General features: G+C 36.1%; 11 protein-coding genes across 22 annotated transcripts; 5 read left to right on the top strand and 6 right to left on the bottom strand.

The window, feature by feature from the left end:
* Positions 1-1,749: 1,749 nt before the first annotated feature.
* Positions 1,750-5,673, top strand: LOC122281140 (telomere repeat-binding factor 4-like). The gene is made up of 6 exons (XM_043092428.1): positions 1,750-2,075; positions 2,693-2,898; positions 3,623-3,707; positions 4,504-4,587; positions 5,119-5,398; positions 5,503-5,673. Exons 1-6 carry the CDS (start codon positions 1,926-1,928, stop codon positions 5,532-5,534), a joined length of 837 nt encoding a protein of 278 aa, XP_042948362.1. The 5' UTR covers positions 1,750-1,925; the 3' UTR covers positions 5,535-5,673.
* A 566-nt stretch (positions 5,674-6,239) lies between these two features.
* LOC122281127 (glycylpeptide N-tetradecanoyltransferase 1-like) lies at positions 6,240-8,961 on the bottom strand. 2 transcript variants are annotated; one of them, XM_043092409.1, is made up of 2 exons: positions 8,802-8,961; positions 6,240-7,685 (listed from the first exon to the last, which is right to left on the bottom strand). In XM_043092409.1, exon 2 carries the CDS (start codon positions 7,682-7,684, stop codon positions 6,383-6,385), a length of 1,302 nt encoding a protein of 433 aa, XP_042948343.1. In that variant the 5' UTR covers position 7,685; positions 8,802-8,961; the 3' UTR covers positions 6,240-6,382. The 2 variants fall into 2 exon arrangements, with proteins under 2 accessions (XP_042948343.1, XP_042948350.1); XM_043092416.1 differs by having other exon boundaries at positions 6,240-7,745; positions 8,802-8,957.
* A 2,214-nt stretch (positions 8,962-11,175) lies between these two features.
* LOC122281116 (eukaryotic initiation factor 4A-15-like) lies at positions 11,176-15,577 on the top strand. 2 transcript variants are annotated; one of them, XM_043092398.1, is made up of 5 exons: positions 11,176-11,341; positions 12,767-12,836; positions 12,993-13,099; positions 13,457-13,887; positions 14,717-15,577. In XM_043092398.1, the coding sequence occupies exons 2-5, from the start codon at positions 12,769-12,771 to the stop codon at positions 15,350-15,352; spliced, it is 1,242 nt and encodes a 413-aa protein (XP_042948332.1). In that variant the 5' UTR covers positions 11,176-11,341; positions 12,767-12,768; the 3' UTR covers positions 15,353-15,577. The 2 variants fall into 2 exon arrangements, with proteins under 2 accessions (XP_042948332.1, XP_042948324.1); XM_043092390.1 differs by having other exon boundaries at positions 11,177-11,337.
* A 3,259-nt stretch (positions 15,578-18,836) lies between these two features.
* Positions 18,837-19,611, top strand: LOC122281107. Its single transcript, XM_043092379.1, has one exon. The coding sequence runs from the start codon at positions 19,008-19,010 to the stop codon at positions 19,359-19,361; it is 354 nt and encodes a 117-aa protein (XP_042948313.1). The 5' UTR covers positions 18,837-19,007; the 3' UTR covers positions 19,362-19,611.
* A 1,446-nt stretch (positions 19,612-21,057) lies between these two features.
* On the bottom strand, positions 21,058-27,351 carry LOC122281100 (casein kinase 1-like protein 2). Its single transcript, XM_043092374.1, has 14 exons — positions 26,958-27,351; positions 26,831-26,871; positions 26,384-26,453; positions 26,138-26,286; positions 25,946-26,041; positions 25,784-25,854; positions 25,284-25,345; positions 25,053-25,116; positions 24,885-24,969; positions 24,664-24,790; positions 24,446-24,528; positions 24,297-24,360; positions 23,113-23,255; positions 21,058-21,732 (listed from the first exon to the last, which is right to left on the bottom strand). Exons 1-14 carry the CDS (start codon positions 27,031-27,033, stop codon positions 21,439-21,441), a joined length of 1,425 nt encoding a protein of 474 aa, XP_042948308.1. The 5' UTR covers positions 27,034-27,351; the 3' UTR covers positions 21,058-21,438.
* Positions 27,352-28,730: 1,379 nt separating this feature from the next.
* LOC122281093 (probable phospholipid-transporting ATPase 4) lies at positions 28,731-35,214 on the bottom strand. The gene is made up of 11 exons (XM_043092362.1): positions 34,967-35,214; positions 32,502-34,423; positions 32,307-32,417; positions 31,722-31,998; positions 31,549-31,637; positions 31,348-31,435; positions 31,053-31,259; positions 30,783-30,908; positions 30,065-30,163; positions 29,758-29,949; positions 28,731-29,663 (listed from the first exon to the last, which is right to left on the bottom strand). The coding sequence occupies exons 2-11, from the start codon at positions 34,307-34,309 to the stop codon at positions 29,013-29,015; spliced, it is 3,648 nt and encodes a 1,215-aa protein (XP_042948296.1). The 5' UTR covers positions 34,310-34,423; positions 34,967-35,214; the 3' UTR covers positions 28,731-29,012.
* Positions 35,215-37,104: 1,890 nt separating this feature from the next.
* Positions 37,105-41,037, bottom strand: LOC122281087 (coatomer subunit zeta-2-like). The gene is made up of 6 exons (XM_043092350.1): positions 40,910-41,037; positions 39,736-39,895; positions 38,502-38,649; positions 38,320-38,397; positions 37,879-37,963; positions 37,105-37,538 (listed from the first exon to the last, which is right to left on the bottom strand). The coding sequence occupies exons 1-6, from the start codon at positions 40,916-40,918 to the stop codon at positions 37,479-37,481; spliced, it is 540 nt and encodes a 179-aa protein (XP_042948284.1). The 5' UTR covers positions 40,919-41,037; the 3' UTR covers positions 37,105-37,478.
* A 1,401-nt stretch (positions 41,038-42,438) lies between these two features.
* LOC122281083 (DNA-directed RNA polymerase I subunit rpa49-like) lies at positions 42,439-45,837 on the bottom strand. Its single transcript, XM_043092339.1, has 4 exons — positions 45,192-45,837; positions 44,513-44,662; positions 43,965-44,279; positions 42,439-43,125 (listed from the first exon to the last, which is right to left on the bottom strand). Exons 1-4 carry the CDS (start codon positions 45,624-45,626, stop codon positions 42,721-42,723), a joined length of 1,305 nt encoding a protein of 434 aa, XP_042948273.1. The 5' UTR covers positions 45,627-45,837; the 3' UTR covers positions 42,439-42,720.
* Positions 45,838-54,086: 8,249 nt separating this feature from the next.
* On the bottom strand, positions 54,087-59,077 carry LOC122300826. Its single transcript, XM_043111737.1, has 5 exons — positions 59,034-59,077; positions 58,266-58,536; positions 58,015-58,103; positions 55,438-55,510; positions 54,087-54,591 (listed from the first exon to the last, which is right to left on the bottom strand). The coding sequence occupies exons 1-5, from the start codon at positions 59,075-59,077 to the stop codon at positions 54,370-54,372; spliced, it is 699 nt and encodes a 232-aa protein (XP_042967671.1). The 3' UTR covers positions 54,087-54,369.
* A 122-nt stretch (positions 59,078-59,199) lies between these two features.
* Positions 59,200-63,122, top strand: LOC122281046. 10 transcript variants are annotated; one of them, XR_006230132.1, is made up of 6 exons: positions 59,200-59,508; positions 60,254-60,370; positions 60,938-61,063; positions 62,030-62,156; positions 62,281-62,398; positions 62,745-63,122. XR_006230132.1 is itself a non-coding variant. In XM_043092322.1 (5 exons), the coding sequence occupies exons 2-5, from the start codon at positions 60,361-60,363 to the stop codon at positions 62,811-62,813; spliced, it is 324 nt and encodes a 107-aa protein (XP_042948256.1). In that variant the 5' UTR covers positions 59,216-59,481; positions 60,305-60,360; the 3' UTR covers positions 62,814-63,122. The 10 variants fall into 10 exon arrangements, 8 of the variants coding, with proteins under 8 accessions (XP_042948256.1, XP_042948237.1, XP_042948207.1 ...); XR_006230131.1 differs by having other exon boundaries at positions 59,202-59,508; positions 60,305-60,370; XM_043092322.1 differs by lacking the exon at positions 60,938-61,063 and having other exon boundaries at positions 59,216-59,481; positions 60,305-60,370.
* A 2,704-nt stretch (positions 63,123-65,826) lies between these two features.
* LOC122300820 (WAS/WASL-interacting protein family member 3-like) lies at positions 65,827-67,662 on the top strand. Its single transcript, XM_043111726.1, has one exon. It carries the CDS (start codon positions 65,827-65,829, stop codon positions 67,660-67,662), a length of 1,836 nt encoding a protein of 611 aa, XP_042967660.1.
* The last annotated feature ends 287 nt before the right edge of the window (positions 67,663-67,949 follow it).

The raw sequence follows: 67,949 nt of genomic DNA, 5'->3' as shown, positions 1-67,949 counted from the left end.
TAATGGTTAAATGAGCACCTACACACCTGATTATAATCTATATTTTTTATTCTTCTCTTCATGCATATTTTAATCATAAATAATAGTTACAATTATAAGTATGTAAATATCGTACAAATATAATCATTTTTTAAAAAATAAATAAATATAGAATCTATATGAATAATAATAATTTTTTAATTATAGATCATACTTTTTTTAAAATGACTATACAGCATTTGTACATTTTATAATTATATTAAGTATTACTATATTTTAACATATGACTTAGTTGATAAAAAAATATGAGAGAAACTTTTACTCCTCCTTATTTTTTGCAATTTCTAGAAAAGTATTGCTATTATGTCGATTTAATTATATCAATTATTTTGTTTCATTGATGTTGTACTATTATATAGGGTCACGTGATTTATTAAAAAATAAAAAAATATTTAAAATAAAATAGCATCCGGAACCATAAAAAGATAAATATTTAAACCCTAGTTTTATTCTATCCATTTTATATCTGTGTTTTTAAATTTTTTTTAATAAAATACATCAATGAGACAAAATGAATGGTATTGACATGGTAGCATTTTATTTTCTAAAATAACTCAAATCACGCAATACCACCCGCATTGGCTGATAATTGTGTAAGATCACATGCTTACATACATACAAATTGATATTTCAATGTTTTTCTTTTTTGATACTTCCAACAGCAAAATTTGTGAAACTTGCAATGTGGATAGTTTTATCATCGAGACTAATTAATGGACTAGAATGGAATTAAGGGAGGCGTATCAATTAAGGAAAATGATATAGCTATGGAGAGTTGGGTCCCGATAGAAGTCACTGACTGTTTTTTTTTTTTTTTATTATTATTATTTAGTGATTAAGAAAATACTTTTTTTAATGATGTTGTATTTAAAAAATAAAAAAAAAGTAATACTAAATATATTAGAGTATTATTATTATTTTAAAAATTAAAAAAATTGTATTATTTTTGTGCTTACATAATAATTAAGTAATAATTATATAAAAAATTAAAAAAAATAATACTAAATATAGTTTTAGGTTGTGCAAATTTCGTACACTTCTTTATAAAAAATGGGTCCACAATTAAAAAAAATAAATTTCTTTTTTTTTTATGTAACTCTCGAATTTATTTATTTATTTAAATGAAGTATATAAAACTTACATATTCTAAAATTATTTATCTATCTAAATATGTCCTAAAGTATGTTTAGATGGCAATAAAGTTTTACTTAAAATTTTGTTATAAGTGAAGTAACGCTATTTTTCATGCTAAATTCTTTATATCCAAATACAGTATATTTAAAAGACGATTGATATCTAAAATCACTTAAAATATTTTGCATTAACAAGTATGACACAAAGTGAGACGGACATTATTTTTCTATTTTATTATTTAAGAGAAAAAGTCATTATAATATAAATATATATAAATAATTATATTTAAAAATCGTTATTATATCACATATCATCTACTTAATATAATATAATTTAAATATATTTATATTTATATATAAAAGTTGTAAATCCTGTAAATGAATTTAAGGTAATTATAAATAATAAAAAATAATAGTTATAATTGTAAATGTGTAAATATCCATAGTTACTTAAAAACAAATAAATATAATATTTATAAAAAGAAATTAATTTTTTAATAATAAATTTTATTTTTTTTAAAACTGGTTGTTCGATATTTACGTACTTATCATTTGATTATAAATAACATTACTCATAAATTATGTACTTGGAAAAGAAAAAGAGAAGGAGAAGTGGATGTCGTAGGAGAGGAGCGGGAACGAAAGGAGGACACAGGGTGTTGTCTGTCCTCACCTTGGAAAATCCAAAATTTACGCCATAGCTCGCTGAACTGACTGTTTCTTTCAATCTCCTTTATCCAGTGGTAGAGAAGAATGGGAAATCAGAAGCAGAAATGGACTCCGGAGGAGGAAGAAGCCCTACTCGCCGGAGTGGCAAAGCACGGCCCTGGGAAATGGAAGAATATTCTCAAAGATCCCGATTTCGCCCCTTTCCTCACTCAACGCTCCAACATCGACCTCAAGGTTCCCGCCTCCTTCATTATTCACTCCCGCATTCCCTAATTTGGTTTTGCATGATATTTTATTCCCTCGATGCTTTTAGGGTTTTATTCGGGCCCTAAGGTACCCTCTTGTACAAGGGAAATTTGATTTTCCTTGAATATTGCTCTAACGTATGGTTCCACGTACTTGAATTGATGTTAACATCTCTGTTGTTAGATGGTCTGATTCTTGCCAAAAGCCTAGGTGTTATAGTCAGAAGTCAGAACCAAATTGTTCCCGGACCTCGCTTCTATTAGGCCGGAGTGACCCCGAGATTTTGCGCTTGAAACCTTGAATTTCCAGGATTGTGGTTTTCTGAACGGAATTCGTGAGAACGTGCATACGTACATGCGTACACATTTTTATTTTATCTAGCGCTCGGTGACTTTAACTTTTAGCTAACGAATAAGTGAACAAGTGGCTTTAATGGAGAAAATTGGATATACGAGCGCGGTCTTTTGGCGGGTTTAATGTTGCGTGTCAGGCTTTATGGGATCGAGTTATTAATCACTCTATTTATATATGTTAGGATCTTCGTTAACGCACGCTAATTCAAATCTGCGTGATGTTCATCTGTTTCACTCTCGGTTGCCTACCAGGACAAATGGCGAAACCTGAGTGTCAGTACTTCTGGACAAGGCTCAAAAGAGAAATCAAGGGGTGCAAAAGTAAAAACTACGATAGCTGCTCCACTTCCCAATGTTCAAAATTCTTCTCCTGCTGCTCCACTTCGTCATAATTTGTCCACTGACACTGTTATGGATGATCCCTCTAATGGCACACAGGAGGGAAAGAATGCTCCCAGGTGCGTGTTTGTCTTCCTCCTTCTCTTAAACTCCTTCAGCATTTATGGTGTGGATTTTTGGTCATGAATTAGTTATGTTTTATTTTATATCCATTTCCAATATAAGGGGAGGATGGTCAGCCACAGGTTCGATCCTGTACCGGTGGATGCGGTATGATTACATTTTAGATATGGTCCTCCCAAATTCTTATAACTACTGATTGATTACTGGCACGGTACAGAAAATATGAGTTGACAATGATTTATATGGCTCTAATGAATGCAATAATTCTCGCATATTGGGCATTTTTATTAAAAGAAATTCGTAGCTTTCATTCTTCAGCCGGAATTTAAGAACCCTAAGATACTCATACTTGATAGAGAGAAATTTTCCGGATCTCATCCATACCAACAGAAGTGCTTTTAAACCAATACAGGTTTTGGAGATGATAAACCAGTTTCATCATTTGTTTTTGAATATGCTTTCAAAGCATCTGATGAGACTAAAATTCAGACAACTTGAAGTAGAAAGCCTGTTGCTTGTATGGTTTTATATTATGTACAACATGGCAACTTCACTTTCAACTTTTTTTGACATTTTTTTTTTCATAAGTAGCCTTGTTACACAATTATTATATTCTCTTTATATGGTTTTTATATGTGAAAAATATCTCTTTTGTCAATCTTCATTTTTCAAGATCTCTTTGTAGGGTATTTGATGCTGCTTTTTCTTTTTTCTTACCAGGTATAATGCAATGATTTTTGAAGCTCTTTCAGCAATAGAAGATAAAATTGGATCTGATATAAGTGCCATTGTCCACTTTATCGAGGTCAGATGGAGTTTTCTTATCTGTCATCCTCTTGTCCATTGGACTATATATTGTCCTGAAGTAATCTGCATTAGGTTGTATAAATTTTCATGGTTGCAAAAACATTCTGTGTGCAATTAGGATGAGAAGAAATCAGTTTCTGCCAACTCTGGAACTGTACTAGAAAGACATGGAATGCACTTATACAAAGCCTTTCAACATGACATGAACTTCAAATCAAACCGATTTGCTTGCATCATTTGAATCTTACCATGCAACCACTACTGTGCTTCAAGGTTTAGGGTTGAACAACGCAAAGTGTTGCCCATGTCTTCTTATAGACCCAGTGAATGCTCCACAACTTCAGTATTTTCCACTGCTATCTTGTAAGAGAGTAGGTGGAGGAAATTACCTTTAGGATGGTGGCTAATTTGATGAGATACATGTGGTAACTTTTTTGCCTTTTGTGAGATTTCTTTGTCAAATCTGTAACAGGCAATACTTAAACTTTGGATGAGTGTCAGTTTCAAGAAATCAAGAATTGAACCCTTACTGTCATGTGAAGTGATTTCTTCATATTTGTTCATTTTAGTGATCTTGTGCCAAATGTAATAGTTCTCAGCTTCAAATGCAAAATAAAACAGAAATTGGATCTTTAAGCTTTCATGGATCATCAGACCTATCTTTTCCATTGGCTTAATCATACTTCGTTGAGCAGTAGCCATAGGCATGTTGTTTGCTTTGCAATCTCTAGTGTTAAATTTTTATATATCTGATTTGAGAAGAGATTTCAACTCTCTTTGTTCATGTATTGCAGCGAAGGCATGAGGTGCCACAAAATTTTAGGAGGCTATTGAGTTCAAGGTTGAGAAGGCTTGTTGCACAAGGCAAGCTTGAAAAGGTGAATTGATTTCCTTGATGTTTCACTGAAATGTACCTTTTGAGATTTGTTGTTTAGTGATATCGCTTCTCTCATGCACTTACACTCAACAAATTGAGTAAAGAGTTTCAAGCTGTCATCTGCAAATGTTGCCTTCCCCTTTTTGCTAATCAGTATGGTGAAGATTTCTATTTCTCAGGTTGAAGTAGTAATAGTGTTTTTTTACCTAGAAGTAGTAATATTTGAACCCTGGCTGCCCTTTGTTTGTCGAGTGAGTTCACGTATATTCCTGTCTACCTGGATAACATCCCTTTCCTTTTTTTAACAATTTTTTTAATTACAATATATTTGGACCCCAGCTGCTGCTCCATGATGGCAATGACGAGACCAATCTTATTTCTGCCCAAGTTATTAGTTATGATGTCATGTACCTGAAGCATGTTCTGTTGGCAATATAGTTTACAGTCAGCATTATCATTGCGAAATTTCTGGAATGGAAGTTTTATTTCTTATTTGTTATCTTATGTGTCCAAACAAAAAACAAAAATGCAGGTCCAAAATTGCTACAAGATCAGAAAAGAGACCGTGTTAGGAACAAAAACTCCTAGCCCAAAACAAAGGGATGTCAAGCCACGGCAATCACTGAGCTCTGGGTTAATGACCACCAGTGAGACTGTTGATGATGCAGCTAATGCTGCTGCCTACAGAGTAGCTGATGCCGAAAACAAAGCGTATATGGCTGCTGAAGCTGTTAAAGAGGCAGAAAGAATCTCAAAGATGGCAGAAGATACCGATTCAATGCTACAGCTAGTCAAAGAGATTTATGAAAGATGTAATGCTGAAAGCACATTTGCCTACTTAGTCATTAATTTTTATTGTTCTACCATCTTGCTGATACATTGACTTCTGTTTGTTTCTTTGGGTTTATCGTTGCAGGCTCGCGCGGTGAAATTGTCCCCTTGGCTTAGGTTGGTTGGTTATCCGTTAAATTTTTCATTCAGTAGGATAAAACGTCGGTTGTATAATTAATGAAAATCTTTGTAATTGTGGGGATGTCTATGTAAATCCATTGATTCATGCAGTAATCACGAAAGTTTTCCATCTCTACACATCAGCATTTTTGTGGACTCAATCAGGGTTGATCAACGGGGAAAAACTGACTTCAGAAGCTCAAAAATAGTTATTCTATTACCTCCCATTTCTTATTCTTTTTTTTTTTCAAAAGATTTATTTAAAAGAAAAAAAGAAAAAAAAGAGAGATGGAAAAATAGCTTACTAGGTATCGCACGGGATGACACTTGGTTTAGCATATGATTGATTTTTGAGATACAAGGAAGTGACACTAGAATTGAAAACTCAACTGTTGCAAGCCATGACTCCAATCGTATTGAACCTGAAGCACCAGGATGCTACCATCAAGCTATCAACCATCCGATATATTAATGTTAAATGCAGTTAATAGGTTGTGTAAATGCTGTTCACTCCCTTTAAAAAAAGAATGTAATCTATAATTAAATATCATACTTATTATTTTTTTAAATAAATACGCAATGTTTGTATACTCTGTGATTATAATTATCATTTCTTTATTATTATTCACTTTTCGCATTTTGTTCTTGGCATTCCAACGAATCTAATATGTGAAAAGCAGGACAATCTAATTGCACACAAACTTCCAGCAAGAAAAAAAAGGTTCATATATTTTTTTTTAACAATTAAATTAAGCGGATTCCCAAAAAGGATAAAACCTTACAATCAAACTTATCAAAGTCCAGCAAATAGTTTTAATCCTTAAATCAAAATTCCAGAGTTCCAATTATAAGAGCACCAGCCCAAGCTCGACTGGCCTCAATTCCTGTCTAATCCGATAGTTGTAAAGATAATAGTGCAGTTTCCCATCGCCTGGCCCAAATTTCAGTTCCTTCAAGAATGATCCATTCTGCATGACATCCAATGCATTGAAAACATCATAATCCTTGCGTTTAGCCACAATAAGAGCATCATTCATTAATTGTAGCAAAGGAGTTCTTGTGGCAACATTATAATAGGAATAAGCTGCTTTCAAAGTAGAATGATTCTGGTTGCCAAGGATAGACGAAGGAAGTGTGTAGAAACTGCAGAAGTCAGTTATCTCATGATTATCAGTACTTTCAACCAGATAACTATCCACGACATTCTCCTTTGGAAGAAGCCAATGCTCCACATCATTTTCATCAAAATCTGGCGCAACAACAAACTGGTTTAGATAAGTCCTAAGAAGCCGTGTAACTGCAGGAATATCATGCATCTCCATCTTTCTGAAACCTGGGGTGACTGTTGACTCTGGCAACTTGTAAAGCTTTATTGTTCGACTCATTGTCATCCTTGCACCAAGTCTAGAAAACCCAACATCAATCAGCTTCTTTGGGTTCAAGGATCTATGCCAATATTGGCAAGTTGAAATTGGTGTTGGAAGAACCACCCCTGCAGTATAGGCTGCTTGCCAGATATTCTCCAAGTGAACTCTCCTGGTAACCTCTTTGATCATGACAGGAGCAAGTCTCTTTGATCTGAGCCTTTTATGAACACAAAGGAAATTAATTTCTGCCATGGTTACTACATTGTCATGGGCCCGGATTCTAGCAGGAATGCCAGTAATGAAGGCAACCAACTTCTTCGAACTTTTGGCACGGACACCTATGTGCCAACTCCTATAATAACCTGGAGGGCGTAAGGCCCAGCGAAGAAACTCCTTTGAATAGTTGAATCGGAACATGTTCTCGTCATCCTCAACATAGTTATAAGTGAGGAGGTTATATACCTCATTGCACATCTCATCTGAATCGATATCACAAGTAATCCACTCATAGGGGTTGGGTAGGTTGTAAGGTTCTTGTTTGACTTCGGATAAGGGGGTTGGGGGTTCAATGGGGCCCTCGGGCAAACTGGTGTCCCCCAGATCCTTGAATTGCCCAACAGGTTGGGTTTCCCAAAACTTATGTCTCTTTCCAAGAGAGAGTGATTCTTGAACCTTTCGAGTTATAGCATCAAGAGGGAGGTCATGCTCAGGTTCATTCCCATCAGGAACAGGGTTTTGGGTTTCTTCAGGTGATCCAGGTGATGCATTGCTATCAACCATTCTGACATATTTTTCATGAGGCAGTCAGCAAGACAACACCAAAAATCCTTACCATTGCAAACTGGAAAAAAACATCGATACAGTATGTTTGATTGCAGCAGAAAAGTAAAATAAGAAATAATTATCATATGTCCTAGGTTATTCATGTAAGAAGGGCCTCCACTCAAATGTGCATGAAATGCCATTTGATCTGTGCTCATTGGAAGAAACAAAAGTTAACAAAAGACTTCAATCAACTGCTGATCAAGTTAATTCTCCAATCTCAAGTCAAGTTATTGTCCATCTTAGTTTTTCCTAAATGATCCAGTATCCGCCCGCTAGGGGAGAGGGGGCGGGAGGTCAAATAAGAACCACGTTTCAATCTTTTCTTTTTCCCACCATTTTTTTTAGCAAACAAATAGATGGAAAAGGATTTTCAAAACCAAGTGTAGCACTTGAAGATCAAACCTTTAAGGCCAATGAGATTAAATTATAAAGAGTAATAGAGTTTAAATAATTATAATGAACAAGCCCAATTAGGTATGGGTTGGTTATGTAAGCCAAACGAAAGTTAAAAACCCAACCTATTCTAACTATTTAGCTAACTAAAAGGATACTTTTTACAATATATATATATATATATATATTCTTTTCCTTTTGCATCCGAAACTAAACAACTCAAATATTAACATCCAATTTTTCTAGTTTCCTTCCCTTTTTCTCAATTATCACAGAAATAGGCAGAAAGTAGGGAAACCGACCAATTTCAACAAATGAAAATAAAACTTAGAAGTACATGCATATCATAGAAACGAACTTCAAATATTGAATCAAAATACACAATAAACCCGATCAACATCACGATGAAAAAATCAAAGCAGCAAGTGACAAGAGAAAGCAGTATGTTTTAATTCTGAGCTACCAGACACATTATGAAAAACGCAAGTCCATTAAACGCATATAAACAAAGTAATTCCAAGATCTATACAGAAGAACGTGTACTGGAACTCAGCGAACCACTAAAACGCTCCGCCACTGAAGAGAGCAACTAAATTTTCCAATCTCTGATTTTCCATGGTTTTATGACCAAGCAAACAAAGAGTAAAATCACTACGAAAACGAAAAGATCCATTATTACCTCAAGATTATGCATGAACCTGTGAAATTAAATATTCAAATCGATCTCTCTCCGAGCTCGTTTGTATCTTCTGCGCTCTGAGACCTAGGTCTCATATAGAGAGAACGAGAGCCTTGGAGAGATCGAAGAGGTTGGGGGATATTGTTGGAAGTAGCGAAAATGAAGCGTGGAATAAAGCAGCATTGCGGTAAATATTAATGAAGTGTGTGGGTATATATGTCATTTTAGGATTCAATTCCAAATTGGGACGGAGAGAATAAAGTCGTCTTGTCGGGTGAGATGCACAAGCATGGAATCACTTATTGCCTATTCGACGAGACGTCCATTTGTACAAAAGTACAGTGCTGAGTTAAATTTTAGGCGTTGAGTTGAGACGTGGTAATAAATTGAGATATTTGAATAAATTTTATAAGATTTATCTAAAATGAATTTAGATGTATTTATAAAAAATTAAAAAATGTTATAAGTCTTATATGTAAAGTGATGTTAAGTTAAAAAAAATTGTGTATCTTACATATAAATATATTTTTAATTGATATGAATTTAATGATTTGATAATTAAATTTTCGAGAATTGAGTCTTTGAGAATTGGACCCCAACATTTATATAATCTTCTAAGAGCATCTTCATCGATTTGCCCAAAGTTTAAGGATGGTTAAAATTTGGTTAATATGTTATCCAAAAAAAATCATTAATGTGTCAAAAAATTCTACATCGGATCGAGTAGTGTTAAAAGAATTTAAATATTAACTACAGTCATTCACTAAATTTGAAAGACTACAATAGCTTCAATAGATATTAAAATAATAATTTCTTATTCCAAAATGTGATAAAAATAATACTTCAACAAGTATTAAAATAATAATTTCTTACTTCAACAAATATAATTATTATTAACATTTAATTAGTAAACCGTAAAACTATAAAATATTATAAAAATAAATTCAATAAAAAATTATTAAATTAATAATATTTAATTATTATATAAAAAGTAAATAGATAATTTAATGTGAGAATTAAATTTAAATATAATAGATAAATACAAATTTATGTAATATTAATTAAAATTAAAATATGCATTTGAGAAATCCAACAACGTGGTCGTGTCTACTATGGGCTTTTTCAAGCTTCGTGATGCTATTTATGGGCCCGATGAATGACTTTCTGTACGACTAGACTTATTTTTTCGCATTTTTTATTGTTTCTGAAATTCGTGACGTTTTTTTTTTTTTTTCCTTCCAAAAAGAGTGATTATTTCAATTTTTTATAATGTGGGTAAAACTTTTTACACGTATCCATTTCTTTTCTAAAGTTCTACATATTAAAAAAGAAATGTAAGAAATACTAATGAATATTCTAAAAAAGAATAAGATAATTTTATTTAGGTATCTAGATGTTGTAAATTATTGGTTTTGTTATAAGATGGTTGGTTACGAGGATTTGATCCATAAGAAAAACAAAGGATTAAGAATAATGTAGATATAATTATGGGTGGTACAAGTGTCACGTATTCATTTTGAAAAAAATAAGACTTACTATTAACAAAAATAATTTTTCATGTAGATCTTATATTTATTCACTTTTTAAAATGAGAGCACGTATTATATGACTAACAAATATTATTTCTCAAAAAGTTATTTTACATATCGTTCTATAAATAAAGAATAATGCTACATACAGTTATAAAGTATGCAAACGCCGTTCAATCGTTTTGAAAAAATAGTATAATCTACTATTAAACATTAATTAATTTTTTTCATGTGGATTTTATATTTACTCATTTTTTTCAAAAAGATTATATAGCACTTACATACTCTACGATTACAAATATAATTTCTCATAAACAAGAGATAAATCTAAGTGAAATAAATTTGAATTATTAAAAATATATTTAATACATACAGTCACTTTTACATACCACTTATATACTTTATTGATGTGATTAGTCAAAGTAATTATTTTATGTTAAAAAATAATGAAGTTAATTATATTAATGAAGTGAGTAATGAATAAGTAAAATCCATTGCATGTAAAGTTTTTGATTTATATATCCACGTATTAGAATTAACTCATGTTCCCAAAAATTGTTATAAATTTCTTAGTACGTATCATATTATATATAATATTATACATATTAAATATCTGTTTCATTTTATTAATTTCGTTTTTCAATCAAATTTCGAGTTTTTTAAATTTTAAATTTTTTACAATTTCAATAGCGTCATGAGCCATGACGCGTGAGAGCACAATCTCCTCAGCAACCAAACGGATCAAAGGTAATAAAATGAAATCCCCAGGGATGAATCCGGAAACTGAAATATTATTTTAACGAGAGCAGCAAAACCTAATTCACACGCACGTAACCCATTTGGAACGTATAAAAACCTCACTGCTTTTACGTCCGCCTCCTTTTCATTCAATTCAAACTCCACGGCGCAGATCCGAGGAGTTTGGAAACCCTAGCTACCATCTTCCTCAAAGCCGCAACAAACCCTCACGCTCTCTTCTCTCTCCAACTTGAAATCATCAACAATCAGTAGGTCTTTATCTCCGCTCCTGTATTCTGAACATGATGCTACTCTGTGTCCATAGGACTCTATATGTGCATTTACGGGTTGATGGGTTGGTCGTTATTGCAGCGGGATTTTTATGTTTGTTTTTATTTTTGGTTTGAAGATTCGTTACTGTTGGTCAATGTGTTGTTTATTGGGTTGTGATTGAGTTGTGTTCGTGCGTGGGATCTGCAGCTTTTTTAAGTTCTTGTTTTTTTTTTTTTTTTTGGGATTTCGGTTCTGTTGAGATATTTGATTAAGCGATATGTTCAATGGGTGCTGTGCCTTTTTATGGGGAAACCAGGAGGGAGGAAATATGATAGGGTAGTCAAAAGTACGATCTTTAGTGTTTAGGAGTCGAGAAATAGATGAGTTTTGACATCTGAACGTTATCGGCATGCGCTTTTATATTCACGTATATTATTTTTGGAAACAACGACTGCTTTTTGCTGACTGAAAGGACCCAGGTTTTGTTTTTGCGAAGCTACTGGTACGGTAATTAAAAAAAGTTCGAGAACCTGGTTTTGTCTCCATGTCTACTTTTCCCGTCAGTTTCAAACAAGAAGGTGGAGGAATTTTTTGAGAACCATTGGCCTCGGTGTTCTATAAGCGCAGAGAGTATCATGTCTTTTTTATATTTTGATAGGTGAATTAAAAATTAGTTATAAAAGGTTGAAATTCAATTAGTGGATCGATCAACAGACGTTAACTTTTCTATTCATGTCATGCACTATAGTTAGCCATACCATGTGTATATCATGATTCATGAGGGCAAGTGTTTATCGACTCAGTAGTTTTCGTTCTAATTTATTCTGTTTTTGAATTTTCGAAGGTTACCCCGGTTGAATGTCAAGAGAAAAAATGATAGTACATAATGCATTGAGCTAAACTTTGGGGTAGTGGGAAAATCAGTGTCTGTTGCTTAAGGATTTATGTCCCAATATAATTGCTGTCAACCCATTAGAATATCTTCTCTATATATTAATTAAAGAAGAAATATAATACTTGCCCTTCTATTTGTTTGGTTTGCAAGTTTGGCTCTTCCGGTACAGTTTTGATGTTTTGATATCGATCGCTACCCTGTAAACACTAAAAAAAAAGGAGCAAATTTGTTACGACCCTTTTGCTGTAATATTTTTCCACATGAATTTTCTGGACTTTTTTCACTAAATACCTACAATAGTTTTTCTTTTACTCTTGCATGAAAATGTTACAGCAATTTTTGTCATTACTCTGTCTCTGTCACACGCATTTATAGAGTCTCTGACTTGATTCTGGAACTTACATATTTTATTGCTGTTTTGGCTCTCTCTCTCTCTCTCTCTCTCTCTCTCTCTCTCTCTCTCTCTCTCTTGCCCCCCCTTCTATCTCTGTGCTGAAGTTGCTGTATATGTTTTGCCTTTCTGTGTACAGCTATGGCAGGTGCAGCTCCAGAAGGTTCACAATTTGATGCTCGTCAGTTTGATACTAAGATGAACGAGTTGTAAGTATTCTGCTTACTTTCTTCAGCTGCATGCTGCGATTTTTGCTGTTTGAAACATATAATAAGGCTATTTACTCTTAACATTTCTTTGATTCTATCTTTTGTGCTTTGTATTTTTTGCATCATTTTGTCTTTTTGACAAATTGATTATTGCAGGCTCTCAGCTGATGGGCAAGACTTCTTCACCTCATATGACGAGGTTTATGAAAGTTTTGACGCAATGGGATTGCAAGAAAACCTTCTGAGGGGTATCTATGCTTATGGTAGGTATAAGCGGTTTCATTATATGATTATGATTGACAAAAGAAAAGAAAATTAAGTGAAATTGTAATTTTGACACCACCAGCCTGCTAAAATATTTGTACTAATAGAAGGAAACTCTTCAAAGTTGACTAGCAAACCATTCTAAAAACTCTTATTGGTTGGTTTTGCTTTTACACTATTTCTTACCACTTGATGATAAGTTGTTACAAAATCTTCAGCATCCCAAAATTATTATTGTTTCAGTAACATTTTTTTTTTTAAAATGTGCACGTTGTCATGGACTTTGTTATTATCCTTCTTATTTTTTACTTCTTGCCTATATATGTTAAGTGTATTAACAAACACATATTTTGAAGGTTTTGAGAAGCCTTCTGCAATTCAGCAAAGGGGAATTGTTCCTTTCTGTAAAGGCCTTGACGTGATCCAACAGGCTCAATCTGGAACAGGAAAAACAGCAACTTTCTGCTCTGGGATTTTGCAGCAACTTGATTATGGTCTTGTCCAATGCCAGGCTTTGGTGTTGGCACCGACTAGAGAACTAGCACAACAGATTGAGAAGGTTATGCGGGCACTTGGTGATTATCTTGGTGTGAAGGTTCATGCTTGTGTTGGTGGGACAAGTGTTCGTGAGGATCAACGCATTCTTCAAGCCGGTGTCCATGTTGTTGTTGGTACTCCTGGTCGTGTATTTGACATGTTGCGGAGGCAGTCACTTCGCCCTGATTCAATTAAGATGTTTGTATTGGATGAGGCTGATGAAATGCTTTCTCGTGGTTTCAAGGACCAGGTTTGTCAATTATTTGATCTCAGTTCTTTTTTTAGTTGTGTTGCATATAAATTTGATGCACAGTTTTATTTTAGACCGCACTTTATTGTCAGAGGAGTGTTTACATGTGTGGTGGATGTATATTTTGGAAGATTCTGCTCTTAATCAACAACACAGGCAGGTGATAAGATGTCACAGCAAGCAATTGGAGCATTGTTGTCCTGATTAAGTATAATTTGAGCTGCTGAAGAAATGAATGATGTAGAAATAGACGCAGTTTGGACTTGTCAGATTAACAATAAATGTCCCTTGAGTTTTGATCTGAGTTCATGAGGATTTCTAGATATGTTTTGTTCATTAGTAAGACTTCTAATTTAATGCAAAGAATTTGGAACCTTTATTTTATGAAGAGCTTATTTGAGTCATTTCATAATAATCTGAAGAAATTGAAATAATAATTTCATGAGAACTAATGGGATTAGGTGTGATTTATTGCTTCTCCTATACTTGCAGTAGATGATTGACAAAAGTACTAGTATGTATTTTAGTGTTTGTTTTTGAAGTTCTCCATGCATCTGGCAACTATCAATAGCCAACTTAAGTTGCATCTCATTTGTAACCAATCTAGATCCAACTTGACGTATCAAAGATATTTTATCAAAATAATTGCGCATCATTGTTTTTTCTTTATATAGAAAGTCGTTTGTGTTGCTTCTCTCTCTCTCTCTCTCTCTCTCTCTCTTCCCCCTTCCACCCGGTTTTAGTTTTTCTTTTAGTTTTATTATGAGCTTTGACAGTTTTGAAAAGGCATTTGCTATTTCTGGCCTGATATTGGTGTTATGTTTGTCAGATCTATGATATTTTTCAGCTGCTGCCAGCCAAAGTTCAGGTCGGGGTGTTCTCTGCCACAATGCCTCCTGAAGCCCTTGAGATCACCAGGAAGTTTATGAACAAGCCTGTGAGAATCTTGGTAAAGCGTGATGAGCTCACCCTTGAGGGTATCAAGCAGTTTTATGTCAATGTTGATAAGGAAGAATGGAAGCTTGAGACACTCTGTGATCTCTATGAGACACTGGCCATCACCCAAAGTGTCATTTTTGTGAACACACGACGCAAGGTTGACTGGCTCACTGACAAGATGCGAAGCCGTGACCACACTGTGTCAGCCACCCATGGTGACATGGACCAGAACACTCGGGATATAATTATGCGTGAGTTCCGCTCTGGCTCTTCACGTGTCCTCATCACCACTGATCTGTTGGCTCGTGGTATTGATGTGCAGCAAGTGTCCCTAGTCATAAATTTCGACCTTCCTACTCAACCAGAAAACTACCTTCATCGAATTGGTCGAAGTGGACGGTTTGGGAGAAAGGGTGTTGCCATAAATTTTGTTACAAAGGATGATGAAAGAATGCTGTATGACATTCAGAAGTTCTATAATGTGGTCATCGAGGAGCTGCCAAATAATATTGCTGACCTCCTGTGATGAGCCTTTTTGGTTTGGTTGAGGCATAGGGGTTTTTCCTCTTAACGAGTACTAATTAAGGTTTTTTAGTTTTATTCTCTCTTCCTCTAGTCTCCTAAGTTAATGCTCCCAAACATATCTGACCGTTTAATGAATTGGGTTTAGGGTTGTGCATTATTGCAAAATATAAAGACTCGAAGTTGCCAGTTTCGGAGTAAAAGGATTCTTGAAATTTTGTTTTGTTAAGTTGTATTTTAAGCCCGTTATTATTGTTATGTTTTAGTTCTATTTGGTTATAAATGTTTCATGTATTTCCTTTATAATAGAAAAACTGGTTTATATTATAGATTAGAGGGGGGATGGGACGGCCTAAAAAATCTGCCCTCTCCTGTGGTGATTTTCTGCATTTTTTTCCTCCGTTTTTGGCATTAAAGCTTTGCAGGCATTTTGTTTGCTTCGTCAGCAACTTTGTAGCTGTGGCTGCAAGATCCCAACCAGGATTGCTGGTTTATTGGCCTTAAGCCTTCTCTCTCTATTTATGACTTGTTCACCCGAAGTGCATGATGTTTGTAACCCTTTGTCGGAATGCTTGTTCTCTTTCGATAAAGTTAGGACTGTATGGAAGGAGATGAGCGTGCATCTAAGAAATAGCCATGTTTGCACATTAGTTACATTCCATTGGCTGTATTTAGTTTTACACTGTATTTTTATATAAATACCTCACATATATTTCATAACAGTTGTAAGAAAGATTCACAGTTTCAATACAAACAGGTGTTCAAGTTCTCTTTCTCGTCTTCCATATTTCTCCCCTTCTCAACATATCTATTAGAAACTTCCATGACAAAATCTGATTGGTTGTTCTTGAATTCTCCATCGATTTAACAATGACTTGTTCCTCTCATTATTCTCAAATTTATCACGAAGATTCATTGAGCCCTTATTTTCTCCATCACGAAGGATTAAATTGAGACATTTATCATTCTTGCGCAAGATCAATGACTAAAGCCTTCATATGCAAAGAACAAGATGGGTTTTATCAATAGAACCCTAAAGAAACTCTCGAATGAAGAAGACCCGATTCGTCAATCATGGCTATTTTTAAGAGTGCATTATTATTAAAATACAGTTTCTTTTCCATCAACTTTTCTTTTCGATTCTAAAGATTGTGTTACAAATTTTGGGAGGTCCATAAGAATTTGTTGGACGAGAAATCGAAGTGGATCATTGACTTGGTCAGGATAATTTAGCACACCAAGAAAAAACATGAATATCACATTTACGTACTGCACCATCATATCTGAAAATTCGGTGGCCTCCCCCATTCCCGATAAAGAAAGCAATAGCATGGTGCATAGAGCAAACACGTAGCAACACGTGGAAAATACATTTTTCAGTCCAAGATAACATATGGTTCCGTGTATTGTAGGGTCTGATCTGTCTTTGTCGGAGAGGCTGAGGGTCCTACAACTGAGATATAATCAAACCGCAAGGCCCCATCCATTCAAACAATTTCCCAAGTCTTTATGGCATTAAGAAGTTGTTACATTAATCATTATGCTTCAGATATCGTGTATATGGTCAAGCTGTCCAACCGACTTTTTCATTTCTTGTCCAACTTTGCTATCTTCCAGGCCTCCATGTTTTAACTGTATTCATGCCTAACTTCAGCAAAATGATGGAAAGGCAATTATAGTTTTTCTCTCTGTTTTTTTTTTTTTTTTTTTTTCTTTAACCCGAGAACCAATCACTTTATGGTTATTTCCATACAATAAATAGGTCCTGAACAATATGAAATCTTGAAAGGAAAATGTTTGGGCGACCGAGAAAGGTGACCCTTTACAGTGATGGATTTTATCTTTTTTTTTTTTTTTTTTTTTTTCAACTTAATAATTAAGTAAATATTTTGTAATGAATTTGTGAATTTTTTTCAAAATATTTAAAGGGATTTAAAAATTAGAAAAAAAAACTACATTTTACAATGTCGATATAGAACAAGGTGGCCTTTCTCGACGACCCTAACATTGTCCATCTTGAAATTTTACTTGAACTTTATTATAGCATTCTCCTAAACAAAACTAATAAACTATCTGGTTTAGATAGTAAAAGTGTTCAATTTCATCTCATTTTATTATTATAATTTTTTTAAATTTTAAAATAATAATAATATTAAAAAATAATATTTTAAATTCTAATAATATTTTATTTAATTTATATCTAAAATTATGGAACTTAAAACTTTGTCTTTTAACCAGGGCTGGGGGTGGGTGGGGTTACGGTATGGCTTCCTTTTGGCTTTTGAAACTTCTCTTCTGCTTTTAATAGTAGAGTATTTTTCATTTCAGATTTCACTTCAATGGTTCCCAGGGAATATTTTTTTTTTTTTTTTCTCCTAAAATTTGAACTGCCCACACTTTTTTTGTAAGCTGAACTGCCATTTACTAAATCATAATAATTGCTATTTGCTCCAATTACACTCTTGTATACCTCATTATGTCTAGCTATAAGTGCAATAAAGAGTACTCAAAACAGGTGTCCCATTAAATAGAAAAACAATTCTTTATTTAATTTCAAAAGTCTTATTTTACTTCATTTGGTTTCGATTCTCTGTCTCTCTTTTTTTCTCTTAGTTTAATCAAATGAGATCAGACGTTCGTTCTTCTGCTGCACAGGAGCATAATTTTTTATTTTTATCATCTTTAATTTTCTTAACTATTAATAAAGATTTAAGTTTACCGTTAAATATTAGAAGATATGTTGAGTCATGTTATATATATATATATAATATCAATTCTAGTATGTATATTTTTACGTATTTTTTATACACTCTATTGATATGATTAGTTAAATTAATTAGTTCATATTTAAAATATGTGAGACAGCCAATCATATTAGTAAAGTGCATAAAAAATATATAAAAATGATTGTATATAGAATTTTTGATAAACTTTCTATGATATTATTGATTTTTTATAAGTTTAGAGTGCATGGAATTTTAGTTTGTTAAAAAGAATAGTGCTACATCTATCGAGGATATAGCACGAGCTCGGTCCTGAGAAGACCAAAATTTCTTTTTTATTTTTTTTATTTTTTATTTTTATATTCTTAAATATATCTATTTTTTAAAAATTCACAACATCACTAAAAATATACTTCTTTAATCACTAAGTTAAAAAAAAAAAAAAAAAAGGAAGACCTATCGGGACCCATATTTCAGAAAGCCTAGCATTTTCGTTTGTTAAAAATGATATGATTTAATTAGAACCATGAGTTAGTTAGTTGAATGTCAATTGTTTCAAACACGAAAGGTATCTGAATTTTCGTACTCACTACATTTTTAATTCCCTTGAAGAAGTCAAAATTTATCTGTTCCACGTGTGCAATCAGGTCCGGTCAAACTCAGCAGCCTCATGCAACTCCACGGTATGAAGCAAAGTTGGAAACATAAAAAAACCCCCACAAAGTCCATTAGAAAAAGCTACATCAAATTAACGGCTGCAAACACACCATCTTGAGCTGTTCCAAATTATAAAATAGGAAAGAAATAAAATTCATTTGGTATTAAATAATAATTACAGCACTGCAAAGGAAACCAAATACAACCAGCTTCTCTTTTTCTTCCTCCATTGCCTCTCATTCATCCTCGAGACTTTCAACATCTGTTTGCTTGTTCCCCATGGAGGATTTCAGATCCAAGTCATGCAGGGATGGGGGGATGCAGCTTGAGAGCTACTATGGAGGAAGGACTGCCCCAACAAGCATGCAAGATATGAGGTCTTATAGTGTTAGTTATGGTGGTTCATCTGCAGAGCCAAACCAGTTTGTAAAGGAAGTGAAGATCAAGAAAGGGAAAAGCACTGTTGGGGCTATTTCAAAAAGCTGGAGCATCAGTGACCCAGAATTGCAGAGGAAGAAGAGGGTTGCTGGGTACAAGGTTTATGCTGTGGAAGGAAAGATGAAGGGGTCTCTGAGGAAGAGCTTTAGGTGGCTCAAGAAGTCATACACCCAAGTGGTCTATGGATGGAGGTGATCGATGGGTATATCTTACTTTTTTCCAATTTGAAGGTTTTACATTCATAAAGTCTGTTTACGGATTTGAAATTGTAGTATGTATCTGAAAATCTTGAATCTCATAGGACTGAAAGTCCTCTTATTTATACGGTTATACCAAATACCACAAGTACATGTGTGAGAGAACTGTCTTCTTTTTCTTTGGGTTCTAAGAAGCCTACTCTAAGCTAATGTTATAAAGATCAATCACAAGATATTGCTTTACTTTAGGCTTCACATTTTTTATACTCTGATCTGGCAAATAATCTGGTCATGGGCCATGATTTAGCAAATTAGTTTTATTTTAGCTCTGAACTTTGACAAAAGGAGGCAAAAAGAAAAGGAGAAATGAGCCATCGGATTCTGTTTGGAAATTGGGTTTTGGCATGTTTGACTTGAATCCAGTTCTGAGCATGCATGTTATGGTAACTTGTGCATTGACTGAGCAGCGAATCTGATTTGATATTGCCATCCGTTCGTTGTACTTGAATAGAGATAAAAACGAAGAAGATTTTCTTTTCTGGGTCCTTGTATCATTTTCTCTCTCCCTTTTATTGTTTTTTAGCATATGCTCCTCGGAGTGATTGTGTTTGGCAAGATTTTAGTGGTATTGAAGCCAAGTGAGTATAGCACTTTTGTGGAAGTGTCGATTCCCTTTCATTTAGCTCCATTGCCAATTGAAGTAAAATAACAAAGTAACTTTGTCTATGGATTTTCTCCCCCAAAAATTACTGGATCATGTGACATTAAACAGCAATAGCAACAATGCATGCCATTAAAGGCACTTTTTGCTGCTGTCCCATCGTTTTGTTATATCTCGCTTACCTAATCCATCGATTCAATGTAAAGGGAAATACTAAGTGCATCCATGGTGTGCAACGACTGTGCATTAATTTATGCCTTTTTTAAAAAAAAAAAAAAAAAAAAAAAAAAAACAAAATGAACAGCCGGTGCATGCCATCGGTCCCCGCAGATGGGAGGGACCCTAATGTAAAAGCTGGTTCGGGAATCAGATGCATTTATTTACTCCTTGTTTCCAACGTTTTGTACTTGGAACCTAAAATTTTCCTGGTTTGTATGGTGTTTCGAGTTCAATCCGGCCAGTAATGTTTGTTGTATAAATCAAAACCGAAAGGAATACCAAATATTAGCATAAATTGAAGAGCCATCGTTCACATCCGGACAATGTTTCTAATAGATGCATTTCTAGGCTCCAGGAAATGTTCTCATTTTTCTTTTCTAATTAACATATCTTGGAATCATTTATGTTTGAATTCTAAGAACTAGATTAGTTGACGGATATATCATGTGAAACTTACAACATTTATTGTTATATTTTGGTCGGTTTAAATTGAAATAGAGAATATCTTTTTAGAGTTGGATATTCGGTTTATTTTATTTATCAATCCAGTTTTCTTATAACACAAGGACTTTATTAAAAGCATTGAAAAGGAGTCGTCTCTGCTCTGCCTCTGACGCATTACGGATTACATTTTCCTCCATAAATGAAACTTCAAATACTCATATAGAATTAATTCATGTACATATAGAAATAGCACCAACCTAGGCTTAATTTGAAAAGTTCAAATGGGAGCATGTTCTGCAAAAGGAAACGTCGAAACCCTGCAGTGCTGGAAGCTATAATCGAAACTTGCGTTTCCAGTTAAGAATATCAATTTCCAAGTGAAATGGTAGAGCTTGATATGAGAGTTGTCACAAAAGAAATCAAATCGGGAAGTGGAATCACACCCAAGCATTGCCTGGGATTCATAAACCTAAACATTACTGTCTACAATTATTTACATATATGATGAACACTAGTTTTCGTGTATTTTGGGCTTTGCATTTGGTTTGAAAACTCCAACCAAATAAAAGAACAATAGCAAACCAAAAAACAGAATAAAATAGCGAACAGTCTAAAGACAGAATAATGCAGAAAGTTTTCTCACTCATTTTTTTCTTTTTTCTTTTGTTGGGGGGGGGGGGGGGGGGGGGGGGGTGAGAATTGGTTGAGAGATTGTGTCGTCCCCTCGATGTGGATCATTCTGCAGGTGTGGCTATAACTGTACCCTCTCATCATTGTTAAAATGCAGGCTCTCAATACCCCTAAGGGTTGAGTCGAGGTTCTTTATATTTGAGGCATTTCTTGCTGAAGGTGTCCGGTGCTCGGATGATATAACAGGTGAACCTCTTTGCCCACTAGAAATTTTAAGAAGAGCTCCTGCACTTGCATCTGCTGTGTTAGTGCGAGAAGGGTCAGCTTCACCGCTGATAATTACTGCATCGCGATTGCTAGAGGCGGCAACTCGCCTCGACGATCCACTTGATCGCAAGAAATTAGAACTTGATAACTGCATGTACCCACATAAAAATAACAAGTCCAAGTGAAAAGGTAGACCCAAACTGAACATTACAAACACAAAAGAAAACACCGTTTCTTATGATGATTCAAATAGGCATGCAGTTATCGGCACCAATCATATTCCCCAACATGCCAAAACATACTAAACATCTCTCAATGGTCTAAGAAATTCACTCCGTCAACCAGAGGATGCATGGTGTGAAATCTTAGTGAAAGACTCCAATAGACAGTGCTTGGTTTCAACTTCAAGTAAATCAAACATGCATGCTGGCGCATGACAATTCAAGACTTGCCACCAAATCTGAATATGATGCCTTCACCAGATCTTTAATAAAATATATTGAATTTCTCAAACAATTTAGAATACCTTCTCCACTATGTCCTTCCCAAAAAAATACTTGTAAAAAAATAAATATTAATGTAATTAAAAATAACTGGTTGCAAATTTCGTCTTCCAGTAGCTTGCTTGATGCGAAGGTCAAAATTTCAAGATTTGAGGTATGGTGGGTGACAATTTGTGTTGGTCCCAATGTACCTAGTTGGAACACAATAGCCAAACTAGAGGAAGTGGGTGTGGGTTTTTATTGCAGCTCAAAGGATTAGGCAAGCTTTATCCATCGAGCAATGCTACGTACAGTCCACATTTAGGGACTGCAATGCAGGCCTAGACAATTTTATCTTTAAAATTTTTTAAAATTACAAAAAGATCCTTCCTAAAATGATACTTTTTCTCATTTAATAAAGAGCCTGCACATGTAGTCCCCAAGTGAGGACTGCAAATAGAATTTCTCTCATCCAAATGATAGGTAGACTGCAGTGGAGACTACTTGTTCTTTCATACTTTTTCAGATTTTATCAACTCTTCGTCTTTGACTTTCGTTTACTGTTGGTTTCATTCTTTTGTATCCCTCAGGTGTACTTGGATGCCATTTTTCTATAATTTTATTTTGTACTCGTGAAAAAAAAAAATCCTACATAATATCTTAAAAGAGTAGTAGTGCATTGTGAAGTTTTAAGCAAAAGTCAACTCCACTGGTTAAAAGAATAGATCTATCACAGAAAAGCTTACCACCCCACTTAAAAGTGGCAAAAGTAGCCTTCATCTCATTTTTTTTTTTCTTTTAGAATAATCATCTCATTTTGCCAAAATAAGCTATCACAAAATCATGACACTCAAAACATTAGAAAAATCTGTCCATCTCAGAGGGCTCAGAGGCATCTGGGACAGGTTTAATAGCCCATAATGATCAAGGGTATACATTGTAACTTTCTGTGATAGAGAAGCTAAACCCTCGTACTGGCAAATTGGAAGCACATGCATGGGCACAGAAACTCTTTCAAATCTAGCTTTTAGTAAGAGAATACATACCATAGAATCTTTAGCTGCAATTGAGTCATTCACAACTGGGCTTTTCTGTTTAGAAAAGCCTCCAGCATTTATAAGTGGTCCAGAGTGTCTCCTACGAGAGGGATCTGCGGAAGTCCAACCAATAGTTCTACCTTCTTCTCCACCTGCAACAACATTAAATAATTTAACGTATTAAATAGCTCATCCTCAAGTAATATAAAGTGAAAGATATCCAAACTATTGGATTAAACTCCATATGGCAGAAGTATATACAGGCCACCAAAAAAATACCATGAAAAAGTTTAGCATATCTGCATTTGAACTCATTCATAAGATTTAATGACGTAGAACAAGTTGCACAAACTTATATGTATAAGTTTGAGAGAAACAAGACTTGTAAAGTGTAACACCCGAAAGGAAAGCCCAAACCACATGGCCTATGCTCCAAAAGGACTAGTCAATGATACAATTAGAGTCCCATTGGAACCTTATAAAGAGCAAGAACTTCTTATTCCCAAGCAATGTGGGATCCCATACACCATCTATCCTCAATCTTATCATATGGGGTTATCACAAAAAGAGTGCATCATGAGAAGACTATGGAAAAGGCTGTTCTAACAGTAGACATTGTATCATGGAGGTACTGTTTGGACACCACTTTGACCACAAACATAGATCTTACAGCAGTTAAGGTCTTTTCACTAATTTTTTCATGATTAGTTATATATTGTAGGTTATTTCATAAGTTTATTTTATTACGATAGGGATTCTGGTGGTAGAAGGCATGTTATGCACCTCATAAAAATCATTAGCCATCCTGAATAAAACTTCCATATAAAAAAATTTCCTTCATTATTCCAAAAGTCACTTAAACCTTCCCACTGAATACAGACATACATACATATATATATATACCAGAAGAAAGAAAAAATAGAACTTGTAAAATAGTTGTTCCTATGAAACTGATGAGAAAAGCAATAAAATCCAAAAAAATTGCCAGAATATTGCAACTAAAGGATGCATATGCTATACCGATAGATTGACCAAAGCATTGGATTACAACATGAGCATGATTAATACATTGAAAACCAGAGAGAGAGAGAGAGAGAGAGAGAGAGAGAGAGAGAGAGAGAGAGAGAGAGAGAGAGAAGAGGGAGGGGGGGGGGGGGGGGGGGGGGGGGGGGGGGGGGGAACACCAGACTTACCTGATTGTTTATCAGCATTTGCTGCAGTTGGTGGCACACCAGAGCTGGGTCCAGCACCAGGACCCTGTAAGATTGTAAATGAAGTAAGATAAAACATACTTCTTTACTGTATATGTGCTAAAAACCAAATGCAATTGAGGGTCACTCACAAGAGCCCGGTTAGGTGGAGTGGCAATCTGGGATTGTTGATATTTCAAAATGGTCCAATCAAACACGTAATCAAACTGAAAACCTGAAGTCATAGTAAAAGTTGACTATTAAATTTTGAAAATATTTTCTGAATTTAACAGAAAAAATGGAAGCATGGTTGTCATATAATTTATCAGGTGAATTTCTAAGAACGCTATGGCAGACAGAAAGTCCAAACCTTCACGAATAAAAAGGTCACGGAAGAGTCTTTTGAGATAAGCATAATCTGGTTTATCATCAAACCGTAGAGAACGGCAGTAATGGAAGTATGAAGCAAACTCTGTAGGATAACCACGAGATAAGGCCTAAGGAAGGGAACAACAACTTCTCCAGTCAGTTACATATAAACTGCATACATAATGACATAAATTCTAACGCAATCCTACAGCATGTTTCTACCTCAGTTGAAGTTGATACTTTCTTCTCACTAATCTTCTCATACTTTTGCTTCTTAGTTCCCGCTTTCAGTCCCTGCCAAGGAAGGCTATAAAGATAGACGGTCATAATGGAACAAACAAGCAAATGAAACAAGAATACAATATAATATTGGTGCTCAGGAACCTTCACCTTCCCCTTAAGAAATACATAAGAACATATCCAAGTGATTCTAAATCATCCCTGCGGCTTTGTTCTACGCAACACAAAAAGCAACATAGCAAAGAGTCAGAACCACACGGACCAGAAAAGAGAGAGAAAAAGAAGGGGGGGGGGTGGCTAAAGCTAGTTATAAAGGTCAGCACTCATGTATCACCAAAAAAGAAAAAAAAAATGAAAGTAAAATTAGTTTGATAAGCATACCGATGCCAAGGTGAGTATTCATGCTTGCATATCTTGCAGTTCCCGTCAAGTTCTTATTTTCTCTGCAGAGTAAATGAAAAAATCAGAATGATATAAAAACAGTGAAGATACTACTAAGCAATTTTGGATGCGAGCTAAGGAATCATAAAATCTATAATGATCATGACATTTTTGGCAGAACTGAATAAAAAAGGAGAACCGAGCACAGTACAATAAACCGCATTACATAACCATGTAGGTTTTTTAAAGCTACGTTTGGATATTGAGATAAGTTGAGTTGAGTTGTGAATAGTAGTATTTTGTGGGTCCCATTGAGATAGATTTTAGGTTGAAATATATAAAGTACGTTGAGATGAGTTTTAACTTTTTTATGAAAAATTGAAAAGTAGTGGATCCATCAATAACTGGTTTGAGATGAGTTGAGTTTGGTTCAACAACCATACACAACCTACAGAAATACGTAAACCAATATTATCTGTAACTAGTGTAAGACAACTAACCTATAAGGAATATGTTGATGCGTTGAAGTGTCTCTATACTTCTTAGCGAGACCAAAGTCAATGATGTAGACCTACAAGAGAGTATGCATCAGGAAATGCATCAATCATAACATGAGAACATAAATCAATAATTCAAGAAATAAAAGGGTTTAACACCAAAACCTGATTTGCGCGCCTCCCCAAACCCATAAGGAAGTTGTCAGGCTTAATATCCCGATGCAGAAATGATTTGGAATGAACAAACTCAACTCGATTGATCTGACAGGAATATTAAGATTAGATTGCCCTGATGGAACCAAAGCTGAAATGCAGATGAAGTTCTAGAATAACATGCATGCCGTAGAGAAACTATACCATCTGATCTGCAAGCATAAGAACAGTCTTAAGAGACAGCTTCCTACTGCAAAAGTTGAATAAGTCTTCAAGACTGGGTCCTAGCAAATCCATCACGAGAACATTATAGTCTCCTTCAACGCCAAACCATCTCACATTTGGGATTCCAGCTGCCAAAATGGGAAAGAGCGTTTGATATAGATTTCCGATAGATGAGTAGGTAATTTGATTTAAAAAAGTAACAAGGATAGAACTAAAGATCGTTACTTCCTCCTTGTAATATTTTATACAACTTTGATTCATAAAGCAACTGCGGATGCTTTGTCTTGACATTTTCCTGAGTAACCAAAAAAAACTAGAATTAGAAAACACGCTTATTGGAACTTGCGCATTACGATAAATTATTATTAATTTATATTTTCATTATAGAATGCTCGGCGTGCTAACACTGATTACAGCCACAGAAAATTGGCTAGCAGTAAACAAAAGTTTCATCAGCATGAAAACCTACAAAATCAGACTCAGCAACTAGTTTCTCGATCCTAACCATCGGAACTCTACAAGCTAACAAAGCAACAGCCAGGAAAATTCTATTCCTTTACATCAGAATCCAATTAACCAGTAAAAACCATAATTCAAAGATTCCGTAAAAAGTTAGACGATCTGCAAAGCAAAAAGATTAAAAAAAAAAATGAAAAGAAAAAAAGAACTCACAAGCTTAATCGCAACCTCCTCATTCGTCTGAATATTAGTACCTGAAAATAGTTTTACACAATTAGAAATTCCAAAACAAATACAACACCAATAGGACCCAAAACAAAAGAAGAATTGAATCACAGACCGAGGTAGATCTCTCCGAACGATCCGCTACCGATCTTCCGGCCTAGTCGAAACTTATTCCCAACGCGTGGTTCCATAACTCCAAAAACCACGATCAAAACGAACCCTAGGCTCCCAGTCTAAGCCCCTCCCACGAAAATTGGACAAAAAGAGATCTTCAAGCCTTGACCGAGTCCAAGTCTCGGCGAACAACAAAAATCAAAGGCGGAGAATAAGTCAGGATGGCATGGGACAAGGCAGTAAACGCAAAGGCAAGAAGTGCGGAAAAAGGTGAACGGAAATTAGGGTTAGAGTGAAGAAGAGGAAGATGGAGATAGAGGCGGCATTATGGCGATGATATCTCTCTCTATCACGTACAGTGCGTTGATCGAATCGAAAAGAGATTTCCTACTGCCCTTATAAATGGTCCCTTTTGCCTTTTCCTTCTTCTTTGCCTTGCATTGTTTAATTGTGCAAGGTGTCTGAAAACGACGTCGATTTACTTTCTTCACGCGATTAATTTTCTAAAACAATGGGTTTTCCTATATTCAAGCACAATCGCATATTAATCCATATATTAATACTGATTTATTCATACTTAAAATTTAAATTAATATTATTTTTAATAAAATTTAATTTTTAACCAATCACATTATATTAATGTACAGATTAATACATAATTATACTTATAATTATATTTTTCCTAAAACAATTTAGTTTGGTTTGGATTTGCGCAGGTGATAACAAACCTTTGAACTTATTGGAACCATAACATCACCGCTCACAGCAGCAAGAATAATAATAATAATAATATAATAATTTATAATACTTGATATTATTTTAAAATATATAAATTACGCATATTTTATTTAGAAAAGAATAGAGTCTATTATTAAAAAATTAATTTTTCATATAAATTTTATATTTATTCATTTTTTTTTTTTTTAAATGTGTGAGACTTACACACTCTAAAACTATAAATATCATTTTTCTAATTTATATAATTAAACCGTCGTGTACTCTTTTTAATATAAAAAAAATATGATTTTATATGAGTATTTAGAATTTAATATTGTATCTTCTCTTTAAATTGAAGTATCCAACTGAATCATACAATTTAAATATATTTTTTTAAATGCCTACAGGGCTTTTATCTATTTATTTTAAGAAACAATTAATGGTTGGGAAGTTACATTTTGGAGCAATAATTAAATGCCATAATTAAATAAAAAATAAATAAAGGATATGGTTTTTTACCCGCTTTCTACTACGAACTGGGTCATGTCACAATTATGGTGGGGGGGTTGACGTTGAACGTTTAACAAATTCAAATGAGTTGATACGTTTTTCTATTGTTGAATATAAAAATCAATTTATTATATACGTTGACGAGATAATATGAGTTTCATTTGGATATGAACAAGTCTCTCCAATTTACTTGAAGGAAAAGCTTGGCCATGCATGAGTACATATTTTTCTATTTTGAAAAATACTATTTATGAGACCGTGTGTATAATACATATAGTACTACTTAATTTGATTTATAAGAAAAATTTTAAAATTTGAATATCATAAATCAAATATTATTATTTAAGGCCTCGTTTGGATTTAAAAACTTTTTCAGCTCATCTCATTATTATAACTTTTATAATTTTTTATATGAAATATAATAAACAATTCAACTTTTTCAAATCTTAATCCAACTTAAACAGCTCAGTTCAGGCAATAGTAGAGTTCGATCCAAATAATTGTCATTAAAATGGTGTGTAAAGACTGATAATACTGACTGCCCTTATTAGTCAATGCCTTTTAATATAGGGGAGAAAGTAAATGTTAACACGTTTTCACAAACTATTAATTCTTCATCTCAATAAGCATGGTACATACAACAGCCTACAGGCTCTAATGCGTTTCTGTAATGAATGGGAACTTCAACCGACTCCAATTTTGCTGGATAAGAAAGAAAGCAAATAAATAAATTTGTGTAGAGGGACCAAGGCATATAACTACAAACAGCCACAAACTCTACGGAAAAAGGCTCGAGAAGATTAAAAAGGGAGAAAAATCGTGCATATGGTCATGATGCAACCGAGGAGTGTTTCTTATGTAGCCGCCCTCTCAACTGCCTGATCTTTGCCTCCACCCTTGCTGTGAACCCGATCTTGGTATCATGTCTGGCTTTGGAACGCTCCCTAGTCCACATGTGTTGATCTTCGACGTCTTTTTTGTAGTACTTGATTTCTTGGATGACGTGATGATCCATTGGATTGAAACATTTTTGGAAAGATATGTGTGCGAAGTAAGGAAGACTACAAGTAATTGTTACTAGTAGGGTGGCAGCCCAATATATAGGAGCAGGACCAAGAACTTCAACCAGAAGTTTGTAGGCATTCCCAGAAATAAGCGGCGATGTCATGCCATAGAGTACGAGAAACAGATACCAGGTGACAATGCTGCCCCAGACCAGGAGGTGTTGGATCCATGTGAAGTGGCTCATTGTGAGGGCAATCTGGCAATTGACAGCCCAGATGATGCAGGTAAACATTGTCGTCCCAACGGTTTCCATATCAGCTGTCTGGCCTCCAGCACGGAATGCCTGATCGTAAAAGATGATGATGTTGAGGAAGAATATAATGAGGGAGGAATAGACACCATTGCCCATCCACCCCAGAATCCTGTACCAGTTGAAGAACAGGTTTCTTGGCCCTTGCTGATATAGTGCAGGGAACTGAAAAGGCCATGGTGGATGTATGTGAGTATTACGGCAGGGCTGAGATGAATATGGATGACAAACTACTCTAGGCGTTATCAACACAACTAACCTGTAGGCAGACTTCAGAAGAGACATCTTGTTCAAAAACTCCAAGTGAAATGACGGGCAATGAGGTGAGTAAAACATTAAACAACAGCATGTACCAGTCATCATAAACTGACTGCCCAGAAAAGGCCGCAAAAGCCTCAAAGTAGAAGAGGGTGAGACCAAATGCTATGTTTTTGTAGAAGAAATAGCAAACCTGAATGTCAACAACTCAAGTTAAACATGGATGAATGAGATGAAATGATGGCATACAATCGCAGGTACAGTTGTCAATAAATCAAATTTCAAAATGATTACTATCTAACTGTTACCATCTGAGCAATCCTCTTGTAGCACCAGTGTCCATGGACCACCAGAAGTCTCTCCAGAAACCGAAACTGGGCGATGGAGAAGTCGCTAGCCATTACAGCCTGATAATAGTTATAAGTTAGGACCTTCGCTGAAATAAGCAGGAAAAATACATGCTTCTAGAGTCAAAACCCAGTGCACGTTTTCTTGACTTGATAAGACAACATTGATACTAACAGACTAACTAGAAAATACTCCAATAATCTAAGAAAACAAACTAATATCAATTATTAAAAAACAAAAAAACAAATATCAGCAACACAAGCAATTTGGATTTGGAGATTTAGTCATCAACATCTGGGAAGATGAATTGAGTAGAACATGCTTGCCAACATCTACATGGGGATTTCATGTATACCAGATTATGTGCAATTAAAGTGTTTTTTTGGTAAGTAATGTGTTGATAAGTAACGTACAACTAAAATATAATCTCAAACCCACCCCAACTTCCAACAGAGAAAAATTATAAAAATACCATTCTGCTCATCACATGGAAAATTAGGCAGTTCCCTCAAATTTCCTGTGGGAGTGAATTTTTTCCTCCAATCGGAAGTGAAAGATGTAGACAGAAACTAGTCTCATACTAGAGTCCAACATGAGACCAAATGAAGAACAAGAATGACAACCGAAACTCATTTTGAGAGATCTTGTGCAGAAGAACCAGTCAGAATTGTTACCAACCTGCATACCTTCAACCCCACTGATGCCAACACCAATGTCAGCTTCTTGAATCATTCCCACATCATTTGCACCATCACCAATTGCCAGGGTAGTTTTCCCAGTTCCTTCTTTCACTAACCTTGTTACCTGGTGCCAAAATTAAATAAATGCAAACAGAACTGATTAATACATAAGAACACATTCCTAGGAATATCGCTGATTTGACAATCGAAAAGCAATACAGATAATATGAAGACAGTTGCATATTGACAGACGAGAAGAAGATCCTACCATTGCCTTCTGCTTGGGAGAGACACGACAGCATATGACAGATGCACAAGCAACTGCTAAGCCTAAAAATTGATGCTTCATATCATCCTCCAAAGCATAGGTCAAAGTTTTTCCATCAATGATTAATGCAAAAGCAGCATGTGGATCTTTCTCCTCCTTTATCATTTGAGAGCCATTGGCGAATTGATTCGAAATGTCTTTCGCAGCCTGATTAGTGACAAAAACCAATGTCTAATATGTAATGATGGCAATATCCTGGAAGTGAATTTGTATAATCATTCTCCAAGAAATGTACCTCCACGACATCTTTGGATGAAGAGTCTGAATTCATAGTTGTCACACAGATATGCTTCATGCCCTGTCGGAGCAAACTACATGCAAATCTGCATCACACATAAGTGTTACTTCTGTTTCAGTAAGAAGCCCTGCTTCTGAAAACCCATTAAGAAAAGAAAAATGTAAGGATAATGTTTTAATCAATTCAAAAGAAAGAGACCCTATGTTGATTGCTGTTTCCATCTTATCCCCGGTCAAGACCCATATCTTGAGACCAGCTTGCGCAAGTTTATCAATGCACTGGGGCACCTACAAGGGATAATTGGAGTTAAGTTGGAGCATCCAAAAGAGCAATACATTACCATTGTGGATATAAAGGATGGGTATGCCTACCCCTTTCTGCAATTTGTCCTCCACAGCCGTAGCACCCACGAGTATCAACTCTCTTTCCATTGTATCTGATAGCCGCTCAAGCCTTTCCTCTCTATCAGCCCCAATACATGCTTTGGCTTTCTGATACTCATTGTTCCAAGCGGCATACTCAGATTCCTCGAGCATTTTATAAGCAAGTGCCAATGTACGCAACCCAGCTTCTCCATATTCATGCAAATGCTTGGTAGTAACTTCCTCGTACATTCTTCCGTTCTTTGAAAGTCGATCAAAAATTATGCTGCATTGTACAAGGAGTAACAATGGATGGGCATTAGCGTGTCAAAAAGCAAAATGTTTTGGTCTTCCACACGATCAAAAGAGCTGAAAGAAGTTTAGGTAAAAGAGTAGAAGAGGCCAACAACTATGTCTAAAGCTTAAAGCATCAAATGGTAAATATTGTGGTAGATAGTTTGGTTTAGCCTAAATAGAGAACTTCAAAAGAAAAAATTAACAATCTCTCTGTACCATATAGAACTGATATAGGATCGTACATGGTATATTCGGCTGTCATAAGTCAAGAATTAGGAGGATGTTCATGAGCCTTACCTGTCAGCACCTTTACACAAAAGCAGAATCTGTCCCTCCTCATCCCGCACAATTACAGACATGCGCTTTCTTTTGCTAGTGAAGTCGAGTACATTCATAATTTTGTACTCCCTGTAAATATTAAAGACCCTAAGACGACAAAAATGTGAAGAACATTAACGAAAAGCCCCTATTATCTAGCTCAATCCTTCTCACCTTTCAACAGGTTGCCCTGGATTAGGATATCTTTCACAGATAACCACGCTTGATTGAGTTCTTTTACAAAACTCAAAACCAAATTCTCTCGCTGCAACAAGAAAAGCCCCTTCATCTGGTGACTCTGCTTCATATGTACAACTCCCAGTCTCTTCATTCAGCTCAGGAATTGCAGTTTGACAAATTGCTAATATCCGGAAGAAAAGTAAATGGATATCAGTTTTGGGTTCCTTCATCCAATTTCCATTCATGAGGCGGCTGTCCTCAAAGTTAAACCCTTTTATAACAGGTTTCTGATCATTTCCAGCATTAGAAGTAATGACCGTCTCCAGCTCAATTTCTGAAGCTCTTCTCACATTCTTCCTGGAATCATGTCGACTATCTCTATGCATGGGAAAATTGGAAAGGTCTACTTCCTCTTCCTCAATAGCCATCTGTTTTTCAGCAGCAAGTTCAACTTCACTGGAACACACGCCATATGCAGTGCCGGCGATGGAGCACTTTAGAAAATCCATCTGATTGCAGGTCAAAGTACCAGTTTTATCAGATAGGATGGTGTCTACCTGGCCTAAATCCTCATTCAAATTTGATGTCCGTGCTTGAGCAGGATTTCCAGTCTCTTCATCATACATATGTATGTCTTGGTTCATGAAGGTTGCTTGCAAAACCTTTACAACCTCAATTGAAACATAAAGCGAGATGGGTATTAAGTATCCATAAAGGATGAGAGCAGTAATCAGATGGTAAAATCCAGATAATGCAGGCCTGCTGGGATTAAATAAATTATCAGTATTCTTGGGTTGTAAGTACCACCAATCCGGCACTTGGTATTTAGTCTTCACAGCAAAGCCAATTGAGCTGATCAATGAGATCACTACAAGGAAAGTGAAAAGGATGTATATGATGTAGTCCATTTTCTTTTCAATTGTGCTCCTTTTGGAAGGAGACTCTGTTGCATTCTGCATGACTTTGCTATCGTGACCAGTGAAGATCACCACAGCATATACATAAGCTGTATTCCTGAGCTTTGAATCTCTTAGGAGAATCTGACCAGGATCAAGAGAAAACACACGACCATCATACTCCAAATTACCCACGAAGGTGTAAAGACTGGGATTTGGGTCTTCACATCGGATCATCCCAGTGAAATTCTTGAAAGATTCATCATCATCCAAAGGCACAGTCTCCTCCAAACATCTCTTAACCTTCAAGTTTGTCTCACCATCTAAATTCATAGTCTCCACATAGCAAATACCTTCCTCATAACTTGACGACAATAGAAGTAAATCTGCAGGAAAAAATTGATCCTTTTCGACTTTCACCACATCCCCCACCCGAATCTTATGCCATGGCCTATAACCAAAAACACCATCCCTTTTATGAACGCTAGTTTTCCTGAGATTAACCTTCATATCCTGAACAAACCTACGTGAATCTTCCAGGGCTTCCTTTGCCATACTGAGCCCAACGACAAATGCTAAAGGAGCAATCATGCTTATAGCACTGAATGGCGAGATTGCTGTGAGTGAAAGAGCCGCAGCCAAAAGAAAGTACAAATTAGCAACCCTCCGGAATTGCTCAAAGATAGCCTTGGGCAAGAATGTGGCAACATTATACTTTGTGGTCGATATAAAATTTGAGCAATACTTCAGAGGTTTCTTCTGGTGGAGATGAGGTTGGTTGCAATGTACAATTCGCGAGCCTTGAACTGAATTTGGTCCCTCAGCCTCCGTGTTACTTGGCCGGAGGCATGAGAATGTGTGGAGATGGCTCCGCCGGAGCTTTGCTCTTATCCTTCCCCTTGTCATTTCTCCAAATTTCAGCTCAAACTAGTATAATCGACACATGTCCATAAAAGGAAACCCAGATCTCCTCCACGATGAAACTAATTTGTCCGCATGTTCAATTTCTTCTTCCAACACCTACTTATACATCAGAGGGAAATTAGTTGAAGAGCATGTAAATTTGACAATATGCAGCATACAGTATGCTTAACACAAAGAAACAAAATTCATGCATCGAAAGCACAGCATTCCCTAGAGGGGCTCCAATTCAAATTTGCAATTTTGCATACGAATGCTTCGCATAATTATCTGAAACGTCACATTTGAGGAATATAAAAGATGTACAGACGAATTCATCGACAAATCCACAACTCTAGCTACAAAGATTACGTAAATTCATGAAGGGAATACGTCACCTTAAAAATTCAAGAATTAGAAGAGCATGATTTAAATAAAGAAATGAAAAATCTTTTAAAAAAATTGAAAATATGACAATGCGCAGCTAAAAATCCTTAAATAAATCGTTAATACAAGAGCAGATTCCGCGTACAAAAAGCTATAAATTCACAAAAGAAGCCAAAAACATCCCAAGAATTCAAAGGGGAGAGAAAAAGAAGCCAGAAAATGTCGTGGACACACATATATTGAAGATATTTCCTACAAGAAAACCGGAAAGGGTACCTGGAAACATGAGTCTCGTTGGTGTTGAAGACAAATTAGCAAGAACCCACGAGGCGAACGAGAGAGAAAGAGCTTCTGAGTTGCAGATCAAAGAGGAAGACAAAGTCAAGAGAGAGAGAGAGGACAGAGAGAAAGGACAGGGTTTTAGGCCAAAGAGAGAGGCTCTCTCCTCGTCCAGGACACCAGGTCGGAACCAATGCCAGGAATTTCCGGGCCTTTATATGTGTCTTTACATTCTCTGCATTTTCTTCTCTGTTTTACTAAAACAAAAATTTCTTATTATTGTTAAAAAAAAAAAAAAAAAAAAAAATCTCTATGCAATAAATACTGTATTTTTATTTTTATTTTTTTTCGGGGCCATAATTTTGCCATTGGCTCTTGCACCCCTTGGATGACCTGTCAAGTTGAATTAAAAAGTCAAGTTAATTAGCTAGCCAACCCTATAAGGGCTCCTGTAGTTGCTAGGGTGTAGGTCCCATCTCTTTCCACGTGGCAGGTTCTCGACTGGAAGCTATTCATTCCCTCCCTCCCTCCTCAAAATGATTCGGAGATAAAATAGAAAGAGAAATGCCTATTTTAGTAAAATACCAAACCAAAAATGAATAAAATTTTTGTTAAGTTAAATTCGTTAGTTGAACTGTTGGTTTGTGAGAGCGGGTCCACCTAGACCTCCGACCACGACCATTAATGAGTCATGGCAAAAATTTAGGTAGGCCCGTCAGCACTGCTAGGCGCAGGGGCAAATGGATAATGAACAGTAATTATATTGTTTCTTAACATTTTCCTTTTCTTAAAAGACCCATATATCCTCTGCAGTCTCTACTCTTATTATTTGAGAACTAGATTTTTCCTTCCAAGAGTGCTGAAGTGGCCGATAAGATTTATAACTGTCTGGTATTTTTATATTTTATATTAATTATTTAATAATAATAATAATAATAATAATAATAAATTTAGGAGCATTACATCTTGGACGTCCGCATGGATGTATGTATAAAGTAGAAAGCGTGTTTGCGGTGGTCCGAAGAGGACTGAATCTTCCCTATAGGTATCCCTCCGATTTGCCTATGGGATTCTTCATACGGATCCCACGTTTCTGTTGTATTGATTCTTAAAATCTGTTAATATATATGGCTAAATGCCGTCCATGGGACCCACTCCATTCCACGTGGATCAGCCTACCCACGGCCAGTTGGCTTACTTGGATTAAAACAACCATGATAATAATATTAATAATAAAATATCTATATCAAACAAAAAGAACATAAATATATAAAATAAAATGAAAACAATTGCGATAAAATCACAGTGCCGGTCGGAGCGGGTTGTAGCCGGACGAACGCAACCGTCCTTTATTATTTTTATTATTATTATTTTAATAAGTAATTGAAAAAATAGTCTATTCGGGTCATTAAAGATTACGGACCAGTCAGTATCAGAGCGAGGAAGACGATGCCACTACTTGCAAGCATCCATCTACTGTCTAACCTAAGTTTCGTTCCGTGCCATATTAGTCAAACGAAATCATTATTACATTATCTATAGAGAAATGCTTGGGTCCCCATAATATTCCGAGCATTTCTTTTTATATTTTATTTTTATTTAATAATTAAATAAATATTTTTATTGATATTATGAATTTAATTTTTTTTTAAAAACATTTAAGATTATTTTTAAAATATATGAAAAATAAAAAAATTTATACTTGTTTGACCCAAATTGAAATCCCAAGTTTGTGGCTATAGAGCCACTCTCATGTATATCATCATCTATTTTCATTTTCATTTTAAATATTATTGAAAAACTCTATTTCTTATATTTCAATTTTTACCTTGAAATAATTAACCTCGATTCAAAAGAACAGTTCTCGTAATTTTTTTCCATTAATTTTTAAGTTTGTTTATCCATTTTCACAAATGTCAATAAAAAATGTATTTTTTAAAAATATTTTGTTAAAAATATCCTTTTTTTTTTCTACCCACTTTAGCAAAATAGAATACAAAACACTTATAAAAGTTTCTTCAAATAAATTTATATAAATCTCAATGCCAAACATGCCATGAAAAATTGCGAGAGAGATGAATAAACTCTTCCAAAAATAAAATAAAATAAAATAAAGAAAAAGGAAATCGCATACCCAACTATCATTTCGTTACATAACTTAAAGCATATCAATATCAGACTTTGCCACTTTCATAAGTTTTATTATATTATTGGAGGCATTGTCTGTCTTTTCAAGGTGCTTGTCGCTGTCGGAATTGTTCATCAACAAACTCAATTGTTTATTTTGATCATGCCACGCCCCGCGCAGCAAGGCAAAATCAAAATCAATAGAAACAGCTGAATAGAAAGAACAAAAGAAAAATAAAAAGAAAAGATTTGTGAGGTACCAAATAAGAAGCCCCAAAAATTCGGCTAAACAAAGGAAAAGAAGGAGATTTCTAGGCTGCAGACGAGACAATTTAAACAACCAAAAGAACCCAACTCCTTTTTCTCCCTGTGCAGGCATGAATCAATTGAGAAGGGTTCTTGTCAGATGTTCACGTGCTGTAGCCCATGCTTGAGTTATAGTCTGCAAAAATGTTAAGAAAAAGACAATATTAGAAACGACAGATAAAAGGTTAGATTTAAAATATATATTAAAAAAAAAAACAAAAGAAAAATCAACAAGTTTTTCGAGCAGTTGGAATGGCAATTGCTTGTACAAATATTAAACAAAAAAAAGGTGCAAAAAATGGAGTTGGTGTCAGGGTTTTAAGATTGATATAATAAAATTAAAAATCTGAGGCTACAGTACCATCACAGAGCAATCTGTTAAGATGTACTTCTCCTTTATATAATTGGATAGGTTAAGATAAACTAATTTGTTCGTGATGGGGAAGAGCCAACAGAAAGATTGATAGTTGCATTACTTGCTCGGACAATGGTGCGTCAGTATCCATGGTATGCGTCGCCACTTTTCCCGCAATAACACTGGCCTCTGTTTCGAGTATAATCCTGCCAAAATCACCTTAATAAAATAACACATTCCTTGTCCACAGACCAAAAAACAAACCGAGACAACAAATTAGCAGCTAAAATCATCAATAGAGAAGGAAGCATGGTGGTGGATGTTGTGAATTCCACTGACAGAATTTTGATTCAACAACAATAATTAATGTTTCAGTATGGCATAATAAATTATTCCTATCTCATACCCGTATCCATTTTGATCTACCAGACCGATCTCTGGTTCATTATTTTATTTTGGCGGTACTGATCTCAACTACATTATTGGATGGTTGGAACAACAAACGTGCAGAGATTGATCAGGTGACTATAAGCCAAGTATTGAAATAAAAAGAACTTGTTACCCTCCATCAACAATATCGTCTAGGCATAAAAGAATGAGATCCAGGTTCTCAAGTGCCTCCCTTTTGTCAACATTGTTCCTACAACGTAAACATGCAAGAAAACATGAGATGGAAGCATAAGTCAAAGAATCTCTACTTTACCAAAATCAAGAAACTAGTTCAAAATTTCAGGTAAACAATACCTCAAGAGAAGGGCAACTGCATCAAAAAACCCCTGAAGAACTGTAGCTAAGATGAGTTCATTTTCATCATCACCTCCAGCCACAAAGAAGTGCAGGTCCTGGGCGAACTTGTAAATTAGAATGTTGTTCTCGAACAGAGATATATCCGCTGCAGATGATAGTATAGCAGCATATTCAGCTCTCATGATGTAACATGCCATGCCACACATATACCGGGCTTCACAACAATATAAGTGGAGAGAGTCTAAGGAGAGAGGTGATATTTTGTTCCTATCTTGTGCCAGCTAAAGGAGACAATTTATGGTCAAGCAAAATTGATGAAGAGGTGATATATTATAGCCACTGCAACCGAAGGCACGTGTTTTTTGCTATTTTAACCTTTATTTTCAAAAAAATACGCATTAAAGTGGCTTCAATCTCAAATCACTAACCTATCATGCTGATGAAAAGTTGATTTATCACTAGTTCAGAGAATTGGTGCAATAAGAATTAAAATACCACAGTCTGTGTTATAATTTTTAAGTGGCAGTTGTATAGCGCCAACTGCTGTCAGTACACAAATATCATGAAGAAAATAATGAAAGCAATGGACCACAATGCCCATGCAAGTTAGGGACGTTTTTTAGTTCAATGAGAAAACTGCTAATCACTATTTAGCCAAGGCTATTTAATTAATGACCAAATGGCTGCACCCTATGTAGAGCATACAATCCCAACTAATTGCAAGATGCCATGGCTTTAAATTCAACAAATATGACTTCTGAGATTTAAGACAACTAAGCAAAATCTTGTGATAAGAGTGACAGATTTAGCACGAAGAAGTATGTATTGCCACAGTAGAGAACTGAACTTGTTATAGGGCTCAATATAACACAGTGAGCATGATTCTACAGGCAATACACTCTTATTCTAGTTTTACATTGATGTGAGGCACTTTTTTTTAATAAATTTGTAAGTAGAAGCGTTCAGATTTAGTTCAAAGATAAAATTTGCTTCCGAATTAATCACTAGAAAACAGATTTTACTATGACAGAGTAGCAAGCAATTGGAAGTCAAAAACAATACAAATGAGAGTGTGCATGCCTACACACAAGTTAATTGGCCTCGTTTTTTTCTTTGACAAGGAGAGTTCTGCACTACAGATCCTCAGCAAAATTTCCTAACCTTCGGGCCATGATAATTGTACAAACCATGTTCTAATCTTAAAGGTGTTAGTTATGTAATTGCAGCATACCTTCTACCCGAGCATTAGACTTCAAAGTCTTGGTAAATACAGTTTTTTCAAAAGCTAACTTTGAACTATTTGTTGGCCAATCATTTGAGTAATACTTGACTGCGACACGGTTTCCTTCAGAATCAAGAAGAAGAATGCACTTTACGGAAGGGCATGATTCCTATGAACCACAGAAACAGCTAGATTAATGAATAAAATATAACTCTTAATTGGGAGAGGCATGCACACAACTGGACAAACAACCCCCCCCCCCCCCCCCCCCCAACCAAAAAAAAAAAAGGCGGAAAAATTAAAAAGAACAAAAACAAAACTACAACCAGCAACCCTTAAGGCAATTCAACTCATTGAGGTAATCTCACGGATCAATTCACAATCCATCAGAGTAAGAGATTGTATCACCATCTCTATCTTGAACATTATCCTTCCTAATTTGTGTCAGTATGCTGTAAGGCCAAGTGGTAGCAATTGAGAACCCACGACCTTGGATGCATGCAATTGGCCAGGAAGGCAAACCAACCGTATGACTTGTGCAGTTAAGTTGCAGACAACAATTGGGTAACCGATCACCATTCCCAGCAACTCTGGTGTTACCGACATTGCGTCGAACGGGCCAGTATCACATATACTATCGCAGGTGCTTCATGTGGTCCACCTGGTACACCCGAAAGTGATTCCCATCATCCAATTACTCCTTCCCAATTTGCACAAATTATACAACCCGACCTAAATGAAAGAACATCATTTTCTACCAGTCCCAAAGCGTTCTAATAACGGTCATCAAACTCTATATTACTCAAAATCCGAATGGCTAACATTTCCAATGTCTACAAATTGAGCTCTTTGTTGAGTTAATATAGCAAGCGTTCAATAATGTCAAATAAATTCGTATATCACATGGATCTAACAAATGAAAAGTTAAAATGCCAAGAAACTAGTTGTGCCCAACAAAACAAACCAATGAAGCACATAAAATTCACAGTACTTTTAAGGATCTATCACGATGAATTTATTAGGGGCTCAAACTTTCAATTTGTTTCTGTATTTTCTCGGTAACCAAGTAAAGATTAAAAATCAAAATTTCGCATTAATCTGATATTTGAGTTTGAATATTCAAAAAGAGCTTAAGTTGAGGAATTACGTTGATTCGTTATCACGTGAGAAATAAGGGACTTACGCGAGCCATAGGTGAAGACGCGAGGTCTACTTCAATTTTCAGAACGTTTGGGTGAATGAAACGACTCGAGACTCGAGGACGTTAGCAGAACTGATACTGTTACACACACGCACACACACATATATATAGATTGATTACGTGTAGAATACTGTATAAAGGACACTCCAAATTTTTTGAAAAATAATTTTTTATTCAAATTTAAGTTTTTTTTTAGAATCTTAAATAAAAGAGATAAACTCTTCTTAATGTTATAATATTTATTGTTATAATTTATGTATATATTTTTGTTACATCAGAAGGCATCTATTATTTTTTTCTAGATATGATATTTTGTGTTGTGCTTGTAGAATACACAAGCGCTCTGTAATTTTTTTAAAAGTAAATAAATATAAGATTTATATAAAAAATTAATTTTTTAATAATAAATTTTACTCTTTTTTTAAATGATTACACGATACTTAAATACTCTACAATTATATATAATATTACTCTTTTTTTCTAATGATTTTGACGTCACTCTTTATCACTTAATAAAGGTTGGCCAACGAGTTCAATTTTGTCAAATAGTTTTTTCATTTAAATTATATACAAAATTATTTGCAGGTGAACCTGATTAAAAATAATAAATTTAAAATAAAACATAAACTTCTTCATATACTTGTTCATATTATCATGGACATTGTTTGGATTGTGAACTCAACTCATCTCAATTCATTTTATCTATCTAATCATAATAATTTTATAAATTTTTAAATAAAATATAATAAAAAATTTAATTTTTTTAAATTTTAAAATAAAAATAAAATTCTAACAATATTTTATCTAACTTTTAACTTTCATTTCAATTTTTCTCATTTCAATTCAGTATTCAAACCTCCCAGAATCTTAACACTTCATCTAGAAACCTTGGCAACCCATCCCCTTCTAAAAAGGGAAAAAAAAAATAATAATAAAGAAAGGCCTATTGATTAGATATTGATTATTTATAATTATTAGTTTTAAAAATATATTATTTTTCGTCTTAATTAAGTGATTAATATATGACATAAGTTTGAAATGTCACATTCACGAATATAACGACGGATAAATTTAACAGAAATGAATTTTGCAGTCAGCAAATACAGTCGACGTGCAGTCACTTTAAAAAAAGTGAATTAATATGAAATTTATATGAAAAAAAAAAATTATTTTTATAACTTTTTTTTATTCATTCCGTACAACCATGAAAAAAATAATATTTTTTTTTTATTTATTCCGTATAGCCATTTGCATCCCGACTGCATCTAGCAAAGCCCTAAATTTAATCATCCTTAAACAACAATCGACGGCATTGCCATTACGCACCCCCAGTCAATCGGAGTGAAGAATCCGGTGAATCATCACGTATCCCAATATAAACTCTTTTGGCTCCCATCATCACAGATGCAGACTTCCAATATTGATTTCGTCTTCTGCTTTTAATCATGTAACTTTGACTCACTTGTTTCTAACAATGTACCACTCATCATTTCCTTAAGAGGGAACAAAAATAGCTGCTAATTTAGGACTGCATTCACATATTGCCCTCAGCCCCGAATTTGTTCCATACCAATATGAAGACGACTCTGTTTTGGGCTGGTAGATGTAAGCATACCATGTTTCAATATGCAAGAATACAAGAAGAGAGGATTGAAAATCAAATCTAATTTCACAAGAAACAATGAACATTTTTCCCGTGCCCGTTTCTAATTTCAAAGTCCGCACTAAAATCAAACAGTCTTCCAATTGCTCTCTGACAATCACGAGAACAAAGAGTATGATGAATCATCCATCTATCGTCGCCGCTTTTGCCTAACCATTGGAAATTGGAGAGGCAAAGGAAGGGTAAACAAAATCAAGTTGTTCTGCCGCGAGAGCTTGCAACCCAAATGCTCATAATGCACCCTCAATTTTATTGAACTCGTTCTCAGATCCTTTGCAATATCAGATGGGTCGGTTCGAAATTCATCAGCATATAGAGTGAGTACCAAGACATAACTGATGAGAAGATCATTTTTCTCGGCTGACAACCTTTTTGACACTGGAGAGAACATGGTTGAGAACTTCTGGAACAGAATACTTGGAATTTTGTGGCCCTTTGCAGAGGAAACACCATCCATGGAATGCTGGTCTTTGAACTTAATTAGATGAGTGACGTATGAGAATATGCAAGAAAGTGTTCTCTTCTCCACCTCATCCTGTAAACAATTGGATGAAGACATCATGAGATTATTAAGATGTAGCTTTTGACCCCAAAAAGAATTTAAAAGAAAGAGGACAAAAATTATATAAGCAGGTGTACATCACAACTCAAATTAGAAAGAAATCACAACATATCTTGAACCCAAGGCCTCATCCTCCATTCCACTCAAGAGGATGTGCCATATCATAGTTTGGCTTAAAGAACAACCAGTTGTGCAGCATAAATAAACCATGGTTTGTAATTATCCACCCCTGTTCACCCCCCAGAAGTAGATGAGCCTGCAACATCTGACATAATGGCTAACTTTGACAAATGAATCTAAAGCTAGAAAACAACTTTGCAAAGTGAAAGCAAGGATTGCAAAAAAGAAAATTCCAAATGTCATGGAGTCCGAAGTATCAATAGAGAGAGAAAATATATTAACATATTCCCCCTTCTGGATTTTCACAAAAAATGTGATTGGTATTTAAATATTTTAAGCTGCAAAATAGAGTCCAAGAAACCAGATCGCCTAGATGTTGGACTCGTATTAATGGAAAGGTCTTCTCTTCGCTGTCCAATGATACATTTTTTTTTTTTGGGCTTAAATTCATTGTTTAAATCTTTCAACGTCAAAGTTGTGAATTTTGATAGAATATCAAATACTATATGGAAATGATTGGCATTATCTGAAACCAGATAAAAGATCAAATGCCCTTGGTTTGAAAATATAGCACTCAAAACAAAAATATTATAGCTCCACGCAATAACAATTTAAAGTCCAAAGAAGTGGATCTTCACCCATTGAGTTATTAGAGAAGAGGAAAAACACAAAGGCTTACTTATATCCCATACCTGAATCTCCTGCAATTTATGGATTCTATTGTAGACAAAGGTTGGGTAAGTATCAGAGGCTACTTCTGCTCCTATTTGCAAAAGCTCAAAAATATCTTCAAGGAAACCCCATTCTCCCTTAAGGATGATCTTGTCTAGAGGATAAGCCTCCTGGGGCGAAGTGGCAGAAGCATCATATGGGGGAACATTGCGGGCAATATGGGCATCAGTACTTTCAAGAGCCTCCTTGTTTATCTTTACTTCTTTGATTTTCCCATCCAGCTCCTTTTGGGAATTGGGATCATCTTCTTGGTTCAAAGCGTGCTTCTTTTTTGCCTGCCATACATGAAAAGTTAAAGTAAACTGCTAAGTGCAAATGCTAACCATAAAACTCAACCCTACTTAATTCTACAAAGTGTTATATCCAAGCCTCCATAAAGCCCCATCTAGGGCAAGGGCTTCTAATAATTTACTTGAACAATGAAAGAGCATGCCTTTTCTTTATTTGTAAAGATTAAAAGGAACCCATAATGCGTTAGAACACCAGAGGGGGTTGGGGATTCGCTTACCTCCTTTATTGACTTCTTTGTTCCATAAAGATTAGTAAGCTCTCTCATTTTGTATACCCTCTGTTGTGCAGAAAGCTCTTCCTTCACTGTGCTTTCAGGTTCCTCATCAGCAACGTCTAACCCTCTGACTTTAGGTTCTAATCTAAATATCTAATAAAATTTTAAGAGTCCATTTTCATTAGGAGCTTCATGGCATCAATAAATAACTAAGCAGTAAAGGAAGTATATAAGTCAATTCTCATCCCAATCATTAGGCAAATCAACAACCCATAATAAGCAAATTTCCCACCCTCTTACAGCAACTGAACAAAGATAAAATCTCAACCTTATAAAAAAAATAATAATAAAAAAAAAGAGCTTAATATTCAACATATTTTTTTTCTTTTTATAAGTAATAAAAAACTTTATTCCCAAGATTAGGCAAAGCCCAAGTACACGGGACGTATACAAAGGACTTAATGTTCAACATTTCATAAGCAGCAACTAAACAAAGAGCATCAACATTTCATAAAAAGCTTAATGACATCTCCACATCAGTAACTAAACAACAGGTACCAAAATCTCATACTTCCACATCAACAAAGAGCAAATAAATAAAACTTCCACAACTTCTCCGCGGCCAAACAGTAAAAAATTAAAATTTGCACACATTCTAGGCATTACCAAACAGAAAATTCACCTTGCCACAAGCAACAGGCGCAATCTTCAAGCTCTGGGTCTCTTTGTCAAACACCCCAAGTGCGTACCTACACTGCTGTCCAGCCATGGCCTCGCCGGAATAGTTGGTCCCAACGAAATCCACATTGGACCTAGTTGGGCTCACCACGAGCTGGAACCTCTTGGGCCACTTCTGGCTCCGATAAACCGTAACACTAGGCGACTCAGTTTCCAGAGAATTATTCCTATCGTAATTTTTGCTGGGGTCGTAACCGGAGGGGAAGTAGCCAACAAAAGGTGATGCCTTTTGTGGGTCTTCATGGATGACTTGAACTTGCGCTTGGACCGTTGGCGATGGTGGTGGCGATGCTGGTCGCTCGCGATGCTTCTTTTTCTTTTTCTTTTTTGGGATGTCATTGTTTGCGGCTAGGTGGGATTCTTCTGGGTCTGCGTTCATTGGGGGAGGACAAAGGATTTAGGCCTTCAGAGTTTTTGTGGGTCGGTTGATGGTTCTCAGGATATTTCTTTCCCTGGTGAGCTTAGTCCGCCGCAGTGAACAGAAATCCTTTAACCTAATGTTTTTGGGGGCTCTTGTGATCTCTTTTCAAAGCAGGAGCAAGACGCCGAACGAAAACCGCGCAGAGAGAGGAAAAAAAAAAAAAACAATTAGCAGTATATTAAATTTTCGAATCTTTGCATTCATCATTTTTATATATCATATATTATATATAATTTTTTATTTTTTTATTTTTTCTCTAATCAAATATATAATGTACAGATAATGAGTAAAATGATTTAATTAATTTAAGAATAATAAAACCGCAAAATGACAAAAACTTTTAAAAAAGTTTAAAAAAATATGATGAGTAGAATGATGAGCATTAAAACCCTAAATTTTCATATAAACTAATTAAAAAAATCATTCATAAACGCAAAAAAGCTTAAAATGTAACTTCTTTCAATCAGATTTCTAAATATATAAAAATAAAATTCAAAAAATAAAATTTTCTAGAAAAATATTTTTGTAGTAACTCTAATGCTTCATGCTTGCAAAACTGGGACAGGATAGCAATGGGGCACCAAATCAATCGTGTCTATTTAGAAACTTCTCAATCAGGACAGATAATGCTGCAAAGCCAACACAACTGAGTCACTGACGCACGCCGCTTTGGTAAGAATACAAGGGAAGTAAAAAGGCAGAACACACAGAGTATAACAATGACACAGTAAGAGGGCTAAGAACTACAATTTGTTGGATGAGTGTGAGGCAGTAAAACCACGGTATAGAAATATGATTGAGGATCTATTACAGAATCCAGCCTCACTCTACAACACCATACATCGACTGTAAAGTTCATAGAAAAGACACAATGGAGAGAGAGCATAGAATGAACAAAGAGGTCCATACTATACATGTCTACTCTGGAAATAGGAACTGGAAGTGTGTATGACTTTTAAAGCAGTTTGGCGTTGGAGTTAGCCCTAAGTTGCTAACATGATCGAGAGATTGAGAAACTTAATTAATTGCAAAAGTCTCTCTTAGCCAGAAAGGGGCATGATCACATGGGAATTAATCCAATAATGGAGGAAGCAAATGAGACATTAAGAATAATTTTTTTCAGAAGTAAGATAACCCACCTACGTATAAAATGATATTACAAATTACAAATAATAATAACAATAATAATAAAGAATGCCATAACAGTCTCCAAGTCCAAAACTCCATGTTTCCACAACTTTACTGCAAAAACATAGCAAACAAATAATAGATGTCTCAGTTTAAAATTTTGTTTTATGCTAACGAAAATAACTAATATAGTGGCATATTCTTCTCACCTCATTCATCTACATTTGATGTAAACCTTGTATTCGATGCCTCCATAGAATTTTCAACCTCCCCAACAAATTCTATTCATAAAAGATAAAAACAAAAAAAATTATATAAATTTACATTAACATATAAATCAATGAATCATTAAAAGATATAAAAGAAAATAAATTTGTTACATACCCATATCCAGCTGCTTCTCAAAATCCTCCACCTCATCCATTAAATTCCTAAGGCTAATTGGAGTAGAAGAAAAATGAAGCCAATTATGTGCACAAATGAGGCCTTCTACCATCATCGGAGATAAACTACTTCGAAAATGATCGAGTACACAACCCACCGTACTAAATGCAGATTCAGAGGCCACTGTAGATACCAGTATTGCAAGAACATCGCGTGCAACTTTTGAATGTACATGATATCTACCTGAATTAACCTTCCACCAATTTAGAATGTCAAAACTCGCATCTTGCTCCTCACAACGTTCAGCTAGGTATCTATCAATCTCTTATTTGCTTTCCAAAGCGTTTTTCAATTGTAACCATTGCTTAAATCGCAATATCTATGCATCCCTATCATCAAGTCTATCAATTGTAGGATTTACATCTTTATGTCGGGGACTTGTGTGCTGTTGTTGTTGACTAGAACCGTTCCCTTCTTCATTTTCAATATATGTATCATACATGCGGGTTAAAGCATTTTTCACCTTCAAACTTAAATTAATTGCTTTTGTTGGATCATGGACATACATTGGTTCTAATAAAAATTCAAGAAATCGCATCTTGTACCAAGGATCAAGAATCTACCCAACATCCAACAACATATTCATATTATCCATGTTGTCCCAATATTTGTCAAAATTTTTCCTCATATTTGTTGCCATTAATCCCACCACGAGGCTTCCTTCTTCACACTTCATGTCAATCACATCATGAATTATAACTAACTCCGTAAGAAAAGAGTTGCAAGTTACATATTCACCTCCCGAGAAAAGTAAAGTTGCATGATGAAATAGTTGAAGAAATCTCACAAATAACCTTACATTCTCCCAATCATTATTGTTGGGAAGCCCTAACTTCTTTGACATTCTGCTACTCACCACATCATTGTCATCATTATCGTCTCCAATACTAGTACGGAACCCCAAATCTTCTTCCTCTAACCGTTCAAAAGCTTTTCAAAATTTTTCAGCCCTCTTCAACATAACATAGGTGGAGTTACACCTAATTGGTACATCTAGGCAAACATGACTTTTGCACATAATCTCTTCTAGTTGTACATATTTCTTAAATGTACTCCACATTTGAGAGAAGATTTAACATATTTCACAGCACCTCTCACTTTGGCAATAGACTCATTGTTGCAGATGGAGACAAAATAGTAAATGGTGAGCCATGCACCATTTGTTTCTTTGGCTCATTAGGCACCGTTCGGTGCTTTTGTATTGTTAGGCACCTCCCCAAGCATCATGCAGCAAATTGCTGCAACGTAGTGATCTGCTCTCCTTTAAATAGGAGAGCTTAAGGGTGCAGATAGTGTGTGCAGCAGAGAGAAAATAGAGAGTGCTACGCGTGTGCAGGTAGAGTGCATCAGAGAAGTGCATCAAAGTGGGTGAGAAAGAGATTTCTGTAAAAATTATTTATAGTGAAATTACAGCAGCTGTGGACGTAGGCAATTGCCGAACCACGTTAAATTTCGTCCCTCCCTTATTTAGAATCGTCTCTGTGTCAGAAAAGCTCCCAACAACTGGTATCAGAGCATTGGTTCGAGCTGCCCGAAAATTCAAGTTGTTCAAAATCAATTTTTGACAACTCCACGGTGTTCCTCGCGTCGAGACGAATCCGTTGCCGCAAACAGAATCGAAAACGGAGGTCGGACAAGGCTACACGCGCCCCTAGAAGATCGGCGCGTGCATCTGCTGCAACCCACGCGCCCCACGCGCTCCGGAGGTTGAAGACGCGTACACCACACGATCCCACGCGCCCCCACGCGCGCCAGAGGTTGAAGACGCGTGAAGGACACGCTCCCACGCGCCCCCACGCGCCCTAGAGAGATTCGGCGCGTGTGTCACACGCGCCTCACTCTCCCCCACGCGCCACAGTACTGTACGCGCGTGTATTACACGCTCCCACGCGCACTGTGTAGCGCGTGTATCTCACGTGCCAGACAGATCAGAACCGTCCGTTTTTCATATCTGTTTTTGGCTAGATCTAAGCCATTCGGAGTCCGATTTAGACGATCAAATAGTGCTTTCCAACTATTTGGATCATTCCGGACTCATCCGTACGGTCAAAATTTTGAGATTCGGCATCAGTATATTGGATCTGAACCATCCACGTGTTGCAGATCATTTTGGACTAGATCACGCCAGTTGGAGTTCCATCGGGACGATCAAATAGTGCTGACAAACTATTTAGATCATTCCGGACTCGTTTCCAGCTAATTCGAGTGTTTCGGACACAACAGTGATATTTGTTTGTTTGAATTTGAACTCATTTGTAAAGTTATGGCTGGAGAAGAAGCTAAAGGTGTTGGTATCGAGAAATTTGACGGTACAGACTTTGCCTAGTGGAGAATGCAGATAGAGGATTATCTCTATGGGAAGAAACTACATCTTCCACTCCTAGGAAGAAAGCCAGATGACATGAGCAATGAAGATTGGAGTTTCCTTGATAGACAAGTGTTGGGAATCATTCGACTAACACTGTCAAGATCAGTTGCACACAATGTGGGAAAGGAGAAGACCACGGCGGATTTGATGAAAGCTCTATCGGACATGTACGAGCAGCCATCAGCCAATAATAAAGTGCATTTGATGTACAAGTTATTCTACTTGAGAATGACAGAAGGAACTCCAGTTATTCAGCATCTAAATGAGTTCAACACCATCATCAATCAATTAGCTTCAGTGGGGATTGAATTTGATGATGAAGTACGTGCACTGATTGCTCTAGCTCAATTGCCAAAAAGCTGGGAGGCCATGAGAGCAGCTATTAGCAATTCTTATGGCAAAACAAAGATGAAGTATCAAGATATCCGGGACCATATTCTTAGCGATGAAGTTCGCAGAAGAGATACAGGAGAAGCATCAACTTCCAGTTCTGCCTTAAACCTCGAAACGAGAGGTAGATGAGCTAGTAGAAGTTCAAATCGGGGCAGATCGAAGTCCTGAAGAGGCAGAAGTAAATCTAGGTCCGGAAAACAAGTACAGTGCTGGAATTGTGGCAAGATTGACCGCTTCAAAAATAATTGCAAGGAAGCAAAGAAGAAGAATGAGCATGACTCTGTTAATGCCACAACAGAAGAGCTCCGAGATGCCTTACTCCTTTCAGTCGACAACTAAATTGAATTTTGGGTATTAGATTCAGGAGCCTCGTTCCACACTACAGCACACCGAGAAATCATGCAGAATTATGTCACTGGTGATTTCGGGAATGTGTACTTAGCAGATGGTGAAGCGTTGGAAATCGAAGGCATGGGAGATGTACCAATCAATCTACCCAATGGAAGTGCATGGTTGCTACAGAAGGTGCGACATGTTCCCAAACTCATGAGGAATCTGATTTCTGTAGGACAACTTGATGCTGATGGGCATTCGGTACTATTTACCGGTGGCACGTGGAAGATAACAAAAGGAGTTATGGTAGTAACTCGAGGCACAAAAACAGGTACTCTATACATGACTTCAAGTATTAGAGATACTATTGCAATTGCTGATGCAAATGCCAACCTATGGCATCAAAGGCGTGGTCACATGAGTGAGAAAGGAATGAAAGTACTATTATCCAAGGGGAAGTTACCAAAGTTGGAATCAACTGATTTCGACATGTGTGAAGGTTGCATTTTTGGAAAACAGAAAAAAATTAGTTTCTTGAAAAATGGTAGAACTCCAAAATCTACAAAGTTGGAGTTGGTGCACACAGATTTGTGGGGGCCATCCCCAGTCGCTTCTCTTGGAGGATCGCGGTACTATGTTTCATTTATTGATGACTCAAGCAGGAAAGTATGGGTTTATTTTTTGAAAAATAAATCTGACACATTTGATACTTTCAAGAAGTGGAAAGCCATGGTTGAAAATGAAACAGGCTTGAAGTTAAAATGTCTGAGTTCAGACAATGGAGAAGAGTACATCAACGGAGGGTTCAAAGAATTCTGTGCTCCAAATGGGATTAGATTTCAGAAGATTATTCCCGGGACACCGCAGCAGAATGGCGTAGCTGAACGCATGAACATAACTCTCAACGAACGTGCCAGAAGCATGAGGCTGAATTCAGGATTGCCTAAATGTTTTTGGGCTGATGCAATTAACACTGCAGCCTATTTGATTAATAGGGAACCTTCAGTTCCCTTAAAGTTCGATCTACCAGAGGAAGTCTGGAGCGGAAAGAAGGTAAATCTTTCCCATTTGAAAGTTTTTGGCTGTTTATCATATGTTCACATAGATTCTACTGATCGTAACAAGTTAGAAGCCAAATCTAGAAAATGTTTTTTCATCGGTTATGGTGATGAAGAATTTGGCTATCGATTTTGAGATGATAAAAATCGCAAAATCATCAGAAGTAGAAATGTGATATTTAATGAGCAGATTCTGTACAAAGCTAAGTCACAAGCTAAATCTGAGGAACAGCCAAAGAAACCTGAGATTGTTGATTTTGATGTTACTCGAGTCAACACTGATCAAAACGAGGATCAAGAAAATGATGATACACAGATCGAACAACGTACACCACTCACTGTTATTCGAAGATCTTCAAGAACAATTAGGCCACCACAGCGGTTCTCACCATCTCTATACATCTTACTAACAGATAGTGGTGAACCGGAAAGTTATGATGAAGCTCTACGAATTGAAGATTCGATCAAGTGGGAGAAAGCCATGCAAGATGAGATGGAGTCACTGATGTCAAATCAGACATGGGAGCTAACTAAGCTTCCAAAAGGCAAGAAGGCTTTGCACAATAAATGGGTGTACAGAATTAAGGAAGAGCACAATGGTAGCAAGCGCTACAAAGCCAGAATGGTCGTGAAGGGGTTTCAACAAAAGGAAAGTGTCGACTACACAGACATTTTCTCTCCAGTTGTAAAATTGACAACGATCAGGCTAGTGTTGGCAATTGTGGCTGCAGAGAATCTACATCTTGAGCAGTTAGATGTGAAGACTGCATTCCTTCATGGTGATTTGGTAGAAGACATCTATATGCACCAGCCACAAGGATTCTCAGTGAAGGGAAAAGAGAATCTAGTTTGCAAACTGAAGAAGAGCTTGTATGGCCTAAAACAAGCTCCACGACAATGGTACCAGAAGTTTGACAACTTCATGTGCAGTAATGGATTTACAAGACTGCAGGCTGACCATTGTTGCTATATGAAGAACTTTGACAAGTCTTATATTATCCTACTGTTGTATGTGAATGATATGCTCGTTGCAGGGTCAAGCATCGAGGAAATCAATGAACTGAAGAAGCAGTTGTCAAAGCGGTTTGAGATGAAGGATTTGGGTGCTGCAAAACAAATCTTTGGTATGAGAATTATTAGAGACAGGTCTAATGATACTCTCAAGCTCTCGCAGGAGGAGTATGTGAAGAAGGTGCTCAGAAGGTTTAACATGGACAAGGCGAAACCAGTGAGCACACCCTTAGCTAGTCACTTTCGACTAACTAAGGATCAATCGCCAAAGACGGAGGAAGAGCAAGAATGCATGGACAGAATACCCTATGCATCTGCTATTGGTAGTCTTATGTACGCCATGGTCTGTACAAGGCCAGATATTGCACAAACAGTGGGAACTGTGAGCAGGTACATGAGTAATCCAGGAAAGCAGCATTGGGAAGCAGTCAAGTGGATTTTAAGATATCTACAAGGCTCTTCAGATACGTCACTATGCTTTATAAAAGCAGGTTTAAAACTACAGGGATATGTAGATGCTGAATTTAGCAGGTGACGTTGACAGCAGAAAAAGTACTACTGGATTTGTGTATACGCTGGGTGATACAGCTGTATCGTGGGCTTCTAAGTTACAGAAGATTGTTGCTCTCTCAACTACAGAAGCGAAATACGTTGCTTTAACTGAAACAGGGAAGGAAATGGTTTGGTTGCAGTCATTCTTGGAGGAATTGGGAAAGAAGAATGAAAAATGCATTCTGCACAGTGATAGTCAGAGTGCTATTTTTCTTGCAAAGAATCCAGCCTTTCATTCTAGAACAAAATACATACAGTTGCGATACCATTTTATCTGATCTCTTCTCAATAGTGGACAGCTGATACTTAAGAAGATTCGAGGAACAAAGAACCCAGCAGACATGTTCACAAAAGTAGTTACTGCTGACAAACTGAAGCTGTGTATAGCTTCAGTTGGACTTCGTACTTAAAGGCATGACTTGAAATTGCTGTGATGATTGCTATGAAGATATGTAGACTCATTTGTCTCCAAGTGGGAGATTGTTGCAGATGGAGACAAAATAGTAAACGGTGAGCCATGCACCGTTTGCTTCTTTGGCTCATTAGGCACCGTTCGGTGCTTTTGTATTGTTAGGCACCTCCCCAAGCATCATGCAGCAAATTGCTGCAACGTAGTGATCTACTCTCCTATAAATAGGAGAGCTTAAGGGTATAGATAGTGTGTGCAGTAGAGAGAAAATAGAGAGTGCTGCGTGTGTGCAGGTAGAGTGCATCAGAGAAGTGCATCAAAGTGGGTGAGAGAGAGATTTCTGTAAAAATTATTTATAGTGAAATTACAGCAGCTGTGGACGTAGGCAATTGCCGAACCACGTTAAATTTCATCCCTCCCTTATTTAGAATCGTCTCTGTGTCAGAAAAACTCCCAACACTCATCACATTCTTTCAACCCCTCACGGACGATTAAGTTAAAGATGTGGACACAACATCGAATATGTAAGAATTCATGTTCCAAAATAGTGTCCCTCCTATACTTGGTTTTCTTTTTCAAATAAGAAACTGCTTCGTTATTAGAACTTGTATCATCAAGAGTGATTGCAAGTATTTTCGGTCGCCCCCAATCATGCAAACACATTTCTATGGCCCTACCAAGTGTATCACCCTTGTGATTTTCTACTCAAGAAAAAGAAAGAATTTTCTTGTGTAGAGTCCAATCATCATCAATAAAGTATGCAGTGAGACACATATAATTCATGTTTTGCACAGATGTCCATGTATCCATGGTAAGGGAAATCCGTTGCCCTTGAAGAGCACTTCTCAGCTTGTTTTTTTTTTCCCTCAAACACACACTAAAACAATCATTCGCAACCATAACACGAGATGGAATCCCTTCCCACTCAGGGCAAACGACAAGCATAAACTTCTTGAAACCCTCCCCTTCAACGAACCTAAAGGACAACTCATCAAGAATAATCATCTATACTAAGGTTTGTCTACAAGCCTCAATACTAAATGCTATGGGCACAAGTCCCCCACTACTACTTCCTCCATCCTTGGCCTTCCAACCTAGAGTAGTTTTGGACTCCTCCGTCTTAGCACTTACATTGGGTGGGAGTGGAGGAATGCCTTGCCCTTGTGATGACTCATTAGCATCATCCATGGTAGTCTCTCCTGGAATCACTTCTTTTGTAGGGTCCATCTAGAAAAATAATAAAACAAAAATTAAACTAAATTAAATATAAAGCCTAAAAGAAAATGCAAAAAATTTGTTAGTTCAATAACATCTGTTATGCAGCCTATGCTTGTCCAGATTTATGCAGTTTGAAAACTAATCCCCCCACTACCCCTGATTATTTTTCAACAACACTGATTGTTGTTAATGCATATGGAAAATTGGTGTGCTATTCTTATATGCGGTCTAAAAAATAATCCCCCCACTACCCCTGCTATGATTGTCCAGAATCCCTACCCACTGAAAATAAAATCTGTTTTTAATTAAGACAGTTCAAATTGTTGTGTAAACTTCCTCAACTAGCATAAGTTTAACTTCAACTTTAAACTCCCTCAATTTGCTGCGTCAATCCCTAACCAGTTAAATTTGTTGTGTAAAATCCCACTTCCTCCACTAGCAACTGCTCAGAAACACCAGGGCAAATTAAGCTTCTTGATCAAAAATGCAAAATGCATGCATGAGTTTAACTTTAAGCTTCTTGAGTATTATGGCAATATAATATTATAAATAAACAGAATATATATTAGAATCCAAAATATTGATCAGTACTGGTCCTAAAACCCAAGAAACCCACAAAGGAGTTCATGGCTTCAATGGAAAAATTGTCAATTCCAAGTGATTAATGCAATAACAATATTATTGTACAAAACATCCTAATAGATTCACATAACCCAAATTCCAATTTACAAAACCCCCATTTTGCCGTTTGGATTAATTTCCCATACCATATCTGTGAAAGTTTGTGGACTAAATATGTGGTTGAAATAGAAATTAGAAACTTGAATTTAAGCTAGGTAAATCGAGATTCCGTACCTTGGATGCAGTGGCACTGTGCGACGGAGGAGCTGGGAGCTGTGACGGCAACGGGGGCTGCGCTCTAGGGTTTCTGAAAGGGGCAAAGGGAGATGAGAGAGTGAATAGTGATGCTCAAGACCAAAGTAGGAAAGGGCTGAATTTGTGTTGACCCTGTGTTGAAAAAATGCTGTTTGGATTAATTTTTAATCCAAACGACTCCATTTCAATATAGGGATATTAAAAAAAGATTTGAGTTGCGTGAAACAACGCAATTTTCATCTTTCAACATCAATTGGATCTAAACGGCACTATTTAGATCCAATTTCATTCTAAACGGCGCCACTTTCATTTGAGATGGGAACATGTTTTCTTTTTTTTTTTTCAGAAAAATTAATAAAAAAATTATTTAAAATACTAAAATTAAAAGTAATTGAGTACTTACTATGAATTGTAGATTATATAACTAACTCATTAAAAAAATAATTAATTCTAATAATATTTATGATGTTAATTGTTAATTTGTTATTAATTTAGTGTGTGTAAATGTATTATGATACATAATGCATAGTTGGCTATATGAAAATTTTAACATTTTGTATATGATTAATGAATAATTGTCATTGAATATATATACTTCATACTTATTTGTAACTTAGAAATTTTACAAAAAAATTTACCTAATTACTTTAATTAGATGTAGATACTAGATAGTATTTAGTTAATGGTGATATGTGAGTTAATTGATATAATACATTAGTTAATTGATAGTATAGTAGTAATTGTATTATTGTATATTTAACATTTTATATTGCCAATGGTGATAGGTTAGATGAAAATTACATAATTTATTATACAATTATTATATAAAATAATAAAAAATATGAATATGTATATTCGAGTGGTCCGGTCCGGGGTGAAAAAACCCTGCCCCAAGACCGGTCCGAAAACCGAAAATTTCATATTTATGGATTGAGACCGACCAATCTCAACTTCGGTTTGGTCCGGACTGATTGGAACCATTCAGTCTAGTCGGTTTTTCCAATCTGGACCAAATTCCTTACAGCCCTACTCCTTGGATTCGCTTAAATCTCATTCCAACACACATCACGTTTACATTCATACTCTCAACACATCAAAAAGGCAACTCACATCTTACAACCATTCCCTCCTCCAATCATGACTGTTTTTTATAAGTTCAAAAAAATCTTACAATCAAAGAACTTCCCAACATCAACCAAGCTATGAAATTACTCAAACCACTTCCAACATCCAAAATAGACACTCTGCATATTATCTTGCTGTTGAAAAGAAGAAAACAAAAAAGTTTTTCTCTGGAGAGCAGTAAGTGACAGTATTCCAACGAAGAGTAATCTTTTCAAGAGAAAGATTACAGAAAACCCATTATGCCCTATATGTGAACAGAGGGAGGAGACAAGTGGCCATGTGCCATGGAACTGTGTGGCAGCATCAGATGTGTGGGCAGATTCTATGAGCTTAGTACAGAAATGGGAATGCAAAGAAGATGATTTCTATAATGCATGAGTGGAGTTGGGAAAAAGGTTGCAGAAAAAAGAATTGGAAGAAATGGCCTGTGTCTTTAGAAAGATGTGGAAAAGAAGAAACAGATGGGTTTTTGAGAACAGTTTACACAGTCCCAATGCAATTTTAACTGCTGCAAAAGCTGAGTTGGAAGAATTTATACAAGCACATGAGACAAGTTGTGAACTTGTTACTGTTGAAGGGGCAGTGAACAGAGACATAAGGTGTTAAAAACCAAGTAATAATGCCTATAAAGTTGATTGGGATGGTGCAATTGATGAGGAGAAATCGAAAATGGGGGCAGGAATTGTAATAAGGGATACTGATGGGGAATAAATAGCCTCATTGTGCATGCCAAAGCTTTTTGTTAAAAATGCAATAATTGGTGAAACTCATGCCTTATGGAGGTCTTTGATTTTCTGTTCTGAAATTGAGTTAGAAGATGTTATTCTCTAAGTTGATGCCTTATCAGCTATCAGAGATGTGCAGAGGCAAGTATAAAGCTTATACTTAGTGGAAGGCCAAAATGGCAGATTCAATATGTTCCCAGTGAAGGAAATATGGCAGAACACAAACTAGCGACATGCTCTTCAATGCGAGAAGGAGAGGGTGTGGTTAGAAGATGGACCGGATTGGATCAAATATTGTATCCATCTAGAAAAACAATGTACTATTTGATTATTTCTGATGAATGAAATTGCTTCTTTTTTCAAAAAAGAAAAACATAGACAACCCAATCTTCCAGTAGGCACCAAACAAATCAGTCACGAAAACTAAGGGTGATTGCGTGGGAAGAGATCGAGGGCACCTTACTCAACTCGGAGCGGTGGTCGATCAATTCGAGTGAGGTGGCGCTGCCTAGAGATGGTTCGTGTTGGTCTGAAACGCTAGGCGAAATGAGGCGGTGTGGCTACCTCCGGTGGCCACTACTGATCGCAGGGGCTATCCTACCACAAAGAGAGAGAGAACGAAGGGAGAGTAGTAGACGGAGAGAGACAGAGATACAGAGACAGAGACAGAGAGACAGAGGAGAGAGAGGGACGAACGGGAACTTACCGGCGTGACGAGCAGCAACTGGAGACCGCAAAGGATTGCGGCGGTGTGGCCTGTGGAGCAAGGCCTTGACAGCGGCGATAAGCGACGGGCTGCGGCACAAAGGGGAGAAGAGAGAGCGAACTGAGAGAGATGAAGAAAGAGAAGAGAGAACCCGAGAGGAACAGGTAGACGGGGAGAGAGAGAGAGAGAGAGGGACGGGGCGAGAGAGTGAGTTACAGAGGGAGGGAGAGAGAATGGTCGGAGAGGTTTACCGGTGTATAACTGATAGTCGGATGGCGAGTACACGACGGGGCACAGATGGCGGACTGCAGGTTGGAGTGGCAAGCGGGCAATAGGAATTCAGCAGGAGAGAGAGAGAGAGAGAGAGAGAGAGAGAGAGAGAGAGAGAGAGAGAGCGAGGACTGGGAGATTGGGGAAGGAAACGCGGGGCGGGAAGAAGAAAAGGGGCTTAGGGGCCTCTTCTTTTGTAAAACGCACCGTTTGGTGCTTTCTTTTTTCTTTTGTAAAACCGGGCGGTCTGGGCTAACAAGAGCATTCACATTTTATTTTTCATTTTTCATAAAATTATCTATAATTTAGTTAAAAAAATACTTTCTTTAAAATTTTTCTTTAAATTTTACTATCTTTTAAAAATTTTTTATGTCTCATTTCTTATCATTTCTCTATTATATTAAAATAATATTTCTCACCTATTTCTTTATTATTTTTTTCTCTCATTTCTATTTATAAACTTAATTATTCAATATTTTTTCCTATATTTTGAACTATTACTTTAGATAATATTTTAAACAAAAATTTAAATTATTTTTTTTATAGATATGATAATATTCTTAAAATTAATTTTTTTATATTTTTGTAATTAATTAAATTGTTTTTAAAATTCTTATTTAAAATTATTATAAATATAAATATAAAAAAAAGTGTAGATGATTGGAAAAATATTTATTTTAAGAATCCGAATGGGGGAATGTTTTGATCAAAATATTATAATAAATCTCAAATTAGAAAAAATTCAATACTTTGATACACCGAATGTAAATGCTCTAAAGGTCCGGATTTGCATATGGCATTGAATGCCAAAACGACGTCTTCTATACTAATAGAAATTTTTTTCAAAAGAACGACGTCGTATGGGAATTATGAATCTTGGGAACAAGCGATTGACGCCTCGGCACAATCACGTGTTGCTTAAGGTGGGAGAGGGGGAGTGCGCGGTATGTGTTCTCCAGCTTTTCTTTAATCAGTCTTTTGAGTTGAGTAAACTATGGAGAAACACGACATCATAGCCATGTAAAACCGTAAGAGTTTACCTGTATTATCATAAACTGCCTTTTCCCCTCACTAATTTACAGCTGCTCTTGCATGCTCCGGAGAAACCCCTTTCCCAATAGAAGCTGCTGTCTGCCCCTTTTCAGCTCTCCTTTTGCCGTAGCTTTAGAGGCAATCTCTCTCTCTCTCTCTCTGATTGTAAGAGTTGGAAACTTGAGTTTTGGGGTAATTTAACTATTTCATGGTTAAATTGGTAGGCTTTAGCAGCTTTATGGACATTTTGCTGAAATGATCGATATGGGTTTTCTGATTTTGTGATTCTTCTTCTTATTATTCATTAAGATCTTTTGCGTGGGTTTTCTTTCTTATGGATTTTATTGATTTCGTCTCCTTTGTGGTTCTACCCTTTTTTTCTTTTTCTTTTTTTTTTTTTTTGGTGTGGGGGGTGTTTGTTTATTGGAAATTTTGAATTATATTTGTATAGGTGACCTAAAAGTAACCTTGACTAAGCATGTAAAATTGGTTTTCCTTGGTGTTGATTTTAACCGAGTACTTATTTCTGTATGCTTGGGTTGATTTTCAAATTAATGCCTTTGTATGTTCATATACATGTGAGATTCTCCCCCCTCCCCTTTATCGTCAGTGGCTTTTCTTAATTTGACTTGAGTTTTCTGGTCTTCAATGTTTGAGGAAGCTTAAATTGATTGTTGGCATTTAAAGTTTTTGGAAAATTTTCATTAAAAAAATCCTTTAAAATCAAAACTAGGGATGAATTATGAAAATTTGCATGAGGTTCTTCTCTTTCCATCTTTTCCAAATCGCACACGTCTACAGCTCACCTGGGGAACTAGTGATTGTGCTACACCAACTCTTACCTTTTGGGTTGATGTATCCATCTGCATAAGTAAATTGTAACTTTATTATCAATCAGTCTCTCATATTGTTTAAAACTACTTGATGACCCTGGAAGACTTGCTTTAGTCATCAAATTCGCTGGTCAATAGTGGTATTCATGTAGCAGGTACTTTAAAGGCAGAGAGGAGCTGAGAGTATTGTGAAAGTTTACCCCTCAGACGCATGGATCAGAGTACACTGCTTCCCCCTTTGTTCATCTTTTCCTTTTCCTTTTTGGTATATGTTTTCTTGTTATAATTTTGACTTGCCTTAATATTTCTTGTTTGATTTTAAAAGAAAAAATAGCGTGGGCTTTCTGATGTCCATTATTGGTTTATTTGTAAATGGTCTTGATGCAAACAGACTAGCATGTGGTTACAATCGTTGTCTGTGTGACCCTCGTGGAATGATATTTACTGCTCAAAAATTGGTTTTGGAGACATGAAACACCCTGGGCATAAAGTTGCCTTAAATTTATTTTTAAACAATGAGCTGAGAAATGTCTAAAATGACAGGACCTCGTCCTTTAAAACGTGTTGGTCTGACACAAGGTCAAGTGGCAGACCAATGAGTAGAAGTGATGCTTGATTGTCTACAAGCCTTTTGAACCTCTTACAATGTTACTGTTCGGCACCAATGAAAGTTTCTTGGAAACCTTAAAGATTCTAATTTTGTTTTGAGTTAAAGTCAACAAGCTGTTTATCATAGAGGCTTGATTTGCTCAACATTAATGATTTACCTGGTTGGTTCGCTATCGTAGCACGCCTCAGCTAGTATGATACTGGAGAGAAGTTTGTATTAGTGCTGGGAAGTTATTCATCCTCTGATCCTTCTTGTTGAAATTCCTCTGCTTGCTATCGAAGAAAATTTTGGTTAACATAACTAGGTGGGGTATGTTTTCAACAACTGTCAGAAATGTTCTAAGTATCATAGACAGTGTGCAGTATGATTTGATATTTTGTAGTTATCATGTGAATCATGATTATTTTTTCAACTTTCATCCATATAACAAAACAAACACTTGTCACTGTGGATTTGACCTGATATTAAGAATAAACCAAGAACCTCAGCAGCTCCCTATCTGTGCTGGAAATCCGTAATTTTTTGTTCAAGGTGAATGTAGAGGCAAAATGCTTATGTGATGTAGAACACACTGAAGTGTGGATGACTTCTGTAGTACATGAGGAAGATGGTTTAATAGCTGTTGGTTGTTCTGTGGTGATGAAGAATTGATCGATTGGGGTTGTAAGGGTTGTTTGTTGTGGATGTTTTTGAAACAAGCAAATTGCACATTAATGATGAAATTAAAAGAAAATCTGTGCACTCAATGGAGCAAGTATAAAAAGAAAAAACCCATCACATACTCTTCTATAACTGGTCAAACCGAAAACGTTTAATGTAATTTCTTTATTGTTACCTCAAAGGCCATGCATACCTTGTTTGATGTTGCACGCCAGCCCCCATGTTAAGCCTAAGTTTCTGAAGCTTAAAATTTCATAAGAGATGACAATTGACCCCTCTTTCCTTAAGCATCATTGTGTCCATTGTTGTTTGTATTTTTTGCTAGAACCTCTAGCAAATATGTCTTTATCTTTAGAATAATGATATAAACACAACCATTTTACAATCAACCAATATGACAGTACCACTTCATAAAAAATATTAAAGTTTTTTTTTTTTTTTTTTCATTTTGTGTTTCCCATCTGATTTGAAGTTCAAATTTTGCATAATTGCCTTATATTTTACACAGAGTTGTAAAAAGAGTCATAGAAAAGGTTGTATATTTATAATGACTCTTAGCTTAATGTAAAAAGTGACTGAATAAGTTGCTGAAGGTATACATTAAACACAGGACTCTCAACCGATGCAGTGGACTACAGAAATGGTGACTACACCAAAATTAAAGATGAAGAGAACCCTCAGTTGGGAATGTTTGATAAGCCTCTTCCTTTATTTGGCTGTGGAATTGGATGGTTTTTGTGAGTTTTCGTAGCTCTTCTGAATCCCCCCCCCCCCCCCCCCCTTTCTCCTCCCTCCCTCCCTCCATCCCTCCCTTCCTCCGCACGGGTATGTATGTGTCTGAGGATTGACTTTCTCTGGCAGACTTCTGCTAGGATTTGCATGCCCACTGATGTGGTACTATGCTGCAATTCTCTACTTTCGAAGGTACTATCACAAGGATCCAAGGGAGCGAGATGGACTTGCTGCCAATGCAGTAGCTGTAAGTTTCACACTCACTATCAATTGAATGTTCTGCTCGTTTGCTTATTTATTGCAAATTGCAATCAAATGTAGTAAAGTGTATAATCTCTAATACATCTGAGCTAATTCTTCTTTATGGTTTCGCTATAAACCCACTACCAACACACATACACAGTGCTCACATCCTTGTCCCTACTCTTTCCTTTTCACTTTTCTTTAGAGTTTTGGAAAGCAACGTATAGTCACTGGTGTACACAGATCTTGCCGTGAAAAGTATTATATGGATCTCAATTGCTATGATAATGTTGAAGCATGAGTATGGCATTTATCTTTTTCACTGATTCTAAATGCTATGGTCGTCGCAGGCTTCGATATGTACAGTTGCTGCAGTAATTACAGCTGCCGTTATTCTGTTGCTAAAATTATGCTTTTAGTAGCCATCACTAGTGTCACCCTCCTCCAGTAAAAAGCTTGAGCTGATGGTCTGTAAGCAAAGCTTCCTTCCAGTATTTGTACAAGAAGAGGTGACTGATATCACTAAAGGTTCAGCTATCTAAAAACTAGAGCAATTTTTGGATTTCTCTTGTAGTCTTGTGCATAATTAGAACTTTGTACATTAAGAAAATGCAAGTGTGAAGTTTATGTACGTGGTAGATGAAATTATAATAAGCTTATTTGTTCATTAATCAAAACACACAGTACATACATACATACAGATCTTTCATGGATTTTTTTCCTTTAAATTAGTAAGTTGTGCGCCATCCAATGGGTTTTGAAACCCAGACCTCCATTCCATTCTTATGATGGAAATGAGATTACTCTAATGGAAAACTGATAAAATGGGTTTTATAAGTAAAATTATAATTATATGCAGCACTCCTTCTCATCATCATTTGGAAGAAACCTTTAAGTTCATAAGCTCTAATCAACTTAGACGCCAACCTAAGGAGCAACTTAAACCGCCCAAGCAAGAGTTGTTATCCAATTCCAACCTGTCTGGCTGTGGTCCTGACTAGAATTTACCTTACCCACGCTGCCCGGATGAAAACAGGAGCAAACAAGAGAGATTGTGACGCTAAAAATGGAAACTAGAAACGAAATTAAGCTTTATCTTTAGAAATACCAGACAAAAGTGTTCCTGGCAAGAAAGTTTGCTGCTTAAGAATATGCGGAATTGCTAATCTGTGAAGTAAGTGGGCAGACCCAAATGCTATGATTAAGATGATGGTAAAAAACGATTGATCTTTTTGTGATATCATTCGTTTAATCTTGCAGATAGAAGGGGATTTTTATTCCATGTCCTTGTACACGATGAATGGAAGGGACAGACCTCCCTTCTCTTCATAATGGAGTTGGTGAGCATTTATATATATATATATATATATAATGTGGGTTCCAATGGCACCATTACGGAGAAAAACATGTTTTTTTTTTCAATGCACTCACATTCTTCTCGTGGGAATTTCCTCTTGGAATGGAATCATTCCTCTAAACTCGATGTTTATCATCACAATCCAAAAAATCATTCCTTTAATCTTACAGATATCATCCCCAATAATTCGTTTGCATGGGAAATTGAGTTTATCATTGGATATTTGAATTTCATGTAATTTAGCCCTTAAAAAAGGGGTCGAATTATCGAATTTCTATGGGTGAAGAAAAAAGACTTCCTTGTCATTAGAGTCAAATTTTGAAAGCTTGCGCATTGAACAGTGCCGATGGTGATACCTGACAGAGACACAAATGATAAAATTTTGCTATATATAAATACAGTTGCACACTAATCTGTGTACCAATTCTGATTTATTCATATTTAAAATTTAAATTAACACTATTTTCGATAAAATCTACTTTTTAATCAATCACATTATATTAATATACAGATTAGTATACAATTATTTTTACAACTATATTTTTTCCAAATGATAATGTAAAACGCGGTTTCCTTTTTCTCTCGACGTCACGGTCATTGTCTTACCCTATAAAACTTCCTAAAAAAAGCGGCACTCTAATGTTTTTTTGAATCTTGGGGTTCAGTAGGATTTATTAATTGGCGTACGCGGAATGTATGACAATTATTAATGTCATGTTTGGTTAATTAAAATTAAAAATTTAATTTCATTTTATTTTAATTTATTATTATAATTTTGTTAAATCTTTATATAAAATATAATAAATAATTTAATTTTTTTGAATTTTAATATAAAATTAATATTTAAAAACTATATTATAAAAATATTTTATTCATTATTATTTAAAACATCTCATCTCATCTTACATAATGTGTAACCAAACGGGAGGATTGAGAAATTATCTTATTTTATTTTATTATTATAATTTTTTTAATTTTTATATAAAATATAATAAATAACCTAAATTTTTTAATTTAAATTTAATTTTTTAAAATTTTAAAATAATAATAATATTAAAAAATAATATTTTATTCAACTTTTATCTAAAATCATTTCCCACCATACAAACAATCACTAAATCGGTGATAATGCCCACCGATTCCATTTTTAAGCAGTAAGAGAAATGCTGGATAAAAGCGGTCTTCTTCTGAATTTGTAGCAGATAGATAGAGAGAGGGAGACGAAAATAAGTTGGGTTGCTTGAGAGGCACAGAAGGTAACATGTTGCAAGGCGCAAATTTAGGTTGCTTAGATCAGTTTTACGTCGCACCAACTACAACTACTGTTACAAAAAGTATGCAAAAAAGTCGTATGTCTTACTCGATGAGACATTAAAAAAATAATAATAATAACGCAAAGCAAAAGGTTAGAATTTGCAGCTCCAAGATGGGCTGTCAATGATTGTATCCACCAAGAAAGGGTCGTGGCTTACTACAATCAATCACGTGCCCAATAGTGTAGTCAGTCAATCTCGCTGTCTTTTATTTATTTTTTATTTTTTTTTCCTCCTCTTATAGTAATGGAAAAATTACGTACAACATATTATTATCTTATTTACGTCATATTAAATAAAATTAAATTTATTTATTATTATTAAATAATTATTTATTATATATTTTTTATTATTAAATAATAATAAATACCTCATATTATATATAATAAAATATAAATAAAATAATAATATGTTATATACCATTATTAGAATGACATACAATGTCGGCCATAGCTTTTTTTCTACGTACGAATCGTATTGCTTTTTTTATGGCTTAAGTCTCTTGAGTCTAAAATAAAAATAAAAATAACATTAAAAAAAGTATACTGCGTGTATCGCTCTCCATTTTAAGAAAAATTATATATATATATATATATGTGTGTGTGTATTATGATATTATCTTATCGAACAGGCCATTCGCATCAGCAAAGCAAAACCCACGAAAAAGCAAAGACGAAAGCAAAAAAGTGTCTGAAAAAGGCTCCTCTCGTCCTCCTGCACGCTCCTCTCTGAAAAGCAAATCCAATTCAACCTCTAATAACAATGGAAGAAGAGGAAGACACCCCATTTTGGCTACAAAACACCGACAATTTGCACCGCCGCCGCCGCCGCCGTAGCAGTTCATCGTCTCTCTTCCTCAACTCCGGTCTTCTTCTTGTAATATTGTTTGTGATAGCCCTTTTCTTTTTCTTCAAAGTAATTCCTTCGTTTCTCTCTTTCACCTCCCAAGTATTTAGACCACATCTAGTGAAGAAAAGCTGGGATTCCCTCAATCTAGTGCTCGTTCTTTTCGCCATTGCTTGCGGATTCCTCAGTAGAAATACAAACAACAATAACGACACCACGAGCTCCTACGAAGATCCAAGCATTTCCAATTCATCGCAAGAGGCTTATAATAAGTCAAATCCATCCACCCCGCACCGATGGTACGAATATGCAGATCGGACGGCTAGCCAGAACTATAACAACCTCCGAAGGTTAAGGAGCAGCAGTTCGTACCCTGATCTGCGTCAAGAGTCTGCATGGGCGACAGAACATGATCGGGGGCGATCTTACGATGATACCGACGTCAGTAATTACCGGATTCTTGGATCGGATCAGATGCATTATCCCCAGCCTCGGCGAGAGCATCGAGAAGAAGAAGAAGATGAATACTCGGAGACGAAAACTATATCAGTGGACACTTTTGTGGTCCGTAAAATGGAACTTTCATCAGATTCGCCTCCTCCGCCACCTCAGGCTACTGAGGGTCCATCACCGCCGCCGCCGCATACGCCGCCAAATGTGGTTAAGCGCGGAGCAAAGAGAACATCTTATCAAGCTATTGGTGAACACCGCGATGTAGAGATTGAAAATCAGGGAAGAAATTATTCGGAAGCAGTCGAAAATTTGCAACCTTCACCAACATCACCACCCCCTCCAGTGTCTCAACAAGCGGAGCAAACGAACACCGGCCGCAAGAATGAGAGGAAGAGATCGTCAGGAGGCTCTTCTTCTGGCTCCAAAGACTCTCCAGTGTTTCAACAAGCGGAGCAAACGGCCACCGGCAGCAAGAATGAGAAGAAGAGATCGTCAGGAGGCTCTTCTGGCACCAAAGATTTCTTCAGCTCACTGAGGAGGAGGAAGAAGAAACCAAGACAAAAGAGCGTCGAAAACTTCGACACTTTACTAAACCCCCAACCCGCTTCTTCTTATCCTTTACATCCCCCACCATCGCCGCCTCCTCCTCCGCCTCCGCCGCCTCCTCCGCCTTCATCTTCATCAGTCTTTCACAATCTGTTCTCTTCCAAAAAGGGAAAGACCAAGAAAGTGAATTATGTTCCACCACCGAATCCGCCACCGCCGCCACCACCAGTAGCTAAGACAGCGCGAGCAGCGTCAAAAACCAAATCTGGAAGTAGGCCAATCACGGCCAGCAAACCTCCGCTGCCGGTTAAGTCGAGCAGTGTCAATGGTGGCGATGAAAATATGAGTTCCGGTAATGAGTCGCCGCTCGTTCAGATACCGCGACCGCCGCCGCCGCCGCCATTCAAAATGCCAGGTTGGAAATTCGCGGTGCAAGGTGACTTTGTCAGGATAAAAAGCAATACTAGTTCACGCAGCGTTTCGCCGGACCTAGATGATGATGGGGAGGCTGGTTCTACGAAAGGCGCAGTTGGCACTGAGGGGGGAGATGCAACGACACCACCAATGTTCTGTCCGAGCCCGGATGTTGACTCCAAGGCAGATAACTTCATTGCAAGGTTTAGAGCTGGCTTGAAGTTGGAGAAGATGAATTCTATCAATGAGAAGCAGAGCAGGGGAAGGTCTAATCTCGGGCCAGAACAAAGCTCAAGTACAGATACTGCACAAGGATCAGGCCCAAAGTTAAGAGTTTGAAGATGGAATGGTTTTTCTTTAATGATTCTCTCTGATTTTCTCTCTTGTTTTGTTTTTGGTTTAATTTTTGACATTCCTTTTTTGGGAAACTTTTGTTCAAGTTAGGTGTTCTGACAATACATATGATTCGATCGTATACAGGTACATAGCAATAGGATTGTTAAATCATTTGTTGTTATTTTTTCTACTTGTGTTATCAAATGGATTTGTTATTGAGATTTACTGGAATGCATGCAGGGTTTGTACTTTGTATATATCATTTACTGTCAGAATTTGTATTTGATCCT

Source organism: Carya illinoinensis, chromosome 1 (genome assembly GCF_018687715.1).
Source record: "Carya illinoinensis cultivar Pawnee chromosome 1, C.illinoinensisPawnee_v1, whole genome shotgun sequence".
Classification (NCBI taxonomy): domain Eukaryota; kingdom Viridiplantae; phylum Streptophyta; class Magnoliopsida; order Fagales; family Juglandaceae; genus Carya; species Carya illinoinensis.
This window is presented reverse-complemented; position numbering and strand designations above follow the sequence as displayed.

What these genes read in the sequence shown, in the direction of transcription:
- LOC122281140 (XM_043092428.1), top strand. Translation starts at nt 1,926, where the DNA reads ATGGGAAATCAGAAGCAGAAATGGACTCCGGAGGAGGAAGAAGCCCTA. An exon ending in GCTCCAACATCGACCTCAAG is followed by an intron (nt 2,076 to 2,692) that starts GTTCCCGCCTCC and finishes GTTGCCTACCAG; the next exon opens with GACAAATGGCGAAACCTGAG. An exon ending in GAGGGAAAGAATGCTCCCAG is followed by an intron (nt 2,899 to 3,622) that starts GTGCGTGTTTGT and finishes TTTTCTTACCAG; the next exon opens with GTATAATGCAATGATTTTTG.
- LOC122281127 (XM_043092409.1), bottom strand. Translation starts at nt 7,684, where the DNA reads ATGGTTGATAGCAATGCATCACCTGGATCACCTGAAGAAACCCAAAAC.
- LOC122281116 (XM_043092398.1), top strand. Translation starts at nt 12,769, where the DNA reads ATGGCAGGTGCAGCTCCAGAAGGTTCACAATTTGATGCTCGTCAGTTT. An exon ending in GATACTAAGATGAACGAGTT is followed by an intron (nt 12,837 to 12,992) that starts GTAAGTATTCTG and finishes TGATTATTGCAG; the next exon opens with GCTCTCAGCTGATGGGCAAG. An exon ending in GAGGGGTATCTATGCTTATG is followed by an intron (nt 13,100 to 13,456) that starts GTAGGTATAAGC and finishes CATATTTTGAAG; the next exon opens with GTTTTGAGAAGCCTTCTGCA.
- LOC122281107 (XM_043092379.1), top strand. Translation starts at nt 19,008, where the DNA reads ATGGAGGATTTCAGATCCAAGTCATGCAGGGATGGGGGGATGCAGCTT.
- LOC122281100 (XM_043092374.1), bottom strand. Translation starts at nt 27,033, where the DNA reads ATGGAACCACGCGTTGGGAATAAGTTTCGACTAGGCCGGAAGATCGGT. An exon ending in GTTCGGAGAGATCTACCTCG is followed by an intron (nt 26,872 to 26,957) that starts GTCTGTGATTCA and finishes AACTATTTTCAG; the next exon opens with GTACTAATATTCAGACGAAT. An exon ending in TAAAATATTACAAGGAGGAA is followed by an intron (nt 26,287 to 26,383) that starts GTAACGATCTTT and finishes CCATTTTGGCAG; the next exon opens with CTGGAATCCCAAATGTGAGA.
- LOC122281093 (XM_043092362.1), bottom strand. Translation starts at nt 34,309, where the DNA reads ATGACAAGGGGAAGGATAAGAGCAAAGCTCCGGCGGAGCCATCTCCAC. An exon ending in TTGTGTAAAGGTGCTGACAG is followed by an intron (nt 31,999 to 32,306) that starts GTAAGGCTCATG and finishes TGTACAATGCAG; the next exon opens with CATAATTTTTGATCGACTTT. An exon ending in CTTCTGAAGTCTGCCTACAG is followed by an intron (nt 29,664 to 29,757) that starts GTTAGTTGTGTT and finishes TGGCCTTTTCAG; the next exon opens with TTCCCTGCACTATATCAGCA.
- LOC122281087 (XM_043092350.1), bottom strand. An exon ending in GTCTAATGCTCGGGTAGAAG is followed by an intron (nt 38,650 to 39,735) that starts GTATGCTGCAAT and finishes TATCATCTGCAG; the next exon opens with CGGATATATCTCTGTTCGAG. An exon ending in GCAGTTGCCCTTCTCTTGAG is followed by an intron (nt 38,398 to 38,501) that starts GTATTGTTTACC and finishes TTTACGTTGTAG; the next exon opens with GAACAATGTTGACAAAAGGG.
- LOC122281083 (XM_043092339.1), bottom strand. Translation starts at nt 45,626, where the DNA reads ATGAACGCAGACCCAGAAGAATCCCACCTAGCCGCAAACAATGACATC. An exon ending in CGCCTGTTGCTTGTGGCAAG is followed by an intron (nt 44,663 to 45,191) that starts GTGAATTTTCTG and finishes AAATTTTATTAG; the next exon opens with ATATTTAGATTAGAACCTAA. An exon ending in CAAAGAAGTCAATAAAGGAG is followed by an intron (nt 44,280 to 44,512) that starts GTAAGCGAATCC and finishes CATGTATGGCAG; the next exon opens with GCAAAAAAGAAGCACGCTTT.
- LOC122300826 (XM_043111737.1), bottom strand. Translation starts at nt 59,077, where the DNA reads ATGCAAATCCGGACCTTTAGAGCATTTACATTCGGTGTATCAAA. An exon ending in TTTACATTCGGTGTATCAAA is followed by an intron (nt 58,537 to 59,033) that starts GTATTGAATTTT and finishes TGCTCTTGTTAG; the next exon opens with CCCAGACCGCCCGGTTTTAC. An exon ending in ACAGTGCCACTGCATCCAAG is followed by an intron (nt 54,592 to 55,437) that starts GTACGGAATCTC and finishes TTATTTTTCTAG; the next exon opens with ATGGACCCTACAAAAGAAGT.
- LOC122281046 (XM_043092322.1), top strand. An exon ending in TGTGGAATTGGATGGTTTTT is followed by an intron (nt 62,157 to 62,280) that starts GTGAGTTTTCGT and finishes TTTCTCTGGCAG; the next exon opens with ACTTCTGCTAGGATTTGCAT. An exon ending in TTGCTGCCAATGCAGTAGCT is followed by an intron (nt 62,399 to 62,744) that starts GTAAGTTTCACA and finishes TGGTCGTCGCAG; the next exon opens with GCTTCGATATGTACAGTTGC.
- LOC122300820 (XM_043111726.1), top strand. Translation starts at nt 65,827, where the DNA reads ATGGAAGAAGAGGAAGACACCCCATTTTGGCTACAAAACACCGACAAT.